General features: G+C 40.8%; 1 protein-coding gene and 1 pseudogene across 1 annotated transcript; both read right to left on the bottom strand.

The window, feature by feature from the left end:
• Window positions 1–31,002: 31,002 nt before the first annotated feature.
• Window positions 31,003–35,867, bottom strand: LOC127677286 (disks large homolog 5-like; annotated as a pseudogene).
• Window positions 35,868–54,931: 19,064 nt separating this feature from the next.
• LOC127677287 (disks large homolog 5-like) lies at window positions 54,932–60,748 on the bottom strand. Its single transcript, XM_052172391.1, has 6 exons — window positions 60,730–60,748; window positions 59,673–59,807; window positions 58,634–58,793; window positions 56,610–56,753; window positions 55,791–55,974; window positions 54,932–55,075 (listed from the first exon to the last, which is right to left on the bottom strand). Exons 1-6 carry the CDS (start codon window positions 60,746–60,748, stop codon window positions 54,932–54,934), a joined length of 786 nt encoding a protein of 261 aa, XP_052028351.1.
• Window positions 60,749–60,948: the final 200 nt, after the last annotated feature.

The following is a 60,948-nucleotide window of genomic DNA, read 5'->3' on the forward strand; positions in this document are numbered from 1 at the left end:
GTGACAGCATTTCATGTATTAAGATGATGTTTTCCAGTTCCAATCATTTGCCTAAGAATTTCATGATTTTTTTATTTTTTAATTGCTGAGTAGTATTCCATTGTGTAAATATATCACATTTTTTGTATCCATTCCTCCATTGAGGGATATCTGGGTTCTTTCCTGCTTCTGGCTATTATAAATAAGGATGCTATCGTGAAGGGGGTCATTTCCCTAACTTCTTTCTCAGCCTGCTTATCCTTTGAGTATAGGAAGGCTACTGATTTGCTTGAGTTGATTTTATAACCTGCCACTTTGCTGAAGTTTTTTTATCAGCTGTAGGAGTTCTCTAGTGGAGTTTTTTGGGTCACTTAGGTAGACTATCATATCATCTGCAAATAATGATAGTTTGACTTCTTCCTTTCCAATTTGTATCCCTTTGACCTCCTTATGTTGTCTAATTGCCCGAGCTAGTACCTCAAGTACAATATTGAAAAGATAAGGAGAAAGTGGGCAGCCCTGTCTAGTCCCTGATTTTAGTGGTATTGCTTCAAGTTTCTCTCCATTTAGTTTGATGCTGGCTACTGGTTTGCTGTATATTGCTTTTACTATGTTTAGGTATGGGCCTTGAATTCCTGTTCTTTCGAAGACTTTAAGCATGAAAGGATGCTGAATTTTGTCAAATGCTATTTCAGCATCCAATGAAATGAACATGTGTTTTTTTTCTTTGAGTTTGTTTATGTAGTGGATTGCATTGATGGATTTCCATATAGTGAAAAAACCCTGCATCCTGGGATAAAAATAAATAAATAAATAAATAAATAAGGATGCTATATACATAGTGGAGCATGTGTCCTTATTGCATGCCAGGGAATACTCTGGGTATATAGCCAGGAGTGGTATAACAGTGTCCTCTGGAAGTATCATGCCCAGTTTTCTGAGGAACAGCCAGATTGATTTCCAAAGTGGTTGTACCAGCTTGCAATCCCACCAGCAGTGGAGGAGTGTTCTGCTTTCTCCACATCCTCGCCAACTCCTAACTCCTGAGTTTTTAACCTTAGCCATTCTGAGTGGTGTGAGGTGAAATCTCAGGGATGTTTTGATTTGCATTTCCCTAATGACTAATTATGTTGAACATTTCTTAAGGTGCTTCTCAGCCATTCAAAATTCTTCAGGTAAAAATTCTTTGTTTAGCTCTGTACCCCATTTTTAATAGGATTATTTGGCTCTCTGGAGTCTAACTTCTTGAGTTCTTTGTATATATTGAATATTACAGTTATCAGATATAAGGTTGGTGAAGATCTTTTCCCAATTTGTTGGTTGTCATTTTGTCTGATTGATAGTGTCATTTGCCCTACAGAAACTTTGTAATATTATGAGGTCCCATTTGTCAATTCTTCATCTTAGAGCGTAATCTATTGGTGTTCTGATTAGGATATTTTCCCCTGCACCCATGTGCTCATTGCTCTCCCCCAGTTTCTTTTCTATTAATTTTAGTGTGTCTGGTTTTATTGGAGGTCCTTGATCCATGATTCACGTGGAGTTGAGCTTAATACAAAGAGATAATAATGGATCATTTTGCATTCCCCTGCATGCTGACCTCCAGTTGAACCAGCACCATTTGTTGAAAAGGCTAGCCTTTTGGTTTTAGCATCAAGTGACTGTATGTGTGTGGGTTCATTTCTGGGAGTTCAGTTCTATTCCATTGATCTACCTGCCTGTCACTGTACCAATGCCATGCAGCTTTTAACACTATTTCTCTGTAGTACTGCTTGAGGTCTGGAATACTGTTTTCCACAGAAGGTCTTTAACTGTGGAGAATAGTTACATTCTCTCTCTACAAGTGTTTCTTGCTGGAAAGTAGGAGAAGTGGAAATGATCTTCCACATTCGTGAAAAATGGAGCATAAATGAGGATTGGGACACCAGCAGTGTCTCCTGGCCTTTGTATGCTTAGACCGGGTTCACAGGGAAGGTGGAGTGACAATTTTGTGTCCCTGTAATCCTGAAATCCTGAATGTGTCAGAGCTCCTGGGAGTCAAGTTGCCTCTGGGATCTTGTGATCCTTGTGTGACCAAGCCCCTGGGATCCTGGAACCCAGGAATACTGTGATTCTGGTCATGTTAGAGCATGTAGGATTATAGTTTCCTCTTGGTGTTGCTGGACTGCCTTCAGAGTTAGCAGTCAAGTTAAACCAGCCAAGACTGAAATGTACCCATACTACTGGTCGGGCATGTAACCTGTGTTTCTGGATCCCACTAGTCCCAGTGATGTCCAGTGGTGTTAGGACAGATGTTTTGTCCTCCTTATGTCTCATCCTATGATCCTGGGTATTTTAGAACTCCTGGAAGTGGGACTTCTGGGTGTTACAAGTCTGTCAACAGAGTTCATGACCAAGGTAAACCAGCCAGTCTAGTGCCCTAATCATTTAAAAGAGAGATATTAATAAGTAAAACCTCAATAAATGGGAAATCACCCCCTCTAATAAATCTGTCAAAATAAAAAAAACTTGAAACTTGGTTTTTTTTTTTTTTTTTTTTTTTTTTTTTTTTGGAATCAGTTTTGGACAACAATTACATTCTAGAAAATAGTGTTTTAGTTCTGACAGTGTGTTACTTCATATATTCCTTGGCAAAACTGACACAGTTATACAATTACCTCAAATATGAATGAGTGACTTAAATTAAGCAAAGTTTTCTATGTTTTTTAAAGTTCTAATTGCCATAGTGGATAGGGAAAAGAAAAGGAAGTGTAACTAACTCATAAAGAACTACAGGAAACATATTTTTCTTTTAATTTTTTATTAGATATATATTTTTTCTTTTAAATTTTTAATTAGATACATTCTTTACATTTCAAAAGTTGTCCCTTTTTGTGGTTCCCCCTGAAATTCCCATAACCCTTTTCTCCTACCCCTGTTCCCCAGTCAACCCACACCAACTTCCCTGTCCTGGTGTCCTGATATTCCCATAAACTGCAGCATTGAGACTTCCTGGACTCAAGGGCCTCTCCCTGCTTTGATGTCCAAAAACTCAGGAGACAGCAGTTGTTGGTGAGTATGTGGAGAAAGAGGACTATTCCTACACTAGTAGTGGAATTGCAAGGTGGTACAACCACTTTGGAATTCAGTTTGGTTGTTCCTCAGAAAATTAGGCATAATACTAATGGAGGATTCTGCTATACCACTCCTGAGAATATACCCAGAGGATTATCAAGCATTTAATAAGGACACATACTCCACTATGTTTATAGTAGCCTTATTTATAATAGCCAGAAGCTAGAAAAAACCCAGATGTCCCTCAAAAGAGGAATGGATACAGACAATGAGGTACGTTTACACAATGGAACTATTCAGCTATTAAAAACGATAAAATCATAAAATTCTTAAGCAAATAAATGAAACTAGAAAATATCATCCACTCACTAATAAGTGGATATTAACCTAGAACTGGAATAATCAAAACATAATCCACACATCAAATGAGGTACAAGAAGAACGGAGGAGTGGCCCCTTGTTCTGAAAAGACTCAGTGAAGCAGTATAGAGCAAAATCAGAACAGGGAAGGGTTGGGTGGGAAAACAGGGGGAGGGAAGGGGACTGATGGGACATTCGGGGAGTAGGGGTCCAGAAAAGGGGAAATCATTTGAAATGTAAATAAATATATCAATAAATTAAAAAAAAAGAAAAGAAAATATCATCCAGATTGTGGTAACGCAATCACAAAAGAACACACATGGTACGTGCTCACTGATAAGTGGATATTAGCCTAGAAGCTTGGGATAATCAAGATACAATTCACAGACCAAATGAAGCTCAAGAAGTAAGAATTAAGTATGGATACTCTCATCTTTCTTAGAAGGGGGAGCAAAATACCCACAGGAGGAGGAACAGAGACAAAGTGTGGAGAAGATCCTGGGGGAAAGATTATACTGAGACTGCCCCTCCTAGGGATCCATCCCATAGACAGTTACAAAACCCAGTCACAGTGCTTGCTTAGAGGAGCCTGATATAGCTGTCACCTGGGAGGCTCTGCTAGTGCATGAAAAATACAGAAGGGGACACTCTCAGCCAACCATTGAACTGAGCACAGGGTCCCCAATGGAGTAGCTAGAGAATGGACTACAGGGGCTGAAGAGGTTTGTAATTCCATAGAAGGAACAACCATTTGAACCACCAAGTATCCCCAGAGCTCCCTAAACCACCAACCATGGAAGAACCCATTGCTCCAGATGTTTATTCAGCAGAGGATGGTCTTGCTGACCATCAAAGGGAGAGGAGGCCCATGGTCCTGAGAAGACTCGATGCCCCAGTATAGAGGAATGTCTGGACAGGCAATCAGAGTGGGTGGATTGGTGAGCAGGGGGAGGGGTATGGGTTAGGGGATTTTCGGTGGGGCTGGGGAGACCCAAAGGTGGAAAACATTTTAAATGTAAATAAAGAATATATTTAATAAAAAAGAATCAATGAGTCATTTTGACTAATTAAAATAGTGTAGGTGAGGATTATTTACAGTTATGTGAAGACTTAAAGGTAGGTGACTCTACAAAGTGTCCCATGAACCCCTCTGGAAATTGCACTGTAGAGCTCTCTTTATGATTCCCAACAGTGTTACATGCAGACATTCCCAGAAATACAGCAAGTCCAGGTGTCTCTCTTCCCAGCTTGTGTTTCTAGCTTTCTTAACCTGGCCTTGTGTAACCTTTTTAATTTTGAGATTATTTGAGAATTGTGAGTCTCTCATTTCCATAATTGAAGGAGCCTTCTCCTTTATAAGTAAAATCAATTTTCACTAGAAACTCCTGAGCATTAAGGAGCCTTTCCTTAGTATGGTCCCTTTAAATTCTGAGAGAATTGTTACACAGTAAAGAAATCACCGTACTTATGGTGGTGCTATGTTGAATGATTCCTGACCTTTATTACAATGTCTAGGTAAATAAAAATTGAAGGGATCTTTGAATAAACAATTGTCTTATGAAGGCATTTCAAATATATTATTAAAAATATACAAATAAATAAAAAGAAAAGTTCTTCCCAATGTACATAGTTGCTTGTTTTTCAGTTTATTCCAGGTTTATTCAAGTTGACACTAAAAATAGAGATCACACTATGTAGAAACAAATAAACTAAGCAACAATGTGTGCATATATATGTTTAAAAATATGTGTGTGTGTGTGTGTGTGTGTGTGTGTGTGTGTGTGTGAGAGAGAGAGAGAGTAAGTGCTTCATTGAGATGTATTGGATCCCATGAAATGCTTGTTCAAGTGTATAAAGTAATCCCGTTGTGTGATTTCTTTTTATTTTCAAGCTCATCCTTCAGAAAATAAACACTTTTTTCAAAAGTGAAAGCAAAAAAGTAATCTCCTTTCAGCAAAGCCAATAGAAGATAGCAACACAAACCTCAATTGTTCCTTAATACCTCTTAATATTAATGGACTCAATTTCTCCATAAAAGACAGAGACTAACAGACTGGATACATAACAAGTACCCAGTATTTTGCTGCATATAGGAAACACACATCGGTGACAAAAAGAGACACTACCTCAAAATAAAAGGCAGGGAAACAATTTTCCAAGAAAATGGTCCAAAGAAACACGCTGCAGTGGCCATTCTAATATTGATTAAAATCAAGATTCAACCAAAATTTTTTAAAAAGGAGAAGGAAAGAAACTTCATACTACTCTAAGGAAACATTTACCATTATGAACTCTCAATTCTGAACATCTATGCTCCAAATGCAAAAAAACCAACATTCATAAAAGAAACTTTATTAAAACTCAAAGAACACACTGCACCTCAAACAATACTAGAGGGAGATTTCAACACCCGACTCTCATTAGTGGGCAGACCATGGAAACAGAAACTAAACAGACACATTGAAACTAATAGAAGTTAATTGGGATCTTTCAGAAGTGACATACCCAGTTTTCAGAGGAACCCCCAGACTGATTTCCAGAGTGGTTGTACTAATTTGCAACCCCACTAGCAGTGGAGGAGTGTTCCTCTTTCTCAACATCCTCGCCAACACCTGATGTCTACTGAGATTTTAATCTTAGCCATTCTGACTGGTGTAAGGTGAAATCTCAGGGCTGTTTTGATTTGCATTTCCCTGATGACTAGTGAAGTTGAACATTTTTTAAGATGTTTCTCCGCCATCCAAAGTTCTTCAGGTGAGAATTCTTTGTTTAACTCTGTACCCCATTTTAATAGGGTTATTTGGCTTTCTGGAGTGTAACTTCTTGAGTTCTTTGTATATATTGGATATTAGCCCTCTATCTGATGTAGGGTTGGTGAAGATCTTTTCCCAATTTTATGGTTGCCGGTTTCTCCTTTTGATGGTGTCCTTTGCTTTACAGAAACTTTGTAATTTTATGAGGTCCCATTTGCCAATTCTTGATTTTAGAGCATAAGCTCTTCATGTTCTCTTCAGGAACTTTCCCCCTGTACCGATGTCCTCAAGGGTCTTCCCCAGTTTCTTTTCTATTAGATTCAGAGTGTCTGGCTTTATGTGGAGGTCCTTGATCCATTTGGAGTTGAGCTTAGTACAAGGAGACAAGGATGAATCAATTCGCATTTCTGCATGCTGACCTCCAGTTGAACCAGCACCATTTGTTGAAAAAGCTATCTTCTTTTCATTGGATGTTTTCAGCCCCTTTGTCAAGGATCAAGTGGCCATAGGTGTGTGGGTTCATTTCTGGATCTTCAGTCCTGTTCCATAGTTCTGCCTGCCTGTCACTGTACCAATACCATGCAGTTTTTAACACTATTGCTTGGTAATATTGCTTGAGGTCTACCACTCCTGGGCATATACCCAGAGGATTCCCCAGCATGTAATAAGGATATATGCTCCACTATGTTCATAGCAGCCCTATTTATAATAACCAGAAGCTGGAAAGAACCCAGGTATCCCTCAACAGAAGAATGGATGCAAAAAATGTGGTATATATACACAATGGAGCCATTAGATATATACACTATTTCAGCCATATATACACTAATTCAGCCATTAGAAACAATGAATTCATGAAATTCTTAGGCAAATCGATGGAGCTGGAGAACATCATACTAAGTGAGGTAACCCAGTCTCAAAAGATCAATCATGATATGCACTCACTAATAATTGAATATTAGCCTGGAAAACTGGAATACCCAAAACATAATCCACACATCAAATGAGGTACAAGAAGAACAGAGGAGTGGCCCCTGGTTCTGGAAAGACTCAATGTAGCAGTATAAGACAAAACCAGAACAGGGAAGTGGGAAGGGATGGGTGGGACAACAGAGGGAGGGAACGGGGCTTATGTGACTTTTCTGGAGTGGGGGACCAGAAAAGGGGAAATCATTTGAAATGTAAATAAAAAATATATCGAATAAAATTTAAAAAATTAAATAAAAGAAGTTAATTGAGGCTGTCCTACAAGTTCAGAGGTTCAGTCCATTATAGTCATGGCAGGGAGCATGACAGCATCCAGGCAGGCATGGTGCTGGAGGAGCCAAGAATTCTACATCTTGTTCTGAAGGCAAACAGGAGAGGTCTGATGTCCTTAGAAGCTAGGAAGAAGCTCTCAAAGCCCACCCCCACAATGACTTACTTTTTCAACAAGGCCATACCTACTCCAACAAGACCACACCTCCATTAGTGCCAATCACTGGGCCAAACATATACAAAAAAACACAATTATAAAAGTTAGACACCACTAATAAAACTTCCAGGTTTATATCATCTTGGTTTATAAATTTCTCATGACTCAATTTTATAATATCTTTAGCAACAGGGTTGACTATCAAACTCTGGATATTGACCAAGAGCAATAGCAAGTCTGTAATGTGTATGGATGGGAAGGTATCTATGGAAAACCACTGAACAACAATTGCAAAAGAAGTAACATCAATCTGTTGATAGAATTTGTATTTCCTAGACCAGGTGTCTTTAAATTTATTGTTCTCATGCTGCAGGTTAACTCCATTTAAATTGCAAGGGTTCTCAGCCTTCATAATGATTCAACCCTTTAATACAATTGTTTGCCTTGTGGTGACCAACCTCCAACTACAAAATTATTTTGTTGCTTTAATTTTGCTATTGTTATGAATTGTAATGTTGATATCTGATATATAATATATCTGATATATGAGCTCCCCCCAAAGGAGTTGCAACACACAGGTTGAAAACAGCTACTCCTGTGCGTGTGTGTGTGTGTGTGTGTGTGTGTGTGTGTGATTTTTTTGTTTGTTTTGCCTCTTTGTCAAAACCCAGATGGATGTAAGAGCATAGCCTAATATCAGGGTTCTCACTATTACTCCATTAGTCAATGTGTCTGTTCTTATGATATTAACATATTGTTTTTAATACTATGACTTGTAATCAACTAGAAATTATGAATGGTAATGGGTCCACCTCTGTTTTACTGTTTTATTATTTAAGATTATCTGGACTACCCTGCTCATTTGTGATTCTGTATTAGTTTTTAGATTCTTTTTCCCCTATTCTATGAAGCTCTTTATTGGAATTATGATGGGATGCATTTAAGCCTTTAGATTGATTCTGGTAGGATTCCATATAACAATATTAATCCTATTATATTTGAACATGGAAAGGCATTTCATTTTCTGGTTTCTTATTCAATTTTTTCTGAGTCTTTATGTTTTCATTGTATCAGATTCAATGCATTCCCATCAAAATTTAACACAATTAATTACAGTTCTTGATAGAACCCTTCTTACATTCATATGGAAAAGCAAAATAGTGTGTTATTCACATTTTCTATTACTGTGAAAAGACACAATGACCAAAGCATATTTGTTATAAGAGACAACATTTAATTGGGGCTGACTGACTTGTTCTGAGGTTCAGTTCCTTATCATCATTGAGAGTAGAGCAGAGTCCAAGATGGAGGAGCTGTGAGAATGAGCTGCGTCTTCTGCATGCAAACAGGTGAAGTCTATCTAGCATATAGCCACAAGGAGGTCCTCAAAGGCAATCCCACTGTCACACATCTACTCCAAGGAGGTCACACCTTTTAACAGTGCTATTGCCTTAGTCAAGCATATTGAAACCACACATTCCACTCCCTGACTAAAATAAGCTTGTTCAAATGGATTAGTCTATTGTTGCCATACCTATTGATACTATAACAGAAAATATACTTAATCAAACTCAGATGTCCCATAGACCCTAGGAGGTTCAAGAATATTAAAAGTCCAAATTCATTGTCTCTTCTTGCATACACACAATCTGTAAAGTATAATCCCCTATAAAATCAAAAGAAGATGTAGATCACATATGTGTAAAATGACAGGATATATACTGCCATTTAAAAATGTCATACTGAGAAAGTTCCAGACTAAAGGAAGACAAAACCACAGCTTCTCAAATTGCAACTCTTAAGTTTTTATGTCTGAACATCTATGTTCCAAACGCAAGGGCACCCACATTCATAAAATAAACTTTACTAAAGCTAAAAGCATGCATAATAGTGGGAGACTTCAACACCACATTCTAATCATGGGACAGTCCATGGAAACCCAAAGTTAACAGAGACAGAATGAAACTAACAGCTGTTACTGACAATGGAATAACAGATATCGAAAGAATATTTCATCCTAAAACAGAAGAATATTCCTTCTTCTCTGTACCTCATGGTACCTGCTACAAAGTTCACCATCCTCTTGATCACAAAAAAAAAGCTTGAACTGATACAAGAAAATTGAAATAATCTGATGCATCCTATTAGATCTCCATGGACTAAGGCTGGTCTTCAATAGCAACAAAAACAACAGAAAGCCCACATACACATGGAAGCAGAACAATACCCTACTCAATGCAAGGTAGTCAAGGAAGAAATAAGAAGACATTTTAGAATTTAATGAAGATGAAGGTACAACATATTCAAATTTATGGGACACAATGAAAGCAGTGCTAAGTATAAAATTCATAGTTCTGAGTGCCTCCAAAAAGAAACCGGAGAGAGCATACACTTGCAGCTTAATAGCACACCTGAGAGCTTTAGAACAGAAAGAAGCTAATACACCCTGTGGATTGCATGAGGAGTAGAATGCAGGAAATCATCAAAATCAGGGCTGAAATCAACCAAGTTGAAACATAAAGACCTATACAAAAAAAAAAAAAAAAAAAAAAAAAAAAAAAAAAAACCTAGGGGCTGGTTCTTTGAGAAAATCAACATGATAGATTATCTTTAGCCAGACTAATCAGAGGGTACAGAGACAGTATCCAAATTAACAAAATCAGAAATGAAAGGGGAAAAATAAGAACAGAAACTGAAGAAATTCAAAAAATTATATTTCTGTGTATCTTAAGATGTTGCAATCCCAATTTATTTTTCAGCCAATACCATTTCAATAAAGATGTCTACTGACTTTTGTAATTCATTTTGTATCTAGATACTTTGCTGTAGTTGTTTATCAGCTGTAGTTCTCTGGTACAGCTTTGGAATCACTTACATCATTTTCAAATTCAGTACTTTAACGTTTTCCTTTACCTTTTCTATCCTCTTGATGTCGTTTTGGTTTATGATTGCTCTCACTAGAAATTAAAGGACTCTAATGAATATATTGTGAGAGAGTGAATATCCATTCCTTGGCCTTGATTTTAGTGAAAGAGTTTTAAGTTTCTCTCCATTGAATTTGTTGATCTCTATAGAGTTGGTATTTATTAATTTTATTATGTTTAGTTATTTGCCCCTTATCCCTTCACTACAGGACTTTCAACATGAAGATGAGTTTGATCTTGTCAATGATATTTTATCCATCTAATGATCATGTGGTTATATTTCTTTCATTGTGGTTAATTGGTAGATTGCATTGCAGTGTTTTCCTATATTGTACCATACTTGCATTCTTGAAAAGAAGCCTACATGATCAAGGTAGAGAATGTCTTTTGTATGTCCTTGGATTCAGTTTGCAAATATTTTATGGAATATTTTTACCTCAATGTTCATAATGGACATTGTTCTGAATACCTTTTTCATGATGAATATTTGTCAGCTTTATGTATCAGTTTGACTGTGGCCTCAGAGATTGAGTTTGGCAATACTTCATCTATTTTTATTCACTGAAAGTCTTTGAAGATTGTTGGTATTAGCACTTTTTTAAAACTCTGGAAGAGTTCCGCACTAAAATTATTTGAACTTTTGCTATTTGTTTTGGGGAGTATTTTGATGACAGTTTCTATTTCCTTAGGGGTTATAAGATTATCACTTTTCAGATCTGGATTGAAGTTGGATAATTGATGTCTGTCTAGAAAGTCATTTAGATTATCGATTTTTTTGGAGTATAGGCTTCTGAAATTAGAACTACTGATTGTTTTCATGCCCACAGTATCTATCGTTACATCCCCTTTTTCATTACTGATTTTGATAATTTGGGTGTTTTCGTTCTGCCTTTTGATTAGTTTAGAGAAAGTATTGTCTACTTTGTTGATTTTATCAAAGTACCAGCTCTTCATTTCCTTGACTATTTATATTATTCTCTTTTTTCAGCCCAGATTTTATTTCCTGCCATCAAATCCTATCTCTCAGTGGTTTCAGGTTTTGCCTGACATTGGGAACTGGGTCATGCAATAAATGAAGCTCTTGCTGTTTTGTGTGGGGTTGATGTATACCACACCTTTACTGAACACATTATACAGCCAGCATTTAGAATGTATTTAGCTATTCCATCATGTCAGTGTTATCTGCAAGTTGCCATGAGACATTAACAGAGCCCTATACAAACATCTGTTTGTCAGAGGTCAGTCAGAATGGATGACAGAATGCTTTTAAGCCTGGGAATGGTTCAGATAGCTGGGAGAGAAAATACAGCAGGGTATTTCACATTGTACATTGAGGACAATTTAGTCTGGTTAGAACTGACATGAAATATCATCTCATGTCACATGCGTCAGTTGAAAAATCCATGTTAATGTATGCATTTGCTAGTGTCTATCAATCAAACCAAAAACTGTGATAACCCATATGTGTGTAGGCTTATAAAGACACAGACAACTTACATGTTCTAAGATGCTCAAGGAAACCCCACAAATACAATAGTAACCTGGTAGTTTGTTCTAAATCATGTCTCACCTTGTTCCCATTGTGCTACTGATGACTCTTTCTCCATAAGAATCAGCTTGTAAAAGCCAGAGGACCTAAGGTAGAGAGTAACCAAACCCTGATGCTCTGGAGGCTGAGCTAAATGCCCTGGTTTTCCAGTAGCTGTTTGTGGACCCACTGGCTTACTTCCTTGACATTTTTAACACTGACTATCCTAAGATGTCAGTTAGTCAGTTCTATTCAAAGAGTAAGAGTCACTAGGAAGGAACTATCCATATCCTCTCAGAACTTCTTTGGCAAAAGAGCAGCTCTACCTGTCCCTCCTAGGTTCCACACTTGCACAGTCATGCTTTCCAGTGGACACATGTGCTCACAGCTGCAGGCTTCCTTCTCTGTGGCTGCTCTTGAGCTTCCTATCAAAGCTCCTTAGATCAGCAGTCATTTTTTTTTTTTAGCAAGAGTGATTCATTATCCCAGCACAGCCTATAGGAGGCTAGTCTCCATTCTGAATTTCACATATATGCCTAGTTTACAGTGTCATCCCATATGAGAGGGGAAAAATCTGCACTAAAATTGAAAATAAGATTACTGGGGCAAAACCTAAATGCCCACAGAGCAGTGGTAATATCAGAGACCTGTACTGATGCCTGGCAGCATAAAACCGTGAGCATGTGCAGCTCAAGTAGTGGTACCTAAAAGTCTCCTGAGATGTCTGCACTCAATTTTATGTGGTACAGTCCACATAACATATAACATGATCTGGAAGGACAAGGGCCAAGTGTAGGAGATGTGATTAAGACTAACAGGTTAGAAAATCTAATGCTGACAGAAGACCAACATGGTACCTAACAATCATCTACTGCAACTGCCTGCAGTTATATCGAATACATTACCTGGAAGGGAAGCTGGGGATGAATGGGAAGGCAGTGAGAGAGGAAGGAGACCATGACCAAAGATTGCTAATCAAGGTCCAATTTTAATTGGTGACTAAGAATTTAAAGTTGGGGGCAAGATACTTTCCCCCAAGGTATGAGAGTCTTCTCAGCCTGTGTTGGCTCCACCTCTCCACTGCTAGGTGGGTAGACTGCTTAAATTAGGGAATTGCAGATCTGGAAGAACACTGGACTTCACCTTGGTCTGAGCACTCCACTCTATGTGTAGGAGATTGTGGCAAGCACTGAGGTCTGGAATTCCTGCTAAAATGGCCGCTGGGGGTAGGGGTAGGGCAAAATCTACAACAGAAGAAATTATTTCTTCTTCCTGCTTCTGAGGCAACTGCACACAGGCAGGTCACATACATACAGTAGGAAAACACACAATTGTCATTAATAATAAATATGAATCTAAACAGCCACCAAACCAAACCAAACCAAACCAAACAAAAAACAGAAAATGCATGATCAATGACAATAACACCTGTACATGAGAATACATGACAGCATGGATCTATTATGGCAGTAATTAAATCATAAACTGTGTATCATTGGGGGAAACCACAATATTCATACAGAAAGACATTGCCTTATATAACCTAGTTGAGGTTGAATTCACTCTGCATCCCACGCTGCCTAGAGCTTACAGAGATCCATCTCTGACTGTGAGATCTATGTCTACAGAAGAGGACAGAACACATGAATGAGAAACATTGTCTTAAGAGTCCCGAGTCACAAATAAATTTTTATTCCTCAGAAATACAATTTAAGGAAAATAGGCTTCAAATGACAATTTCTATATGAAGCAAAGATCTCTCACTGTGCTTTTAGCAACACAGATGTACAGCCTGCTTCTCCTCTTGTACATATTGTGGCAGGGCAGTCACCTCAGATATCTCTCAAGGGGTGTTTTCAGAACAGGAAAGGGAATAACTTATGAATTGGGTGGCTCACTGGCTAGGTATTTAGGGCCTATTCACCATGAGGAATTGAATTATGTAGAAGAAGATTCCTCCAAGGAGTTTTTTGGCTGTTGAGAATGGAGCTCAGCAGGGGGCTCCTGAGGTGGCAACTCATTCTGCAGTAGGCCCTCTTCCTGGGCTGTGGAAATTTCAGCTTTTGCTACAGTTTTGGAGACCTAGAAGAGGAAGAGTCTTATTAAGACAGAAGCTTGGTCAGGAACTAAATGTCAGCTGTCAGGCTGCTGCTTCCCACCAACTCAACAGGAATGTTTTCATTGACCATTTAACTGACACCATTGGTGTTGTAAGTTGAGGCAGGGCAACATATCCAGTAACATTTACTAAATACATGGGCTGACAAGCTGCTACTCAGACTTCTATCAGTGCATAACATGAAATGGGCCATTGGAAGAGACCTCATTGTGTTGCAGGAAGTAAGGAAAATGCCACAGGGCACCCAGATCAATGACAATGAGCAGCAAATATTTTGTATTTCCATTTGCATTTTAACCCTGTAAGATGTTTCCATTTTGGAAGTCACATGATCCTTTCATGACCTCTGTAGCAGGACCTAGAACTAACTTGTTCTAAGCTCTGCAAAGCATCCCACCTATCATTACCACATGGCGGAAACTGGCATGTTATTGATCTTTCATCCTTACTAGTCTTCACATTAAAGAGGAGTAGCAAGGTATACTTGCCAATACTTCAGTTTCTCACAAGGGACTAACATCTCAGAATACTTGTGCATAGACTGAGCAATGAACAACTACATTCCATGAGGTAGGTGGCTACTTGTGGGTGTGGATTAGAAAATGCTGGGTGAAAGCAAAAATGGATGCAGTGGGCAAATTTTCTCAGTCAGTAATAGCCAAGCTGAGCTGCTTAAACTTACTGGATGTTGTTGGTCCTGGAGAATTCTGGCCTTCTCCTGTTCGAATTTATCACTCAGATTCAAGTCAATCAGGTATTGCTGAATGATGGTCCAATCAGCATGTACTTCCTTGTTCTCCTGCTTCAGTTCGGCCAACCTCTTATTCATAATGTCTTTCTGTATCAGGAGGCAGCTCTCCAGGTTCCTGGAAACACAATGTGCATGGTAAGATCCTGCAGGCTCTTTCTCCCATTCCCACATCAAGGTCCCATTAAACCCACTAGAATACAGGTTCCCATGGAGACCTAATATATCCATGAGAGCTGCACAAAGTGCAAATAGCAAATTGAGGAAAGAAAAAAATTATTGCTGCAGACCAAACACCAAAGGGTTGCATATCTCAGCAAAAGAAAGAGGGATCTCCAACTATCCATGACACTGCAATGCATTTCAGCAATATCACTTTGTAGTTTGCAAATCCCCTCAACATCGGTCAGTAGAACCAAGAGGAGGACATTCTATTCTTGTGTTGCATCACATTCGGCTCTGTAAAACCATACCTGAAGCCCCACAGACCTAGTAATGTATAATACATTTCTCATCATATGTATCACTCTTCTATTGAGAGGGTCCTGTGGATGCCTAGACAATGCCTGTAGGAGTAATGGAGTAAGGAGTCTCTTAGAGATTTTGAAAACTGATTCCAAAAGTCCCAATGCACACTGATTACTAAAAAGCAGAACAGACAGAACCAGTCCTGCAGACTCTCCAGTCCAGAATCAAGGAAGGCAGAAACATACATTCCATACCTGGTGGATTCCCTGAACAATACTTACCGATAGAAGTTGATCTCCTTCTTGTGTTCCTCGAATTTCTGTCGGGCCTCAATGTTCTCCATCTCTAAGTTTTGTAGAAATGACATGATCTCCTTCTCTTTTAACTTCAATTTTTCATAGAATGGATTTGGTGTATAGTAGGGCCTGTCCCCAGGAAGACAGAGCTCCATGAACCTTTTCTTTTAGGAACACATGAACTCAGACTGGGTCTTGTATTACCCCAGCCCAGGAAGGTCAATTCCTGGGTTCTACATGCTGGGATCTTCTTAATCTTTGGAAACTTTTATTCTGTCCTAAGGACAGCAGAAATTAGGCATCCAGCTGGATGGTGCCCGGGCTCTGTGTGTTCACTCAGTAGTGCTGGAAGGGCAGTCTAGTGCCGTGTGCTCTCAGTAGCCTAGGCCACAGGACTTTTCCTACTACATACCTGTGATTATATAGTTCTGTTTTGACAAAAGGACTCTAAATCCTAGATAATTACTTCTTTAGAGGCAAACATTATACATAATTCTAGAGATTAGACCATCCATCTCAAATGTTTTATAATGGACCAGCATAATCACATATATGTACAGGTGCACACACACACAGAATGCCACACAGAAAGAAGAAGGGTAAAGGGACACAGGCAGAAAATGAGAAACAGAGACAGAGACAGAAACAGAGATATCAAATTAAGAACCAGTAGAACCAGTACTGTCTCAGAATATACAGTATTTCACAGATCCCTGAATTTCAGAGTGGAGAGAAATATAAACAAGAAAAATTCATGCACAGGAGAAAACACAATCATGTGCACACACACACACAAGTGGACACAAACATGGACACAGAAACACACACACACACAATCTTGGGTATACACTTGAGAATTAGAAAAGGAGACAGAGTCAAAGAATGAGAGAGAACATGATTCAGAGACAGAAGCATTGAGAACAAAAGCATCTTAAACTCTCAGAGTATAAGGCACACAGAAAAATAAGAACAGGCATGAACCTCGGGTGTCCAATCAAGCACTGAGATGAACAATGTGGGACAAGGGCCCTCCAGGTGCATCCAGGAGCTTCCTTCACTCACTTAACTGCCAGGCATGTACAAAAACTCACCACAAACTCTCAAGTCCTAGTGCCTCACAAAGCCACCTCCTGTCAAGGTCTTTCCATGCACACTCTGGAAACTCACTTTCTATAGCCTCTATCCCTGAAATCTCTTTTCAATTGGAGGGATCAGAAGGGTCTCTTTCCCATCTCAGTCTTGACCCAGTTTCCGGTTCTCTCTCTCTCTTCTAAGATGTATTTATGCACATGAGATTGGGTACAGGGACATCATGAAGATATATCTTTATAGGATGAACCACCTTAAAAAGATTAGCATGACACTGGTGATCCCAGACAAATAACAGAGAATTTGGAGAGATGCATACCTCTTATTCATGGCTCCCTCTGTGACATACATCAGGCGTTCTCTTAGAAGATTTCTCTCTTGGGTAACGAGCTGCAGCTCTCTGGTCAGCATCTTCTCTTCCTTCTTGGCCTGCTTCTTGCTTAGGATTGTTGCATGGCATGATGTGTTCATGCCAGCCTCTGTAGAGAGAATAACACAAGTGAACTTACATGGTGGCAATGCACAAAGTGTATACAGATGACCCTGGGGCTCATAAGAAGGACAACATGCCTAGAACCCAGTGACAACACAGAGTATGGTCCAGGCTTGAGATGCCTCCTCAGTGGATCTCAGCTCTCCCATCACTGTACAGAGATCAGGAGATGTAAGCAGACAGGTGTGTACTCTGTCTCCCTACACATGCTTATGATGACCAGAGAGATGACTTCTCTTGGCTTATTGGCAACTGCTAGGGGTATATCTTGGCTTGAGAGCCCTCAATCCTGTGGTTTCACATGTCAGATGATAAATTCATTATCCCCATTTACTTCAGTGCTTGGAGATGCTCAGATCTCCTGCACTGTTACTTTAGTCCCAGGACATGGCCTTCAAAGATCATGCAGGGCGAGAACATGGCCAACACACTGATTAATTTCCTCTACTGAAACAACAAACACCCCAGAGATGGCCAGAGGATCTAGTCTCTGACTGAGTATATCAACACTTACAGATCTTTGGTTACAGTACAGAAATGCCTGCCACACACAACTAGTGATAAAAATAGCTATGGTGGAAACTCTGTTAGGGAGTGGAGGTCAGAGGAGTTCTGAGATCAAAACGTTATTCCCAGGAGCACAACTCTTTCCCTGGGACTACTGTCAGAGAAAAGCTGAAGCTAAAAGAACTCATGGGAGGGGAAGCAGTGATGCTCTGCCCTAAATTGGCATAGGTAAGTCCCTCTGTGACTCCTGATGGTCTCGTTCTGTCCCCATGTAATAACCAGAATACCCAGAGAAAGTAAAGACTTGGAGTTCTCATCATTAAAGCTTTGACCTGGCCTCTCCTACTTTAAGGGATGTAGAAAATAATGTTCTGACATCCTTGATGTTCAAGAGTTGTGACAATCATGGAAATTATTTTGTTTCCAAGAAGCTCCAATTCCTTTGCCCCTTTGCTAGAAAGGCCAGGTCAGCAACTCTGCCAGGAAGCTCAACTTCCTTTCCCAGTACTTAATCCACATTCCCCCAAAACACATTCTTAGACCTTCATTACTCTCAGATGAAAGGCCAACTTCCTTCCTCCTCTCTCTAGTCTCTCTTCCATCCACATTGGCTCTCCCAAAATGTTTGCAGAGTTTGGCAAACATGTTCATCGAAGTATCCTCTACAAACTGAGTAACTCCAGTTCTTCTCCTGTTGCTACAACACTGGTGAGATCACAGCTAATGCCAAGAACTCTCCAGGAGACAATAGAATGTTCAAGAATGGAATGCTGATGTCATTGGTTATGGCATTGGCTTCTTGCTAATTTTTTCCCTATACTGACAGGAAACTAAGGTGTGCTTTCTTGGAGACTTTCCTAGGTCATAGCCATTGAGCACATCTACTTTCTAAGGACAGGGTTTGCTCTAGGCCTGATTGGCAACACATAAATCATCCCTGTGTATCTGAGTGTTTCTTCTTCAAACACTTCAGAGGAATGTCTCATACTACCTCAGATTTCCCTCAGTCAGCAATATGAGACATTAAAACCTACTAAGATTTCATACCAGTTTGACTATGAAGCCACAAATTTCTCCTGTCTTATCAGGTACAGTAGCATGAAATCACATCCAGGCAGAGGGTGCAGAACAGGTTGCTATATGAGTGTGCTTTAGAGGTTATATTCATGAAGTATTGTGCTTAACATTTGAAACTTGTCCCAAGATGCCTTAGGAGAGATAGAGTTGTAATCTTTGTTGTGGGGGCAAAAGTCTTGAGATCAGTTGGCAGAGGATAGTAAAATATTGGAGCTGCCAATGAAAAGACCCTCAGACTGAGTATGAGGCTCTCATCTGTGGACCAGAGTCACCAAAGGATGATTGCTTACAGACCTCTGTAAGCTATAAAATGAGATTTTTGTCAGAAAAAATAATATAGTCATCAGAGTTAAGAGTGAATGGAGATGCAATAGATAAAGGTAAGCGAACAGAGAACAGAGCAAGGGCCTAACATCTTGTTTTTGGTTTCATTATTGGGCCCCAAAACCAGATATATATATATGTGTGTGTGTGTGTGTGTGTGTGTGTGTGTGTGTGCAAAATGGATGATTTAATGAATGCAGATCCTTATACTGAGTGAATAGAACCATAGCTAAGATTTTGGGAGGTGAGCCATGGCCCCAGAAATCTTTCTCAATTTATAAAGCAAAAAATAAAAACATTACAAACAAACAAAGATAAAGTACAAGTAGCTCATGTGAATTTACAGAAAGTGTCCAATACTGAGTTCTGATCAGGCCATTTAAATATAACAGTGTACATTAGCCATTAATTTGATGGGTCCTATGTAAAGCTTTGTGGAACATTGTTAGATTAACAAATGTCATAAAGAACATAAGAATATGTGATCAACATGACCTTGCTCTGAGACAAGTTATTTTTCTGTGCCAGTGATTGGCAAGCACATTACAGCAGCAAGGTGAACTAGGGAGCAGACATAGAACAAATTAGCTGTAACTACACTGGTGGATATACACCTCAGCTTTAGAAAATCCAGGTCTCTATCACTGACTAGTGCTTTCCTAACATTCCTATGAACCCCATTTGTAAGACTAGGAATAGGAAAGTGGAAACAGGATTATCTGAGGTGAATGTTTACCTGGGCAGCCAGGTAGAAGACAACATGGAATATTTGAGACCCTGTTTCAGAAAACAACACTGAAACTCACCCTACATCCAAGGCCTTACTTACCAATTTTTGTCTATAATAAAGAACTTACCAGTCTCTCTCTACAAGTATTTCTTGCTGGGAAGACAGAGAAGTGCAAATGATATTTCTGTTCTACAGAACTTGTTCTCTCTTTACCTGGGTTCATATTAAGAACAAATGAGAATGGGCATCACCTTCTGAATAACTGAGTAATACCCTCTGCTGCTAGCATGATACTGTGCCAATGACTATCTCTAGCTTCCCCGAGTGCTGTTGTCCCATCATGAAGTATCCAGTGCTGAGGCTACAGCATAGTGAACCTTTCAAGGGGCTAGACAGAAGCCATCAGAGATACTACACTTCCTTGTCCCGATATTAAATCAAGCAGACACAATGTGAACTGAGTGTGCTATTTAACAATACATCATTCTCCCACCTCACATTTGTGAGTTTTATTCAGGGTAGAGTTCATATACCACTATCCCAGATTTGTCTTGATATACTTCCTCAGGGCCCAGATCTTGCTAGCCTTAATCTTGATTCAAATCACGGTTATGCTGACCATTGTCCCATGTTATGTTCTTTATGTTGTCAGGATTTTAAACTTATGAAATTCCACATCTATAAGCTTCACCAAGGATCCATCTAATCCAAGGTCAATATGCACTATTATGTCTAAGATGGGTTGAGTCAAGGCGCTCTTAGGGATAAAAGTATGGAGAGGGATAAAGAATGCTTTCCTTCTGGGAGATCAGAGGAATAGGAAGGTCAGCTGAGGGCTTTCCCTGCCTCTATGACCTTCCAGGTTGTCACACCAGCATCTGGCTCCTGAGTCTTCATTGTTAAAATTAAATGCCTGGCACATGTGCATTGTTTTAAATTTATTCTTTAATCATTCCATCAATTACATCTCAAATGATATTCTGCTTCCTGGATAACATTTCAACCTCCCCTCAACTCGCATCTGCCCCTTTCTTTCCCCTTTGCCTGTATGAGGCCACTTCCCCACCAACCCAACATCTTCTGCCCTACTGCTTCTGCATCCCACTACACTGGGACATCAGACCTCCACAGGATGAATGGCCTTATTACCCTTGCTGTCAGGCAAGGCTATCCTCTTCTACAATGTATCTGGAACTATAGCTCTCTCCCTTTACACTCCTGGGTTAGTAGTCTAGTAACTGGGAGCACTAGGTGATCCTGGCAGCATATGTTGTTCTTCCAATAGAGTTGGAATCCCCATCTGCTCCTCTAGGTTTTCCCCAAATTCCCCCACCAGGTTCCCTGATCTCAGTCTAATGTTTGGCTCCAAAGGTCAGTTTTTGTAAGGATTTCCCTAAGAACCTTCTCAAGTGGTTCCTAGGCAGAAGCACCTCTTGACTACACCAACAGTGTCTTGTTTGGTGTCTGAAGACTTGATGGATTCCAACATAGGGCAGTCCCTGGATGGCCCTTTCTTCAGTCTCTGCTCCATTTGCTTTCTCTGCTCTTATTTTGCTTAGGAAAATTTCTGGTTTACAAACTTTATAAAAGATGGATGGCACCATCCCTCTACTGAGGGGTTTCAGGAGGGTTTTGTTGGTGGTGGGTGGAAATGCACCTATTCATTGAAGCTGGTCTCTACAGTTTCTCTTTCCCCCTTCTCTGCACAATTCGGCTAAAGTCATAACGCTTTGTGTCCTTACATTTCCCTGGTGCCGAGTTCCCTCACGTGGTTATCCCCAGTTCCTCTTCTCCCTGCTACATATTTTTGTTCCTTTTCCAGACCCTCTGTACCTCTCTCCCATCCTCTCCAGTACCTGATACTGCCACTTATATCCTTCTTCTCCTCTCTCCCTCCAAGATCTCCTCTACGTCCACCTCCCAAGATCATCCTGTCTGCCCATCAATGCAGGACTGAAGCATTGAACATAACCAGGTCTCCCTTCCTTAGGAGCTCCATAGCGTCTGCAGGTTGTATCATGTGCATTGTGAACTTTAGGGCAAATATCCCCTTCTCAGTAAACACATACCCTGTATGTTCCTTCTGTCTGTGTTACCTCACTCATGATATTATTTTCTGGTTCCATCAATTTGCCTACAAATTTTAAAAAGTCATTGTTTTTAATTGCTTAGTAGTATTCCATTCTGTAACCATATTTTCTTTATCCATTCTTCTGTAGAAAGACATCTGGGTTCTTCCCAGCTTCTGACTATTATCAATGAGGGTGCTATAAACTTAGTGGAATATATGTACTTTTTATATGTAGGAACATTTTTGGATATATGCCCAGTAGTGATATATTTGTGTCTTCAGGTAAAAACATTTCCAATTTTCTTACAATCCACCAGGTTGATTTATTTTTTTTAATTTTTTATTAGATATATTCTTTATTTATATTTCAAATGTTTCCCCCTTTTCTGATTTCCCCCTGAAAATCCCCCAACCCATCTCCCTTCCCCTGCTCACCAATCCACCCACTCCAGTTTCCCTCTCCAGGAATTCCCATATACTGGGGCATGGAATATTCTCAGGACCAAGGGCCTCTCCTCCCTTTGATGTCCAACAAGGCAGTCCTCTGTATTTGTCGTGCAGTAGCAGAGTCTCCTGTGTGAAAGGTATATCAGGCTCCTGTCGGCAAGCACTTTTTGGAATCTACAATAGTGTCTGGGTTTATAACGGTATATGGAATGGATGCCTAGGTGGGCCAGTCTCTGGATTGTCTTTCCCTCAGTCTCTGTTCCACACTTTGTCTCTGTATCTCTTCCTCTGGGTATTTCGTTCCCCTTTCTAAGAAGGAGAAGAAGGAGGATCCATACATGAATGCAAGCACGAATGGTAGGTCTTTTTTTTTTTTAATGTGACAATGTAAAATATCCTAGGATAATCACCCAGAGCCCCCTTTTATTTGAGGCTGACTATGTTAACATGTTCAATCTTCTCCAGTGCTTCTTATGAAGTCCCAGTAACTGTTATTTCAACCATACAGGCTTAAGCACTCACAAGAAAGTATTTGTCTGATGTAGCAGATGATTGCCTACATTGTCATCTTAATCTACAAACATGCCAGGCTATATCCCATTGGAGGTGCTTAGTCTGAAGCAGGGAAGTTCAATTACACACTCATTAACTTGAACATTGATGGCAACCTGTCTAGGATTAAAGTTCTTGACTTTTATGAAATTGCCTAATTAGTACTACCATATTCAGATGCAGAAACTGTTGTAGACTTTGTAAGGATCCTTGTGATTTAGAGAAGCATACATATGCTACTCAGAAGGAACCAGTGGAAAAGATTACTAGGATGACCAATACTAGAAACATGCTTTAGTTGGACTTATAACACACCCTATGATTATTCCTTCTCCTTACCTAGGTTCATAATCATAGTGGATCTGGTTACATTTAAAATGGCATTACCTTCCTTTAACCACTGTTCCTCTGGAGAAGGTACCCTCTTTCCCCAATACAACAACAACAGCAACAACAACAATACTTACAAGTTGTTAGGTAATTTTAGGTTGGCACCACTTTTGAGAGGCCAATTGTTTTCAAACCACTTTGGGAGGAACCCAGGACTCAGGTTAATTTGTCTCCTGAGTGCAGACCCCTGTGTGATTCTATTATCTCAAGAGTCTGTTCAATCTTTGCATTCAGTCTCATGACATTCTATCCAACTTTAATGATCTAAAGCTTGTAAAAGTTGATTTAAAACTTCGTAGCAAAAAAAAAAAAAAGGTTTGTATATGTTAGGTTCTGCAACCAAACAGCCATTGATTCTTAGGAATATGTTTATACCCCAAGTTGATAATAGCCATTCCTTTCATTTATTGTTAAATATGCATGACTTAAAAACTACCCCATGCATCCTGGAATTGGACATAAGATATGACATCCCTGACCAGTAAATCCCTTGAATGAGTGCATTTTCTCCTCTGTGAGTGTTTCCTTCTTGGCCATTGTCTGTCTTCTTGTCATGCCTGTCAGGCGGTGGCCACGACTGTGCACTTAGAAAGGACAGTGGCCCAGCAGAGTGGTCAGGCCCTGCAGTAGGCATGCTGATGAAGCACCACAATGCACACTGAATATGGTAAGTCTCTACCTCACTGCCAGGGCAGGCTACATTTTTTTCCTGGCATGGCATTCCCCCAGATCTCTAAGGTATGGACCATTCCATCCAGGATTCTCCAGCCTACAGAATAAACACCTCCAACTCCCCGTGCCACCGAAATTGTCATTTGGCATTGCTTTCCTTCATTAGTTCAGTGCTCACCAAAATGAAAGCAAACCTGTTTTCTCTTATTTCCATAAATGATATGGGAGGTTTTTAGGGATTATTTACCATGTAGACGGTAAATCACACCGTCCTGGCTCATTTAGTTTGTAAAGTGTTTGCTGGGCTAGCAGGACAACTTTAGTTCTCAGAACCCATATAAAGAAGTGAGGAATGGTACCATGAGCCAGTAAGCCCAGAGTAGGGAGGCAGAGACAGGAACATCTCTGTGGTTTACTTGCCAGGCAGCCTAGCCTCATTAGCTAGCAAAGGACAGGAAAAAATGTCCTCTGAAGTAACAAAACAAACAAAGTAATGTGTCTGGTACTGGAGGAACAACACTTGAAGCAGACCTCTTACTTTGTTATATCCATGTACACATAGGCAAGTACTTCAGAAAAAAGTAAAATGTGTATGAGCCTTTGTTTCTACCACATGTGATATAACCATATGTGATATAACCATATAAAGGCTAATCAGATGATTGTAGATATGACTGTAGATTGTCCTTGAGATTCAGGACAGCCAGGCTTGGAATCCATTTAAGAGAAGACTCATAGCATGTGAGAAGTGGGCAAAGTCCTCACTGTAGTGAGGGGAGAGACATCCTGCAGAAGGTTTGCTGATAAAGATTTCCAGAGCACACTGAATATGTCAGTGCCCAGGGAAGGCTACATTGTTTCCTGTGTGACATGGAGCCCACTCAGAACTCTAAGGCATGGACCATTCCAACCAGAAATCTCTAAGCCTCAGCCCACAGAAAAACACCTTGAACTTCCCAAGTCACTGAATTCTTTTACCTGACATTCTTCCCTTGATTAGTGTAGTCATCAAAATGAGATTGTGATTGTGCTGGCCTTGCATGCTGGCCATGTGTCACATGGCTTTCTGTTAACTGGATTCCATGCAAGGTTGTCCTGAGTTCCCAGTGGGACAGTTTAAACAGCTCTGAGGGGAAAATATTCAACCAATCATATAGACCCTCCCCAAATATCTCTCGCAAATGTTTGCTTGCTTTTTGATTTTGAGGTAGGATCTCTCTGTGTAGTCAAGGCTAACCCCCAAACTCTTGGCAATCCTGTTCCTGGGATTACACACATGGGAGCATGTCTGTGTTCATGAAGTACAGAGCAGCTAGGTGAAAACACATTCAGTCCCTGGGATGCTGGTCTCACATAGTGCAAAGGTTAAAACATTGCACTCCATGCTTTAGTGTGAGAGACAGATTGCAGTGCAGAGCATGCAGAACTGCCCCAGGCATGTGGACACTACTCTCTTCTCTTTCCTTCTCTGCTCCTGTCCTTCCATTATCTCTGAGGATGCATGGGAATGCCCCAAGAGAGACACAGGAAACAACCATTTTGGGGCCCATGGTTACTGCCTAGCCAGAGCCAGCACCAAGTTTTTAACTTTTTCATTTTGTTAGACAAGTATTGCTTGATCTTTTTTTTTTCTCTCGAGGATGGCGTGGTTGTGATATTAAAAAAATAAAAATAAAAAATGAAAAATAAAAGCAAAGGTAAAGAGAATGAAAAAAAAGATGGAAGGAAGCAGGAAAAAGAAAGGAGGGAAGTTCTGGGAATGTTGCTTAGGGATAGGGAGGGAGAGGAGATGTGGTGGGGAGAAGAGAGAGAAGAGGGAGGGGACAGCAGGAAAGGCCTGCACAATCACAGTCCTAATCTTGAAAGTGCACCATAGGCCTGGGTGCAAGGAACTGTCTGGTCCAGGCCTTGACTTCTGCATCCTGCCTCCCTTAATGTTTGTTAGTATTTATTTAGAAAGACAGAGTAGTAGATTCCAGACCATCTGCTGTTACCTCTTTCAGTACCTTTATCTCTTTACCTTAAGGTTCTATCTTTGAATGTCAAGGTTTGATCTCTTTGTATGTATGTATGTATGTATGTATGTATGTATGTATGTATGCATGTGCATATGTATGTATGCATGTATGTATGTATACATGTATGTATGTCTATGTACTTGCATGTGCACACCAGCATGTACAGGCATGAGCGCTTACCTCTGTGAATCAGGCTTTTATCTGAGATCTTTCTCTGTCAGCACTGGAACTATTCTATTGGTTTACCTGAGATGGCTTGCACCTCTCTGACTGGGAGCCTCTGTTGCACACCCCAGGATGCCAGGGTCTTACAGTCCACATCTGCAGATGGCCTTAATCCTTGCTGGAAGCCTGTCCTAAAGGAGTGGGATTTCACTTCACCAGGGAGATTTGGAACAGGAGCAACTTCCTGACTGATGGTTTCCTCCCATAGAATCTTTAAAAATAGAGTTGCTTCCTATTTGTCAGTTTTGGTTTCTGTTTTTTTTTTTTTAGTTGAATGAAAATACACAAGATAGATTTTTTAAGACTCATTTCATGAATTTATATGCTTGTGTTGTTAAGCAGAGACAGTTTATTGCTTATTCAAGTTAGAAACAACTTAGAATGCTTCAATTTTTTCCCTAACAATTTAGCATACAGCAAAGGTATCCAAAAGTGCTTTAGCAAAATAAGAAATAAACACGAAATATTATGTTTATGGGACAATAAGTGACTGAACATAAGTAATATTATTTTTTCATTATTAGCTATTTGAGACAAACCCTGAATGGCCCAGAATTGAATTTGAAAATTCAGTCTTTATGTTGCTTATGGATTGATGGACGCTATGTTGCTGGCATATTAAGAGGTGATTGGGGAATGGATGGAGAGAAGAAGGTTTATGGGACATATGGGGAGGGGGGATCCGGGAAAGGGGAAATTATTTGGAATGTAAACAGAGAATATAGAATATATATATATATATATATATATATATATATATATATATATATATACACATATATATACATATATATATACATATATATATACATATATATACATACACACACACACACACACACACACACACACACATATATATATATATATATATATATATATATATATATATATATGATAAATATGAAGTGTCATTGTCATCTAGTGGCCACTTTGAGTCACTGCCACCATTTTAGTCAGAGCTGAGCCTCAACTCTGATCCTAGGCTCAGAGCAGATAAGCAGCTGGAATGGGCAGAGTCCATTTTTCCTGCTTTAGGAGCCAATCAGAGGTTCCCAATGAGAGCCAATGGGAGACTGTCAGACAGATGCTAGTGCTTAGAAAGTATCCTTTCACTTTTTGTTTACTAATTGAATTTCATCTTGGTGACAGAATGGGATCCCAGTGATAAATAACTTTGGAATTTATTAAAACTTCTTTTTGAAGTGTGTTTTTGTCACAGTTCTGTGGGCACTCGATGAACTTACTATTTTTCTTTTTATATTTGTGTGAGTGTGAAAATTTCCAGCTAACACAGCAAGTTTAAATATTGGGTTGCTCCACCTTCTCATAAGCTTCCTTTATTCCTGACATCATTTTGCTGACACAGGCAACATAGACTTGGCCTCTCTAACTTTGATTCATTGCTTCTTTCTGTGCTGACATTTTTGCCCCTGTATTTACAGTGACTGCCACTGCCCTCGAGTCTCATTTATCTACTACCAATTCCCTTTTATTAATTGTTTCAGGAAAGAATTTGTTTGGTCTCTGTCTGTTTCTGTCTTATATGCATGTGTGCACACACAGGTGAATGTAGAGTCCATGTTGGGTTCTCTCTATTACCCACACTTTCCCTTTTGATACAGGGTCTCCCTTTGGAGCTGTAGCCTGCCAATATTGCTATACTGTCTAGCCAGCGAGCCGTTGGTATCCACAGTGTCTCTTCTTCTTTGGAGATGTCATCGTCATGGGTGCCATGTTAAATCCATGCCTGTTTTAAAAATTATTCTGCCTTCTCTTGTCAAAAACTACATCTCAATAGTTTTGCTGCTTCCTATTTGTTCTTTAGCAAACAGGATACTTAGTGTTGTTACTGTTGGGTTTGATAATCATGTTGCTTCATGCATCTCTGGTGGATCACTTTAGCTCAGTGTGTGTGTGTGTGTGTGTGTGTGTGTGTGTGTTTGTGTGTTTCCCTATGTGCACTTGCCACATGTGTGCAGATTGTACATGGAGTTCAGAGGAGGGTGTCAGACTCCTCAGAGCTGGATATCGTTGTGAGCCAGCCATGTGAGTGCTGAGAACTGAACTCAGGTCCTCTGGAAGATCAGCAAACATTCTCAACTGCTAAGCCATTACTTCAGACAGGCAAAAGCTTTATGATTTTTGAGTATGTGAACTCTACTCACTCTCCTGTCAATAGATACTTAGTTCTTATTTCAAGTGAGGCTAGGCTCCACTCTTTTACTTGTTTATTTATACACTGTCAGTCTAGATTGCACAGGTTTTGGAGCTATTCTGACTTACATCCCAGTCCTATGTCCCTTGTTACTTGCTGTTTCTCCTGGCCAAGTGCTCATGGTCCATCTCCTCTCATGGCGACTCCCTCCTCCTTTGGTCTCCCCTCTTCTCTCTCTCCTGTTTATACTTGTAGCCCCAAGTCAGATAACTAAAAACCCAGCTACCTCTATCTATTGCTCAATGCCAGGCTTTAGCCTTTTATTGACCAATTAACTTGTGGAGCAAGGTTACACAGCATCCCTTGGTATAAGTGAGAATCTCCTCATGGGGCAACCAGATCTTGAGGTATAAACTTTAGCATTTGGGAACAAGCAGCACCAGACCAACCCCCTACTGCTATGAAATTGATCAAAGTCATGTGATTATTTTCATGAACACTTCTTAGATATTAAAAATTTGGAAACATGTCAGGATGAAGTATTTCTGAGCTGACATTTGGCCATCCATGTGGTTAGTGCTACGAAGAAGGGACCATGGATCCATTCCACTCCTGCTGCTGAATGCAGCTGAAGCTCCTAAGAACTCCTGTTGGCATGACTGGGGATGGAATACATATGTCTGCTATGTTTTGTCAGTGATTTAAGCTCATGATAAGTAATACTGTTCAGATGTAATGTGCCATGTGCCTTGAGGTGCTGTGAAGAAAGCACCCATTGTCTCTGGGAACAATCATCATGTGTTTGCTGCAGCTTGTAATAGAGATTGACCAAGGAAAATAGCTGGACAAGGAATATTTTATGTCATAAAATTTCCATCATCAATAAATATAATTAAGATTACTTTTGTTTTACTATCAGTAAATATTTAGAAGCAATATTGCCTGCAAAAGCACTTCATGGTATGGACAGCACAGTGATTTTCTGTTTTGGTTTCCAGGAATACTCAAGATATAATTCACATATCAAATGATGCTCAAGAAGAAGGAAGAACAAAGTATGGATATTCTGTTCCTTCTTAGAAGGGGGAACAAAATATCCACAGAAGGATATGCAGAGACAAAGTGTGGAGCAGAGACTGAGGGAAAGACTATACACAAATACTTGATGACTGGAGGTGGATATAGGATATAACTGTCAGCTGGGAGGCTCTGCTAGTACATGACAAATACAAAAAAAAGGAGGACACTCTCAGCAAGCCACTGAACTGAGAACAGGATCTCCAATGGGGGGAGCTAGAGAAAGGATCCAAGGATCTGAAGGGTTTTACAGCACCATAGGAGGAACAACAATATGAGACACCCAGTACTTCCAGAGCTCACAGGGACAAACCCATCAACCAGCCAGTGCACATGGAGTTTCCTATGGCTCCAGACACATAGGCAGCAGATGATGGCCTTATTGGACATCAAAGGGAGGAGAGGCCCTTGGTCCTCGATGCTGCAGTGTGGGTGAATACTGGGACAGGGAAGCAGGAGAGGGTTGATTGGGGAACAGGAGAAGGGGAGATGGAGTATGAGAGTTTGGGGGACCAGGAAAGGGGACAACAATTGAAATGTAAGTGAAGACTATATCTAATAAAAAAAGAAAAAAATAGAATTAAAGGCATGAAAGTGGAGAGGAGGCCAAGGAAAAGAAGGTTCAGTGACAGGCCCAAAGTGGGATCCAGCTCAAGGGGAGGCCCCAAAGCCTGACAATATTACTGAGTCTATGGAGCACTCACAAAAAAAGGACCTAGCATGGCAGCACTCTGAAAGACCCAACAAACAGCTGAAACAGTAGATGCAGGGCAACCCAGGAGGAGGACCAGCAGTCTCAATTAATCTGGACCTCCAGGATCTCTGAAATAGTGTCCCACCAAACAGGCAGCATACACCAGCTGATATGAGGCCCCTAGCACACCTACAGTGGAGGTCTGCCAGGTCTGTGTTCATTTAGAGATGATTTACCCAACCCTCAAGAGATAAGAGGTTCCAGGGAATTTAGAGGTCAGGTGGTGTGGTTGGTGGGGACATCCAAGTGGAGATGGGGGAGAGGAGGAGGTATGGGATATGGATCAGTTGGAGGGTGTACAGGGGGTGGTAGGGTGGGGAATAAAATATGGAGTGTATAAAAATAACTCATTAATTAAAAAATGCACAAAGTGGCTTCGAAGAAAAGGAGTCAAGAGTTACAAATCAATTTATATTCATAAATAAATAAAAAAGAAGATTTAAAATGACAATTAATAAAAACAGTAAAAAGCATTAGCAAAAATGAAAAGTAATAACAACATGTAACATCCCAATAACCTAACAAATAGCAAAACAATAAAAAACAGAACTTCAACCAAAAGTCTAACAGTAAATTATATGAAGCACAGTTCTCTCACTGCACTCTTAGGAACACAGAGGAAGGAACAGCCTGTTTCTCCTCTTGGACACTTGGTGGCAGGGCAGTCCTCAGTTCTCTCTCAAGGGGTGTTGTCAGAGCAGGAAAGGGAATGACATCCTGAATCAGCTGGCTCATTGGCTGGGTAGTTAGGGCCTATTCGCCCTGAGGAATTGAATTATGTAGAGGAAGATTCATCCAGGAAATTATGTGGTTGTTGAGGATGGTGCTCTGCAGGGGGTTCCTGAGGTGGACAATCATTCTGCAGGAGGCCCTCATCCTGGTCTGTGGAAATTTCAGCTCTTGCTACAGTTTCTGGAACCTGGAAGAGGAAGGCAGCTATTAAGACAGAGGCTTGGTGGAGACATAAATGTCAGCTGTCTGGTTTCTGCCTCCCACTACCTCAGCAGGAAAGTTATCACTGATCCTTGAACTGACACCATTGCTGTTATAACTGCAGGCTGGGAAAAATATTCAGCAGCACTCACAAATACATAGACTGACAAGCTGCCACTCAGACTTCTATCAGAGCAAACCAATAAATGGGCAATGGGAAGAGACTTCATTGGGTTCCCCCAAAAAAGCAGAAGGCCACATGCCACCCTGATCAATTAAAATGAGAAGCACGCAATGATATTTCCATTTGGTTGTTATTCCTGCAAGTTGTTTCCCACCTGGGAAGTCATACATCCCTTGCAAGACCTCTGTTACACGACCTTTAATTTTTTTCCTTTTTTAAAATTATATATTTTTATTTTCTATATTTTTTGTTTACATTCCAAATGATTTCCCCTTTCCCCCCTCCCCATATGTCCCATAAACCTTCTTCTCTCCACTCATTCTCCAATCACCTCTCTCCTTTTTCTCTGTCCTGATACTCCCCTCCAATGCTAGATCAAGCCTTTCCAGGATCAGGACCCTTTCCTTACTTCTTCATGGGAGTCATTTGTTATGCTAATTGTGCCTTGGGTATTCAAAGCTTCTGGGCTAATTAATATCCACTTATCAGAGACTGTATTCTATATGTATTCTTTTGTGATTGGGTTTCCTCACTTAGGATGATATTTTCCAGATGCAACCATTTGCCTAAAAATTTCATGAATTCATTGTTTTTAATTGCTGAGTAGTATTCCATGGTGTACATATACCACATTTTCTGTATCCATTCCTTCACTGAGGGACATCTGTGTTCTTTCCAGCTTCTGTCTATTATAAATAAGGCTGCTATGAACATAATGGAGCATTACACGACCTATAATTTGCTCAAAGCTCTGCATGGCATCTCACCTATAATGAGCACATGCAGGAATGTGACAGGTTATTCATCTGTCACCCTTATTGTACTGTAGTTTCAAGCAGAGCAGCAAAATACACTTGACAATAATTCAGTATCTCACAAGAGCCTAACATCCCAGAATACTTGTACATAGACAAAGCAATGTACAACTACATTCCAGGAGGTCAGTGACTGCTTGAGCATGTGGATTAGAAAGGTGCTAGGTGAAAGCAAAGATGGATCCAATGGAAAAATGGTATAAAACAGTATTAGCCTGATTGAGCTGGTTGTCCCTACCTGATGTTGGGTTTGGAGGTTGCTGGTCTTCTCCTGTTCGTTTTTACCATTCATATTCAAGCCAACCAAGTATTTCTCTATGAGAGACCAGTCAAGAAGTACTTCCTTGCTCTCCCGCATCAGCATGACCCTTCTCTCCTTCACAAGCATTGTCTCCATGAGGAGCCGGCTATGCAGGTTGCTGGAAGCACACTCTGTATAGTAAGATCCTCCTGCATTCATTCTTACAGGTCCCATTAAGCCCACAAGGACCCAGGTTTCCCTGAAGACCTAATACAATACATCTTAATACATCCATCACAGCTGCACAAATAGCAAACAGCAACTTGAGGGAATAAGGATTGCTGCAGCCCAAATACCAGTAAGTGTCCACGTCTCTCCAAAAGAAAGGGGGATCTCCAACTATCCATGACAGCCCAAAGCAACAGGGCAACATCTATTAGTAGGGAGCAAATCCCATCAAAGAAGGTCAGTAGAACCAAGAGGAAGGCATTCTATCCTTGTATTATATCACAGTCAGGTCTATAAAACCCTGCCTGAGTATCAGAGACCTTGTACTGCATAATAACCCTCTCATGAACTAAATCACCTTTCTATCTAGAGACTCCTGAGTATGCCTTGATAATACTGGGAGGGGTAACAGTCTCTTACAGACTTATAAAAAGTGAGTCCAAAATCCCAAGGCACACTGTTGGCTAAACATCAGAAAGGACAGAACCAGACCTGCAGACTCTCCAGTCCAGAAAGAAAGGAAGGCAGAAATGGCCTTTCCACAACTGGTGGCCTCCCTCACTTGTACTTACCTATAAAAGTTAATCTCCTTCTTGAGCTCCTGGGTGTTCTCTCAGGCCTCAATCTTCTCCATCTCTAAGTTGTGAAGAAATGACTTGATCTCCTTCTCCTTTAACTTCAATTGTTCATACATTGGATTCAGCCTCTGGGAGGTCCTGTTCCCAGGAGCACAGAACTCAATGAATGTGGATGGTTAAGAATACATCATCTCAGGCTGGGTTCTGTCCTACCCCAGGTCCAGAAAACCACATTCTAGATTCTATATACTGGGATATTCTTCTGCTTTGGAAACTTGTTTTCCTGTCTCCAGGGTAGCAGAAGCTAGGCATCCAGGTGGAGGGTGCCAGGTCTCCCTGTGTTCGCTCAGTAGGGCTGGAGATGCAGTCTAAGCAGCTATAATCTCATGAGTCTAGGCCACAGATCTTTGCCCATCAGAAACCTGGGATTATATATTTCCTGTTTTCACAACAGGGATTCTAAATCCTGAGTAACTTATACCTTAGAGACGGACATTACACATAATTGTGGAGATGAGACCAGACATCATCACATCTTTATAATCTTCCCAGGAGATACAAATGTAAGAACAATTGTGACCCCAGAGCCAAAGAACAGTGTTGACGGGGGCTCCCAGAGTTCAGCACTAACATATACTTGAAACTGTCTTATAGGTAAATCATCAAGACAAAACACAGACTCCTAGATTCCAAAGTGTGAAAGGCAATATAAACATACAAAGTGCATGCAGAGGTAGGTGCATGTGCACACACACAGACACACAGAATTGGACACACATACAAGTAGAAATGGAAACAGAGTCAGAGAATGAGAGAGACAGAGATAGAAACGGAAAGAGCACAATGAGATGCAGAAGAAATGCATGCAACATTACTGTCTCAGAGTATAAGGCCTTTGAAGAGGAACAGGCAGAGCATCAGGCATGTAGTCAAGCACTGAGATGAACAATGTAGACCAGGCCTCTCCATCTGCTTCCAGGAGCTTCCAGCACTCAGTCGTCTGCCAGGCAATTACAAACACTCAACACAAACTCACAGCTCCTACAAACTCACAAACCCACCTCATACCAAGGGCTTTCCAAATGTATTCTGGGACTCATTTTCTACTATTTCTATCCCTGAGTTCCTCATTCCCACAACAAGTCCCTCCTTTTCACTGGAGGGATCAGAAGAGTCCATTTACCACATCGCTCCTGAGCAAGCTTCAGGTTCTGCCTTTCCTCTAAGAAGTATTTTGGGACATGAGGTTGGGCACAGGGACATTCTGGTGGTACAGTTTCCTAGAAAACCCCTCCTTAAAATGGTAAGATGAGGGTGACATTGCTGACCCCAGACTGACATCACTGTGTTTGGAGCAATGCATACCTCTTGTTCATGGCTCCCTCTGTGATGGAGATCAGGAGATCATTCACCTAATTTCTCTCCTGGGTAATGAGCTGCAGCTCTGTGGTCAGCTTCTCCTCTTCCTTCTTGGCCTGCTTCTTGCTTAGGATTGTTGCAGGGGATGATGTCTGCCTGCCAGCCCCTGTAGGTAGAATAACACAAGTGAACTTGCATGGTGGGGACACAGAGTATAGACAGATGACCCTGAGACCTGTACAGAAGGACAACAGGCCTAGAACCCAGTGACACCACACAGGGTTTGGTTCAGGCTTGAGATGCCTCCTCAGTGCATCTCAGATCTCCCATCACTGTATAGAGACCTGGAGATGTAAGCAGACAGGTGTGTCCTCTGTCTCCCTACACATGCTTAAGATGACCACAGAGATGGCTTTCATGGCTTATTAACATCTGCACAGGGTGCATCTTGGCTTCAGAGTCCTCAGTCCTGTGGTTATACAAGTCAGATGATAAATTCATGGTCCACAAGTATATGAGTACTTGGAGCTGTTCAAATCTCCTACCCTGTTACTTGATGCCCAGGACCTGGGATTATAACATCATGCAGTGTGAGAACATGCTCAACACACTGATCAGATTCCCCTACTAAAACCCCAAACACCCCAGAAGTATCAATTGAATCACATCTCTGTCTGGGTATATCCCCTGCTACAGATTTTTGCGTGTAGTACAGAAATGCTTCCTACCCACAGCTGGTGATAAAGAAAAGTAGGGTGGGAACTGTCAGGGAGAGAACATAAGGTCATGGCCTGGAGCACAATTCTCTCCCTGCTACTACTGTCAGATAGCCACTGAAGCTAAATGAAGCCATGAGAGTGAAGTGCAGTGATGCCCTGCCCTAAATTTGCATAGGTTAGACCCTCTGTGACTCCTGATGCTCTCATTCTGTCCCCTGTAACACCCACTATACCCATTGAAAGTAAAGACTTGGAGTTCACAGAATAACAGCTTTGACCTTGCCATCTCCTGCCTTAAGGACTAGAGAAAATAATGTTCTGAAATCCTTGATTTTCAAGAATTGCGATAATCATGAAAGTTCTTTTCCTACACAGACACTGCAGTTCCTGTGCCCCATTGTTAGAAAGGCCAGCTCAGGCCACCCTGCACATCCACTTCCCCGAACTTACTCTGCATTCCCCAAGACCATCTCCTTCGTCCTTCATTACTCTCAGAAGAAAGGGCAGTTTCCTTCCTCCTCTCTCTAGTCTCTCTCCCATCTACCCTCGCTCTCCCAAAAAGTTTTCTCAGTCGGGCAAACATGTCTATGGAAGTATCCTCTATACACTGACTGAGAAACCTCAGTGTACATGTTGTTGCTACAACAGTGGTTACATCACAGATGATAAATTCATGCTCCACAAGTATATGAGTACTTGGAGATGTTCTCTAGGAAACAATGGAATGTCCAAGAAGGGACTTCTGATGTCATGAGGTACAGCCATTGGCTGCTAATGTTCTCCCTATACTGATAGAAAGCTGAGCTGCCCTTTCCTGGAGTCTCCCCTGGGGCTTTGCCATTGAGCCCATCCTCATTCCAAAGCCAGGGTTTGCTCTAGGTTTGATTGGCAACACCCAAGTCACCCCTATGTATCTTTCTGAGTGTTTACTTTTCAAAACCTTCTCAGAAATGTCTCATTCTACCTCAGAATTTTTGCAATCAGCTATATGAACTGTTAAAATCTGCTGAGAACTCACTCCAGTTTTAATATGCAGTCAAAAGTTCTTCTTTCTCATCATGTACAGGTTCATGAAATCACATCCAGGCAGTTCCTGCAGGGCAGGTTGCAATGTCGGTGTGTGTTAGGGGGGACAGTCATGAAGCCCTGTGTTTAGCATTTCAAAATTGCCCCAAGATGCCTTAGGAGAGAAGAGAGAGTAACAGTATCTTTGTGTTGGCAATAATTTGAGATCTGTTGTTAGGGGAAACTAGAATATTTGAGCTACGAATGGAAAGGCCCTCAGGCTGAGTTGAGGCTCTCATCTCTGCACCAGAGTCACCAAAAGAGGATTGCTTACAGCCCTCTGCAAGCTACAAAATGAGATTCTGTCAGAACAAAATAAAATAGTCAACAGCAATAAAGTGTGTAGGATAAAATAATAGATATAGGTTAGTGCACAGAGCATCTCTGTTTGGGTTCATGATTGGCCCCATAAACCACACAAATACTTATCTAAGGAAGATAGGGCAGTTTTATTGAATTCAGACCTTAATACTGATTGATCAGAATGATAGCTAATGTTTTGGTTGTTAAGCAATGACCCCAAACATTTGTCTTTGTCAACTTATAAATTCAAAACAAGACAAAACAAAACTAAACAAAACAAAACAACCAGAAGTAGCTCATATGAAGTGGTCAGTTCTGATCAGGCCATTTCAGATATAAGAGTGCATAGTGGATCTTAATTTGATGGGTCTCATGTAAATGTTTTAGAACCCTGTAAGTTTAACAAACATCATACTAAACACAACAGGATTTGATCACCATGACCTTGCTCTGAGACATGTTTGTTTTTCTGTGTCAATGATTGGCAGGCATATTATAACAACAATCTGAAATTGTTGGGGTAGACATAGAAAAAAAAATGGCTGTAGTTATGCTGGTGTATACATGCCTCAGGATTAGAAAATCCAGTTCTCTTCCAGTGACTAGTACTGACCTAAGAGTCCTAGGAGCCCCACTTGTAAGCCTAACTACGAGAAAGTGGAAGCAGGAATGTTTGAGCTGAAGGTTAACCTGGAAAGCCAGGTAGAGGACAACATGGAATATTTGAGACACTGTTTCAGGAAACAACACTGAAAAATATTATACACCCACGGCCTCAGCTACAAATCCTTGTTTATTATAAAGAACTTATCATTTTCTCCTTACCAGTCTTTCATTCTGGGAAGATGAAGAAGTAGAGATTATTTTTCTTTTCTAAAGATTTTGTTCTATTGTTCCCTGGGTCCAGATTAATAACAAATGAAAGTGGTTATGACTTTTTGAACTACTGAGTATTATCCACTGCTGCTGGCATGATACTGTGCCAATGACAATCTCTAGCTTCCCTGAGTGCTGCTGCCCCATTATGAAATATCAAGTGCTGAGGCTAAAGCCCAGTGAACCTTTCAAGAGGATAGACAGAAGTCATCAGAGATACTCCACTTCCATGTCCTGGGATTAAATCAAGCAGACACAATGGGGACCTAGTAGTCTAATTAGCCATACATCCTTCTCCCACTCCCATGTTTCTTAGTTCAGTACAGGACAGAGTTCATGCACCTTTATCCCAGATTTATCTTGATTTATTTCCCCAGAGCCCAGACCTTTTAGAAAACTGGGTGTAGTCAAGCAATTGCTGCCCTCAATAAGATTTGAAGATCATTGCCCTGCGGTCTGAGGTCACCACCATCTTGGCTCCTGTGACCAAGCAGCCAGCTCAGCCAGAAATGCAGGGAAGACGAGAGTGAAAGATCGCTTGGGGCACAGCCCTCCTGGGTTCCTTATGCACGTAGGAACTGGGCAGCTCTACAGGTGTCTGGCCACATATCCTGCAAGAGAGCATCTGACTTGCATGGAGTCCTGCACTTAGAGGGAGAGAGCCCTGCTTTCAGAGACCTGTGCCACATCTGACAAGGGGAAGATCTCACTTCCTGACACTCTCTAGAGAACTGGCAGGAGCAGGTTAATCACCACTGCCCTGTTCCATTAGATGTGGTAGACGTGTGCCACATCTGACAAGGAGAAGATCTTACCTCCTGATACTCTCTCGTGAACTGGCAGGAGCAGGTCATTTGGTAAGAATCATCCAGCACCCATAGAGGCCCAGAGCCGCTCCCTCACTACCTGGGCACTGAGAAGGCTGAGCAACACTGCTCAGGCCCCTCCTTTCAGGTAAAAAACACAGTCTCTGTTCTCCTTCTTAGGAGCTCCTGTTGAGGCCTCGAACTTGTCTAAACATGGTAAGGTCATGCTGTTATTTTCCCTAATGATACAATTCTTCTTGATAAGGTTTGCCTCCTTCCATATCTGTAGCAAACTTGTCATATCACAGCCATCTATATCATGTAATATGCCTCTCAGTCATGGATATAAAACAAAAGAAAAATCTTGATTCAGAGCAGAGTCATGCTGACCATGTACCATGGAATGTTCTGTACATTGTGAGGTTTGTTAATCTTATTAATTTCTACATCTATATACTTCTCATAGCCCCATGAAATTCAAGGTCAGTATTACTATTATGTCTAAAATAGCTTGAGTCAGGGTCCACATAGGGCAGCATTTACAGCCCTTGTGCATGAGCTCTTGTGGTTTTTACACAGAGCTGGCCCTGAGAAATAGGTAGTGCATATTATTGATCTGTTGCCCTGATTGGTCAGTCTTGAGGTATGCATTCAATAAACCATCCCTGTTTAGCTGGATTCAGGGCTTTTTTTATTTTTAGTTATTGGTTTTTTGAGTGAACCCTGGACAAGAACCCTTCCATTTCGCAGCACTTAGGAGTGTGAGCCAAGGTCAGGAATGGTTCTATCTTGCAATACATTATGTGACAGTAGGATGGGTGATTTATCCCTTGTGGTAAGGATCAGGGGTGTCCTTGGTGCTTTTTAGGTCTCTATCGGCCTTGTGCAACACCTTCAAGAGCCCGGTTCTGATTTTCCTTGGGACCATTTTGTTCTCATGATGATGCACTCAGACATGCCTGGGAACAACCAGAACAATTAATTGACAGAGAGCTGGATTTCTATAATGAAGGTAACATTGCCAACTTATGTTGCAGAAGATTTGTTTTGATTGCAAACTATAAGATTGTGTTATTTACTGAAAAAAAAAACAAACAAAACATTTTACAGTTTAGCCCAGCCCTAGCACAGATCTTTAACCTAAGAGCTTTGATTCATTTTACTTTCTTGTCCTGTGACTCAACACTAGCACACACCTGTATTGTAAAGCAAAAGAAAGTCAACTCCAGGTCAAGACGCAGAGCAAGTAACACTTGAAAGGGAATGAATATAAGTAAGCCAAAGGAAGGTCTTTAAGTTGAAAGATATTGAGGACAGAGTGGAGTAGGAGAGTCAGGTGAGGGCTTGACCTCTCTGACCTGGCAGGTTTTCACCCCAGCATCTGGCTCCTGAGTCTTCATTGTTAAAATTAAATGACTGGCATATGTGTATTTTTTAAATGTATTTATTAATTATTCAATTTGATTACATCTTAAATAATATACCACTTCCTGCTTACTCCTCCAACAACCCCTCAAACAACATCTGCCCTTTCCCACTGCCCTGTGCCTGTATGAGGGTGCTCCCGCACTCACCCACCCTCTCCTGACCTACTGCTTCCGCATCATACCCTAGGGCATCAAACTTCCACAGTACTAAGTGCCTCTCCTCCATTGCTCTCTGGCAAGGCCACCCTCTGCTACAATGTATCTAGAGTTATAGATCCCTCCCTGAACACTTCTCAGTTTGTAGTCTAGTCATTGGGATCACGAGGTAGTCCTGGCTGCAGATGTTGTTCTTCCAACAGTGTTTCCATTCCCCTCTGCTGCTCCAGCTTTTCTCTCAGCTCCCCACCAGATTCCCTGAGCTCAGTCTAATGGTTGGCTCTAGTGGTCAGCTGCTAGCCAACCTTCTGTAAGAACCTTCACAAGAGGATCCTGTCAGCAAGCACCTCTTTACCACAGCAACAGTGTCTGGTTTGGTGTCTGCAGACATGATGGATCCCCAGGTAGGGCAGTCCCTGGATGGCCCTTCCTTCCGTCTCTGGACTATTAGCAGTCCCTGCTCTTTTGCTCAGGAACATTTCTGGGTTACAAATTTTGAAATGAGTTGGTGCGACCATCCCTTGAAGGAGGGTGGTCCCTGGGGTTTGTGGGAGTGTGGGGAGTTGTTACTATCCACTGTAGGTGGTCTCTACAAGTTCTATTTCTCCCTTCTCTGTGCATTTCAGCTAAAGTCATCCCCTTTGGGTTCTGGGAGCCTCATGTTTACCTGTTGTCTGTGTCCCACAGGTGTCTATCCCCAGTTCCTCACCCTCCCTGCTATACATTTTTGTTCTATTTCCAGACCCTCTGTACCTCCCTCTTATCCTCACCAGTACCTGAGACTGCCCCCTTATATCCTCCCCCTACTCTCTCCCTCCCAGGTCTCCTCATCCCCCACCTCCCACCATCATCCTGTTATGTCCACAATGTAGGACTGAAACAGCCATGCCCTGGTCTCCCTTCCTTCTAAGCTCCATAGTGTCTGTGGGTTGTATCATGGGCATTGTGAAGTTTAGAGCAAATATCCACTTATCAGTAAACACATAACATGTGTGTTACTTTGTGTCTGGGTTCCCTCAGGATGATTTTTTCTAGTTCTATTCATTTGCTTGCATATTGTATAAAGGCATTGTTTTTTTTTACTTGCTTAGTAGTACTCCATTCTGTAACCATATTTTCTGAATCTACTCTTCTGTAGAAGGACATCTGAGTTCTTTTTAGCTTCTGGCTATGATAAATAAGGCTGCTATGAACATAGTAGAAAATGTGTCCTTGTTTTGTGTTGGAATATTTTTTGGAATATGCCCAGTAGTGCGGTATAGCTAGGTCTTCAGATAAAACTATTTCTACTATTGTTAGGTACTGCCAGATTGATTTCTAACGTTGTTTTACTCGCTTGTAGTCCAACCAAAAATGGAGGATTGTACCTTATTACCCACAGCCTGGCTATCATCTGCTGTCACCTGTGGGGTGGATTCTCAAAGTTGTTTTGTATTTCCCTGTTAACCAAGGATGTTGAACATTTCTTTAAGTACTTCTCAGGCATTCTCTGAGATTTCTCTGTTTAACTCAGTACTCTTCTTTTTTCATAGGGTTATTTGGTTCTCTGGAGTCTAACTTGTTGAGTTCTCTGTATATTTTAGATATGTGCCCTCTATCAGATATAGGATTGGTAAACAAAATTACTCAATCTGTAGGTTGCTGTTTTGTCTTATTGACAGTGTCCTTTGACTTACAGAGTTTTGCAATTTTGTGAGGTGCCATTTGTTTGTATTTGATCTTAAAGCATAAGGCACTGGTATTCTGTCCAGGATGGTTTTCCTTTTGCCTATGTCTTCAAGGTTCTTCCGCACTTTCTCTTCTATTAGATGCAGTGTATGTGGTTTAATGTTGAGATGCTTGGATCACTAGGACTTGAGCTTTGTACAGTGACAGGCAGGTAGATGAATGGAATAGAATTGAAGACCTGGAAATGAAGTCACACTCCTATGGTCACTTGATGTTTGACAAAGGCGCTAAAACCATCTAGTGGAAAAAAGATAGCCTTTTTATTGAACCAAATGTTTCTGGTTCAACTGCTGGCTAACATGCAGAAGAATGCAAACTGATCCATTTTTATCTCCTTGTACAAAAAAAAATCAAGTCCAAGTGGATCAAGGACCTCCACATGAAACCAGACACACTGGAACTAATAAAAAAGAAACTAAGGAAGAGCCCTGAGCACATGGGCACAGGGGAAACATTTCCTGAACAGAACATCAATAGTTTATGCTCTACGATCAAGAATTGACAAATGTGTCCTAATAAAATTACAAAGTTTCTGTAAGGTAAAAGACACTGTTAATAGGACAAAACATCAACCAACAAATTGGGAAAAGATCTTTGCCAAGCCTACATTTAACACAGGGCTAATATCCAATATATACAAAGCACTCAAGAAGTTAGACTCCAGAAAACCAAATAAACCTATTAACAAATGGGGTACAGAGCTAAACAAAGAATTTTTACCTGAGGAATATCGAATGCCTGAGAAGCAACTAAAGAAATGTTCAACTTTGTTAGTCATCAGGGAAATGCAAATCCAAACAACCCTGAGATTTCACCTCACACCTGTCAAAATGGCTAAGTTCTAAAACTAGATAGACATTAGGTGCTGACTAGGATGTGGACAAAGAGGAACATTCCTCCACTGCTGTTGATATTGCAAGCTGGTACAACCACTCAGGAAATCAGTTTGGCGGTTCCTCAGAAAAAGGGGTATATTACTAGAAGAGGACACTGTTATACATCTCCTGGGCATATACCCAGAGGATTCTCCAGTATGTAATAAGGGCACATGCTCCACTAAGTTCATAGCAGCCCTATTTGTAATAGCCAGAAGCTGAAAAGAACCCTGATGTCCCTCAGTGGAGGAATGGATACAGAAATTGTGGTATATTTACACAATGGAATATTACTCAGCTATTTAAATCAATGAATTCATGAAATTTTTGGGCAAATGGGTGGAATTGAAAAATATCATCCTGAGTGAGCTAACCCTATCACAAAAGATCACAACGCTATGCACTCACTGATAAGTGGATATTTGCTCAGAAGTTTAAAACCCTCAAGACACAATTCACATTATCAAATTATGCCCAAGAAGAAGAAAGAACAAAGTATGGATACTCTTGACCTTCTCAGAAGGGGGCACAAAATTCCCACAGAAGGAGATATAAAGACAAAGTGTGGAGCAGAGTCTGAGGGAAAGACCAGCGACTACACCACCTAGTGATCCATCCCATATACAGATACAAAACCCAGACACTATTGTGGATGCCAACAAGCGCTTGGTGACTGGAGCTGGATATGGTTGTCACCTGGGAGGCTCTGCTGGTGCATGACAAATACAGACAGGGAGAATTTCAGCCTGCCATTGAACTGAGCACAGGGTCCACAATGAGGGAACTAGAGACAGGATCCAAGCTGCTGAAGGGTTTTGCAGCACCATAGGAGGAGCAATGATATGAGCCACCCAGTACTCCCAGAGCTCCCAGGGACAAAACCATCAACCAGAGAGTGCACATGGAGTTTCCCCTGGCTCCAGACACATAGGCAGCAGAGGATGACATTGTTGGACATCAAAGGGAGGAGAGGCCCTTGTGCCTGGAAAGACTAGATGCTGCAGTGTTGGGGAATGCTGGAACAGGCAAGCAGTAGAGGGTTGATTGGGAAGAGGGGAAGGGATGATGGGTTATGAGACTTGCAGGGGGCCGGGAATGAGAAAATAGGACAATATTTGAAATGTTAAGTGAAGAATATATCTAATAAAGAAAGTTAAAAAAGGGAAATATGTGAAGATTAAAAGTACACTAGGTCTTGGGTTGCTGTAAGAACTGTTAAGATGGGCTGGTGGAATCTTCTTTATATATATATATAAATAATATATTATTTTCAATATTCTTTGTTTACATTCAAAATGATTTTCCCTTTCCCAATACCCCCCTCTCCATAAGTTCCCTAAGCCATCTTCCCTCCACCCATTCTCCTATCAACCCCGTCCTACTTCTCCTACAATGCTGGAACAAGCATTTTCAGGACAAGGGACCTCTATTTCCTCCTTCTTGGGAGTCATTTGATGTGTGAATTTTGGCTTTGGTATTCAGAGTTTCTGAGCTAATATCCATTTATAAGTGATTGTATTCCATGTGTGTTCTTTTGTGATTGGGTTACCTCACTTAGGATGATATTTTCCAGATCCACACATTTGCCGAAGAATTTCATGAATTCATTGTTTTTAATTGCTGAGTAGTATTTCATTGTGTAAATATACCACATTTTCTGTATCCATTCCTCCCTTGAAGGACATCTGGGTTCTTTCCAGCTTCAGGATATTATAAATAGGGCTGCTATGAACATAGTGGAGCATGTGTGCTTATTGCATGCTGGAGAATCATCTGGGTATATACCCAGAAGTGGTATTGCAGGGTCCTCCAGAAGTGTTATGTTCAGTTTTCTGAGGAACCACCAGAATGATTTCCAGAATGGTTGCACCAAGTTGCATTCCCACCAGCAGTGGAGGAGTGTTCCTCTTTCTCCACATCCTCACCAACACCTACTGTCTCCTGCATTTTTAATCTTAGCCATTCTGACAGGTGTAAGGTGAAATCTCAGGGTTGCTTTGATTTGCATTTCCCTAATGATTGATGATGTTGAACATTTTTTCAGGTGCTTCTCAGCCATTCGAAATTCTTTAGGTGAAAATTCTTTGTTTAGCTCTGTACCCCATTTTTAATAGGGTTATTTGGCTCTCTGGAGTTATAAAATCAACTCAAGCAAATCATTAGCCCTCCTATGCGCAAAAAATAAGCAGCCTGAGAAAGAAATTAGGGAAATGACACCCTTCACAATAACCACAAACAATATAAAATTTCTTGGTGTGACTAACCAAACAAGTGAAAGATCTGTATGAGAAGAACTTCAGGTCTCTGAAGAAGGAAATTGAAGAAGACCTCAGAAAATGGAAAAATCTTCCATGCTCGTGCATTGGCAGGATTAATATAGTAAAAATGGCATCATACCAAAAGCAATCTACAGATTCAGTGCAATGCCCATGAAAATCCCAACTCAGTTCTTCATAGAGTTAGAAAGAGCAATTCTCAAGTTTATCTGGAATAACAAAAAACCCAGGATAGCTAAAACTATTCTCAACAGTAAAAGAACTTCTGGGGGAATCAGTATCCCAGACCTCAAGCAGTACTACAGAGCAATAGTGTGAAAAACTGCATGGTACTGGTACAGTGACAGGCAGGTAGATCAATGGAATAGGATTGAAGACCCAGAAATGAACCTACACACCTATGGTCACGTGATCTTTGACAAAGGAGCTGAAACCATCCAGTGGAAAAAAGATAGCCTTTTCAACAAATGGTGCTGCCTCAACTGGAGGTCAGCTTGCAGAAGAATACGAATTGATCCATTCTTATCTCCTTGTCCTCAGTTCAACTCCAAGTGGATCAAGGACCTTCACATAAAACCAGACACACTGAAAGTAATAGAAAAGAAACTGTGGAAGACCCTTGAGGATATGGGCACAGGGGAAATGTTCTTTTTTTTTTTCTTCTTTTTTTGGATTTGGTTTATTTGAGACAGGGTTTCTCTGTATAGCCATGGCTGTCCTGGAGCTCACTCTGTAGACCAGGCTGGCCTTGAATTCAGAAATCTGCCTGCCTATGCCTCCCAGAGTGCTGGGATTACAGGCATGTGCCACCACTGCCCGGCCTGGGGAAATGTTATTGAATAGAACACCAATAGCGTATGCTCTAAGATCAAGAATCGACAAATGGGATCTCATAAAATTACAAAGATTTGTAAGGCAAAGGACACTGTCAAGTGGACAAAACGGCAACCAACAAATTGGGAAAGGATCTTCACCTACCCTACATCAGACAGATGGTGGAATCTTGAATGCAACAGCATTCCAAATAGGCTAGAAGAAATTCAAAAGTGGGTGTGGTCATCCCCCAAAATGCCTGCCTGTGAACAGCTGTGGACTGGACGACCCTCTAAATATTAGTAGCTCCCAAGCTTCCAGATATACATACCTGTTTAATGCTTTGAAATACACATTAAACAAATATTATCAGGTTAAAACTAGTAAAGGGGTCGGTCTGTCATGATTTCTCATGTTGCTAATTTTCTTCAAATCTGTGGCTCATGTCTTCCTCCTGTCTTCTCCCTCTGTGCATTGGCCTGAAAGGCTTTACTAGCCCCCATAGCTTCAATCACCTAATCGGGCCAGGCTTTTCTCCTGTTTGAGACATGGTATTGTCTATTAGATGTAGAATTACCTCAAACATCTCAGGTCCAGCACTTCACTCTATCATTATTCTTAGTTCCTGTTCAGGTGTTGATCATTTGCAGATTAAATTCAGATACTCACAGAAATTAGAGGCCATTACAGGAAAGTAACACCTAAAACATACTTGAAGGAAATGTGTAGATTTGCAGAAAGGCCTCAATGGGTTGACCATTCTAAAACAGCAGGACTTGGTGCAAATGCTTAAAGATGGGTGGGAAGAAGGAGAAATGAATACAAGCATGATGACTTGAACCTCAGATCCCAGAATCCACAAAGGCTTGAATGTGCTTGTGGTCTTCTACAGTCCCAGCGCTCCTACAGATAGGAAGCTGGCAGAGACAGGAGAGTCCCTGAAAACTTATGGATCAGCCAGCCTGGCACACAGAGCAGCAGGTGACAAGAGAGCCTGTCTCAAAGAAGGTAGAAGATGAGACAGAGGTTGTGTCCCATCATTGTGTCTTCTTTCTACCACATATGTGTAATGGCACATATGTGCCTACACTCACATTCACAAGAAAAGAAAAAAACAAGAAAACAAAAAACAAAGCCATAGGCAGATAATACCAGCTGTGGCCATATGACCATTTACAGAAATGAGGAGTATAAATGTCATGAGTGATTTTGTCCCATTTTGTTAAGGATACATTTGTACATGTATACATAGGATAGATGTCTATGTGTGTCTATGTGTATCTTCTTGTATATAACATCCATGTTTTCCTTCCTTTCCTTTTATTATATAACATAGCATTGAGTTCATATGAGTACTTAAGTTTTTAATCTATATTAGCATATTTAAACTGTAAACATTCCAAGAGGGACTTCACTATTTTTTCTTGGAGAATAAGTAATGTGTTTAGGTTGTATGGGGATATTTATATCATGTTAGGTAAAATTACAATACCGTTGTCTTGTTGTTTGTTTTAGGACAGGTTCTGATAGATACACAGTTTGTTTTTATATAAGAAAGGATCAGTAAATATGTAGCTCAGGATAGCTTTGAACTTCTGAACTGCTTAGTGAACATCCCAACTTTAAGCACTACATCTGTGTACCATCATGTCCAACTTATGTGGGGCTGGGACTCAAACCAGGGCTTCATACCTGCCAGGCAAGCACCTCCCAATTATGCTACATTCCAAGCACTTTTATTGTTTTTATTTGGAAATTCAGTGTAACATAGGAAGTGGTTGGGTGTCAAAGGGGAAAGTATGTGATGGGTGGTCTCCATTACCAACTTAATGGGATCTAGAATGACCTGAAAAATATATTTCTGATTGTGTTTGTGAGAATGTTTCCAGAGATTTGCTGAATGTCCATCCTCAGATTGGGTGGCCTCATCTAATAGGCAGCCCATATGTAGAGCAGGTCAAGGAAAGCCCAATGTGTGCCTGCCAACCTTCAGTTCTTCCTGAGTGCATCTGTCATTACTTTTGCCATGCTCCCCAAATATTATACTCAAGGTTCGGCAGCCTTCCAACATGATCTCAATATAAAGGATCAGAGACTCTTGTGGGGAGTCGGGTGAGAGAGGGAGGAGAGCCTTGTGTCCTGTGTCTTCAATGCTGAGACTTCCAACTCTGTGGACTGAGTAGCCACTGAGTTCTTTTGTCTCTAAAGTAGTGGTTCTCATAGGGTCCCCAATGGAAAGGACCCAAGGAGCTGAAGGGGTTTGCAGCTCCATAGGAGGAACATCAGTATGAATCAACCAGTGCCCCCAGAGTTCTCAGGGACTAAACCAACAACCCAAGAGTACACATGGCTTCAGCAGTGTATGTAGCAGAGGATGGCCTTGTTGGACAGCAGTAGGACAGAATCTTGGATTCCAATGAGTAAAGGTGCTACTCATTGGAATAGTAGTATTTCCATTTTTACTCATGGAAACCTACTTAAGGAAAGCCAGCTATGCTCCCATGCTAAGTAGCATGAATTCAACCAGGAAAAGTGGCAAGCAAACAGCCAACCAGGACATTCTGCATGCAGAAGTGATTGGTCGGTTCCTGAGCTGTGATTGGGTGAGTCCTGGAGCTCTGTGGAAGCTGCCTGGGCTTGACTTATGCCCAGCCTCCTGTGTCCCTGCCAAGATCACAGCTTCTGACAGGGAGAGCCGCTGGATCCCAGGACTTCATAGCATGGTAATCTCCATGGAGTAGGAGGCAACAGCAGGCCTCTTTGGAGGAAGACACAGGTCTGGTCCTCTTTACCCTCCTCTGTCCCCAGTCCCATTGCCCTAGGGACCTGCCTAGTGCCAGAAGGTCAGGAAGGCACCATCATCCACTGCTCCCAGACCCTAGTGTAGCTCCCTGCTGCTTCCAGGCTCCTCCCTATCCCTTCAAGTCTCTGTACATCGAGGAGGCAGAGGATTCTTGGTGCAATCTTTTGATGTTGTTGACTGCTAATGTCACCCTGGAGAACAAAATCTCATAAAGTAAGTTAAGATTTTTCAGTTTTGTGTTTGCCCTGTATTCATAGCTGCTCTCAGCAGCATGTTTGACTAGTCTGAGCAGTTAATGATTCAAACTCTTGACCAAGTAATTTATGTCTAATAAAATATTTCGATGAGGGGGGTGGGGCTCAGGGGAGGGGGTGAGGGGAAAAATGGAGCAATTGGCATTCTGCTACATTCTTAACTCCACTTGAACTTCCACTATTTCATGGAAATGCTGTCTTTATTCTACTGGATGGTTTTAGCTTCTTTGTCAAAGATCAAGTGACCATGGGTGTGTGGGTTCAATTCTGGATCATCAATTTTATTCCATTGAACTACTGGCCTGTGCCTGTTCCAATGCCATGCAGTTTTTGTCAATATTGCTCTATAGCATAGTTTGAGGCCAGGGATAGTGATTCCACCAGAAGTTCTTTTATTGTTGAGAATAGTTTTCATTATCTTGTGTGTGTGTGTGAGTGTGTGTGTGTGTGTATGTGTGTGTGTGTATTTGTGTGTGTGTGTGTGTGTATGTGTGTGTGTGTATTTGTGTGTGTGTGTGTGTGTGTGTGTGTGTGTTTGTTATTCCAAATGAATCTGAGAAATTCTCTTTCTAACTCTGAAGAATTGACTTGGAATTTTGATGGGGTTTGCATTAAACCTGTAGATTGCAAGATTGTGAGATGTCATTTTACTCTGTCAATCATGCTGATCCTCAAGCTTGGGACAGTTTTCCATCTTTTAGTTCTTTGATTTCTTTCTTCAGGGATTTGAAATTCTTGCCAAACAGATTTTTCACTTGCTTCATTAGAGGTTTAGAGTCATAACAAGGTATTTTATATTAATTGTGACTATTGTGAAAGGTATAATTTCCATAATATCTTACTCAGCCAATTTATACTTTGAGTAGAGGAATGGCTGATGATTTTGTAGAATTAATTTTACATCCAGCCTCTTTGCAGAAGTTGCAGGATCTCTCTGGTAGAAATTTTGGGGTCTCTTTAGTATACTATCATATTAACTGCAAAGAGTGATATTTTGACTTCTTCTTTTCCAATTTGTATCCCTTGTCCTCCTTCTGTTGTCTTATTGCTCTAGCTAGAACTTCAAGTACTATTTTGAATAGGTTGGGCCTTGCCTTGTCCCTGATTTTAATTGGATTGCTTTGAGCTTTTCCCCATTTAGTTTGATGTTGGCTATTGGTTTGCTTTATATTTCTTTTCTTTTTTTTTGTCTTTTTTTTATTCGATATATTTTTTATTTACATTTCAAATGATTTCCCCTTTTCTAGCCCCCACTCCCCGAAAGTCCCATAAGCCCCCTTTTCTCCCCCTGTCCTCCCACACACCCCTTCCCACTTCCCCGTTCTGGTTTTGCCCTATACTTCTTCACTGAGTCTTTCTAGAACAAGGGGCCACTCTTCCTTTCTTCTTGTACCTCATTTGATGTATGGATTATGTTTGGGGTATTCCAGTTTTCTAGGTTAATATCCACTTATTAGTGTATTGCTTTTCTTATATTTAGGTATGAAGCTTGAATTCCTGATCTCTCCAATACTTGTAACATGAATGGGTGTTGTCTTTTGTCCAGTGCTTTTTCAGTATTTAATGTGATAATCATGTGGTTATTATCTTTGAGTTTGTTTATAGAGTGGATTACATTGATGGATTCCCATACATTGAACCATCCCTGCATTCCTGGATGAAGCCTACTTAATCAAGGTGAGTGATTGTTTTGATGTGGCCCTAGATTCAGTTTGTGAGAATTTTATTGAGTATTTTTGCATTGATATTCATAACTGAAATTGGTCTGAAGTTTTCTTTCTTTTTTGGCTCTCTTTATGGTTTTGGAATCAGTATAAATGTGTCTTCATAGACTGAATTTGGTGATGTTCTTTTGTTTCCTTTTGTTTCTGTTTTTTGAAAGCATTTGATAAGTATTGGTTATAGAGCTTCTTTGAAGTTCTGATAGAATTCTGCACTAAAATCATCTGTCCCTGGATATTTTTGCTTGCAGGACTTCTAATGACTGCTTCTATTCCTTTGGGGGCAGGTATGGTGCTATATAGATGGTTTATCCTGATTTAATTTTCGTAAGTGATATCTGTTGAGAAAAATGATCTATTTCATCCAGATTTTCCACTTTTGTTGAATGCATTCCTTTTTAGTAGAATCTGAATCTGAGTAGAACATTTTTTTGTATTTCCTCAGTTTCTGTTGTTATTTCTTACATTTCTTTTCTTATTTTGTTAATTTGGATAGTGTTTCTATGCCCTCTAGTTAGTCTGGATAAGTATTTATCTATCTTGTTGATTTTCTCAAAGAACCAGCTCCTGGTTTTGTTGATTCTTGGTATAATTCTGTTTCTTTCTACTTGGTTGATTTGCATCCTGAATTTCATTATTTCTTGCCATCTACTCCTCTTGAGTGTGTTTGCTTCTTTTTGTTCTAGAGCTTTCAGATGATCAGTTAAGCTGCTAGAGTAAGATCTCTCTAATGTATGGAGGAACTCAGGGCTATGAATTTTCCTCTTTGTATTTCTTAAAGTCCTTAAAGTTCCTATTCATCCTACTACTAAGTTATAAAAATTCATGTTGGAGTGGGCTTCAGGAACAGCTTAGCTGCTAAGACCACAGGTTGGTCTAGTAGAGGACATGAGTTTCATTCCCAGAACCAGTTTCAGGGAATCTGGTGCCTCTTCTGATCTTTGTGTGCACTAGGCCATATATGCAGTGTACATACATACATACATACATACATACATACATACATATATACATACATACATACATACAGGTAAACACTCACGCACATCAAAAGTAAACATAGAAATACAACTTGGTGCTGGCCATGGTGGCACATGCCTATGATTTCAGCATTTGTGAGGCAGAGGCAATGGATCTCAGTGTTTCAGGCCAGCCAGGGCTACAGTGTATTGAGACCCTGCCTCCAAAACTAAACAAGTTGGGGATAAAAGGCAATGGGGTGGGGGACAAAAGATGTTCACTGATAATGAGTCTTTTGCTAATTCAAGTGTGATTTTGCCATTTACTCCTCTTAGATGTATTTGCTTCTTTTTGTTCTAGAGCTTTCAGGTGTACTGTCAAGCTTCTAGTGAATGCTCTCTTCAGTTTCTTTATGGATGCACTCAGAGCTTTGAGTGTTCATCTTAGCACTGCATTCATTGTGTCCCATAAGTCTGGGGATGTTGTGTCTTCATCTTCATTAAATTCTAAAATGTTTTCTTATTTCTTTCTTGACCAAGTTATCATTGAGTAGGGTATAGTTCAGCTTCCATGTGTATGTGGGATTTCTGTTGTTTTTGTTGCCATTGAAGACCAGCCTTAGACTGTGGTGATCTAATGGGATACATGGAATTATTTCAATTTTCTTGTATCAGGTGTAGCTTGTTTTGTGATCGAGAGGATGGTCAACTTTGGAGCAGGTACCATGAGGTGCTGAGAAGATATATTCTTCTGGTTTATGACAAAATATTCTTTTGATATCTGTTATAACATGGTCAATAACTGCTGTTAGTTTCATTCTGTATCTGTTTAGTTTGGGTTTCCATGATCTGTCCAATGATGAGGATGTGGTGTTGAAGTCTCCTACTATTTTTGTGTGAGATGCAATGCATGATTTGAGCATTAGTAAAGTTTATTTTATGAATGTGGGTGCCTATTCATTTGTAACATAGATGTTCACCCAGGAAAACTTAGAGTTGCAGTTTGAGAAGCTGTGTTTTTGTCTTGCTTTAATCTGGTACTTTCTCAGTATGACATTTTTTAAATGGTGGTATATATATCTTGTGATATTAGATGCCTGTGATTTACATCTTTTGATTTTATAGGGGATTACACTTTAGAGATTGTGTGTATGTAAGAAGAGACTTTGAATTTTGGACTTTTAACATGTTTGAAACTTTTATGATCTATGGGACCTCTGAGTTGGATTAAGAATATTTTCTGTTATGCTCTGGATTGGTATGGCCACAATAGACTCATCCATTTGATCAAGCTTATGTTAGCCAGGGAGTGGAATGTGTGGTTTAAATAAGCTTGACCAAGGAAATAACACTGTTAAAAGTTGTGGCCTCCTTGGAGTAGGTGTGTGACAGTGAGAATGGTCTTTGAGACCCTCCATGTAGCTATAAACTATACAGTCTTCTGTTTGCATGCAGAAGAAGACACAGCTCCTTCTCACAGCTCCTCCAGTGCCATACCATCTTGGACTCTGCTCTACTCTCAATGATGATAATGGACTAATGGACTGAACCTCGGAACCTGTCACCCAGCCCCAATTAAATGTTGCCTCTTATAACAAAGCTGCTTTGTTCGTGTGTCTTTTCACAGTAAAGGGAAACCTAACTAAGACACTGGGCTTTTTGTTTATCCATATGAACAGAAGAAGGGCTCTATCAAGACCTGTAATTAATTGTGTTGGGATTTTGATTGGAATGTATTGTATCTGTAAGTTGTTTTCCCTCAGATGTCCATTTTCTCTATGGTAATCCTTGTTAACTCTGACCATGGGAGCTCTTTCCTTCTCATGATAAATTTTTCCGTTTTTTTTTTCTTTGTATGGTTCTCTTTGTTTCTACTTGATTGATTTCAGCCCTTAGTTTGATGATTTCCTGTCTTCTACTGCTCCTGGGTGAATTAACTTTTTTGTTCCAGGCCATTCAGGTGTGTCCTTAAGGTACTAATGTATGCTCTCTTCAGTTTATTTTGGAGGCACTCAGGGCTATGAGTTTTCCTCTTAGCACTGCTTTCATTGTGTCCCATAATTTGGGTATGTTGTGGCTCTATTTTCTTTAAATTCTAAGCAGTCTTTGATTTATTTCTTCCTTGACCTAGGTGTCACTGAGTATTGTTCAGCTTCCCTGTGTATGTGGGCTTTCTGTTGTTTTTGTTGCTATTGAGGACAACTCTTACTCCATAGTGATCTGATAGGAGGTATAGGATTATTTTGATCCTCTTATATCTGTTGAGGTATGTCTTGTGACCAATTATATGGTCGATTTTGGAGAAAGTACCATGAGGTGCTGAGAAAAATATATATTCTTTTGCTTTAGGATAAAATGTTCTCTCTCTATAAATCTGTTAAATCCAATTGGTCTAAAACTTCATTTTTTTCACTGTGTCCCTGTTTAGTTTCTGCTTTCCTGATCAGTTCATTGAGGAGAGTGGGGTGTTGAAGTCACCCACAACTATTGTGTCAGGTGCAATGTGTGATTTGAGCTTTAGTAAAGATTCTTTGACGAATGAGGGTGCACTTGCATTTGGAGCATAGATCTGAAAATCTTGTCTTATAGGACTTTCATTGCTTGCATAAACTTATACCAAGATACAGTTTTTTAATTCTGGGTACTGTATGTTGTGGCTTTCCTAATTTTTTTCAGCTTCTTTATCCTTTCAATAAAAACAGCTACTGACGTTTTTAAGTTCATTATGAATCAAGAGACTTTCCCTGTAGGTGCTTATCAGGTATAGTTCTTTTGTACATCTTTAGGAATCACTTAAGTATACTATCATAACATGTGTAACTAGCAATACTTTGACATTGTTCCTTACCTTTTGTATGCCCTTGATGTCATTTTGTTGTCTGATTGTTCTAGGTAGAAATTCATGGGCTATATTAAATAGATAGGAGCTGCAGTCTCCATTCTAATAGAGTTCTACATTTTAGGAATAGGAGAATACATGACAGCATGGAGAGAGTATGTCAGTGATTACATCCTAAAGTGTGTATCCATGGGAGAAGCCACATTATTCATACAAAAGACCATTGTCTTGTATACCCTAGTGGGCTTTGAAATCACTCTGTAGCCAGGCATCCCGGGGCTTACTGAGATCCATCTGTGGTTGTGAGGTCTATGTGTACAGGATAGGACAGAAAACCTGAATAAGTAATATGGTCTCAAAAGTGAGGAATTACAAATAAATTTTTATTCATCAGAAATACATTTCAAAAACAGGCTTTTAAAGATAATTACTATAAACAGTGAAAAGCATAAGAAAAAAAGCAATAACAATAATATATAATATCCAATAACATAACAAGTAACAAAACAGCAGAAAACCAAACAGCAACCAAAACTCTAACAGTAAATTATATGAACCAGATTTCTCTCACTACACTTTCAGCAACAGGGACTTACAGTCTGTTTCTTCTCTTGGACATGTGGTGGCAGGGCAGTCACCGCAGTTCTCCTCCAAGGGGTAATGTTTGTACAGGAAAGGGAATAAATTCCTGAATTGATTGGCTCACTGGCTAGGTAGTTAGTGCCTATTCAACCTGAGGAGTTCAATTATGTGGTAGAAGACTCATCCAAGGAATTTTGTGGCTGTTGAGGATGGAGATCATCAGGAGCTTCCTGAAGTGGCAACTCATTCTGCAGGAGGCCCTCTTCCTGGGCTGTGGAAATATCAGCTCTTGCTACACTCTCTGCATCCTAGAAGAGGAAGGCAGTTATTAAGACAGAGGCTTGTTGGGAATCTAAATGTCAGCTGTCAGGCTGCTGCCTCCCACCCTCTCAACAGGAATGTTATCATTGATCTTTTAACTGACACCATTGCTGTTACAACTGCAGGCACAGCAAAATATCCAGCAACATTAACCTACATTAACAGTAGGGCTGACAAGCTGCTACTCATTTTTATCAGGGCACACCAAGAAATGGGCAATTGGAAGAGACTTCACTGGGTTACAGGAGGAAAGGAAAATGCCACATGCCACACAGATCAAAGAAAAGGAGAATAACATATTTCTTATTAGTGTTTGAATTTTAACCCTGCAAATTGCTAACTACTTTGGAAGTCATATGACCCTTGCATGCCCTCTGTCACAGGACCCAGAACTTACTCAAAGCTCTGCAAAGCAGCCCACCTATCATGAGCAGGTGTAGGAATGCTGCATGATATTGATCTATCACCCTTACTGGTCTTCAGAATAAAGAGGAGTCGAAAGGTATACTTGCCATATTTCAGCTTATCTCAAGAGGTTCACAACGCAGAATGTGCATAGCCCTAGCAGTGACCAACTACATTCCATGAGGTGGGTGGCTGCTTGGGACTGTGCATTAGAATGGTGCTGTGTGAAAGCAAAGATGGATGCAGTAGCAAAATGTTATCAGTCAGTATAAGCCAGGCTGAGCTGCTTGTACCTACCTGATGTTGTTGGCCCTGGAGGATGCTGGTCTTGTCCTGTTCATCTTTAACATTCAGGTTCAAGTCAATCAGGTATTGCTGAATGATGGTCCAATCAGCATGTACTTCCTTGTTCTCCTGCTTCAGTGTAACCAATCTCTTATTCATAATGTTCTTCTGCATCAGGAGCCGGCTGTGCAGGTTGCTAGAGACACAATCTTCATGGTAAGATCCTGCAGGCTCCTACTCCCATTCCTACATCAAGGTCCCATTAACCCCACCAGGACCTAGGTTCCCAGGAATACCTAATGCAATACATCTCAATACATTCTTGAGAGGTCCACAAACAGCAAATAGCAACTTGAGGGAAGAAATAAATGATTGCTGCAGCCCAAACACCAATAAGGTTGCATGTCTCTCCAAAGAACAAGGTATCTGAAACTATCCATGACAGCCCAAAGCATTTCAGCAACATCAATTAGTAGGTTGCAGATACCCTCAATGCAGTCAGTAGAATCAAGAGGAAGGCATTGTATCCTTTTGTTAGATCACATTTAGCTCTGTAAAACCATGCCTGAGTCCCACAGACCTAGAACTGTACCATAACCCTCTCATGATCTGAATCACTCTTCTAATGAGAGGCTCCTGATGATGCCTGTACACTCTTAGGATGAGTAACAGTCTCTTACAGACTTTGAAACTGACAGGAGAAGTCCCAAGGCACAGTGATGGCTAAAAGGCAGAAGGGATAGAATCAGACCTGCAGACTCTGCAGTCCAGGAACAAAGGAAGGCAGAAAGGGCCATTCCACACCTGGTGACCTCCATGAACAGTACTTACCGATAGAAGTTAATCTCCTTCTTGAGATCCTGGAAGGTCTGTTTGGCCTCAATGTTCTCCTTCTCTAAGGTGTGTAGAAATGTCATAATCTCCTTCTCCTTTAACTTCAATTTTTCATATAACGGATTTGGTGTGTAGTATGGCCTGTCCCCAGGAAGATAGAACTCTATGAACATGTGCCTTTTTTAAAACACATTTTTAGAACACATACACATCTAAGTATTATATATATATATATATATTTGTATTTTTGAGACAAGGTTTCTCTGTGTAGCCCTGGCTGTCCTGCAACTCACTCTGTAGACAAGGCTGGCCTCAAACTCAGAAATCCATCTGCCACTGCCTCCCAAATGCTGGGAATACAGGTGTGTGCTGCCATGGCCTGGCTGAAAATGTGTTTCTTTTTTTTTATTCGATATATTTTTTTATTTACATTTCAAATGTTTTCCCCTTGTCTGGCTTACCACTCTCCAAAAATCCCATGAGCCCTCTTCCCTAACCCTACTCCCTCATCCACCCCTTCCCACTTCCCTGTTCTGGTATTGCCCCATTCTGCTACTGCTTTCCATAACCAGGGGCCACTCCTCCTTTCTAGGAACACATGAACATAGACTGGGTCTTGTACTCCCAGCACAGGAAGGTCAATTCCTGGATTCTACATGCTGGGATCTTTTTCATCTTTGGAAACTTTTTATCTTTTCCCAAGGACAGCATAAGCTATATATCCAGATGGAGGGTGCCCTGGCTCCCTGTGTTTACTCATTAGTTCTGGAGGGGCAATCTGGACCCTTGTGCCCTCAAGAGTATAGGCCACAGGTCGTTGCCAACTAGACACCTGTGATTATATTTTCCCTGTTTTGACAACAGGGATTATAATTCCTGGATTCAGAGGCAGAAATTACACATAATTCTTGAGATGAGACCAGACATAACCAATGCTTTATAATCTGTCCAAGAGGTGCAACTGTTTACATAAATGTCCCCATGAAGGGAAGGAACAGTGCTATTTAATGTGGGGACTCCCAGACATCAGGACTCACATCAACTTGAAACTGCATGTAAATCCTCAGTCCAATACACAGACCACAAGATTCCAAAGTGTGGAGGTAAATATAAACATATGAAACAAAAGCACTTGTATGCACACGTGGAAGCAAATAGACTCATAGACAGGCACTCACAAATTAGGAGAAAAGGACACAGAGCAAGAGAATAAGAAATAAAGACAGAGACAGAACCAGAGAGAACAGAATGAGAATCAGCAGGCGTATATGCAACATTACTGTCTCAAAGTATCCTGGATGTCACAGATCCCTGAATTTAAAAGAGTAGAGAGAAATATAAACATGCAAAAAATTAATTCACAAGAGACACCACAATCATGTGCACACACACATGCATACACACAGAAACAGATATACACACTTGTGTACACACATGTAAGGGAAAAAAGAGACAGAGTAACAGAAAGAGAGAGAGAGTGAATCAGAGACAGAAGCAGAGAGAACATGAGATGCAGAAGAAATGCATGCAACATTACAGTCTCAGAGTATAAGTCACTCAGAGAAAGAGGAACAGGCAGAGCCTCAGGTGTCTAATCAAGCGCTGAGATGAACAATGTGGGACCAGGCCCCTCCATCTGCATTTAGCAGTTTCCAGCACTCAGTCACCTGCCAGTCCAGTACAAACACTCACCACAAACTCTCAGCTCCTAGAACCTCACAAAAGCACCTCCTTTCAAGGGCTTTCCAAAAGCACTCTGGGAACTCATTGTCCATTTCCTCTATCCCTGAATTCTTCAGTCAGACCACAAGTCCCACTTTTGACCTGGAGGAAGCAGAAGAGTCCATTTCCCTTCTTACTCCTGACCAAGCTTCAGGTTCTGTCTCTCCTCTAAGAAGTATTTAGCGACATGAGATTTGACCCAGGGATATCATGAAGACACACCTTCCTATAATCAACCACCTTAAAAAGATGTGGCATTGACTCCAGATGAACACCACAGCATTTGGAGCAATGCATACCTCTTGTTCATGGCTCCCTCTGTGACATAGATCAAGCGATCTCTCAGCTCATTTCTCTCTTGTGTAACGAGCTTCAGCTCTCTGGTCAGCCTCTCCTCTTCCTCCTTGGCCTGCTTCTTGCTTAGGACAGTTGCAGGGGATGATGTCTGCCTGCCAGCCCCTGTAGGTAAAAGAACACAAGTGAACTTACATTTTTGGAATGCATAGAGTATAGACAGTCTACTCTGAGGCCTATAAAGTAGACCACAGGCCTAGAACCCAGTGACACCACACAGAGTTTCATCCAGCCTTTAGATGCATCCTCAGTGGACCTCAGTTATCCCCTCACTCTATAGCGACTAGGAGATGTAAGCAGCCATGTGTGTCCTCTGTCTCCCTATGTATTCTTATGATGACCACAGAGATGGCTTCTCCTGGCTTATTAACAAATATACAGAGTACAACTTGGCTTCAGAGTCCTCAGTCCTGTGGTTTCACAAGTCATACTATAAATTCACTATTCACAAGTACTTGAGTGTTATATGATGTTCAGATCTCCTATTCTGTTACTCTAAGCCCAGGAAATGGCCTTAAAACATCCTGCAGGGGGAGAACACACTGATTTATTTCCTCTATTGAAACAACCATCACTCCAGAAGCGGCCACAGGATGGAATCTCTGCTGGGTTTATCAATTCTGATAGGTCTTTGGTTACAGTACAATTATTCCTGCCACCCACAACCAGTGGGAAAGCTAAGGTGGGAACTTTGAGGGAGAGGAAGTCAGAGGAGTTCTGAGAACAAGAGTTTATCAGCAGGGGCACAAATCTCTCCCTGGTACTATTGTCAGAGAGACGCTGAAGCTAGAAGCATGGTAGTGAAGGCAGTGATGCCCTTCCCTAAATTGGTGTAGGTTAGATCCTCTGTGACTCCTGATGCTCTCATTCTGTCCCCAAGTAACAACCACAATACTCAGTGAAAAGTGAAGAATTGGAATTTGCTAGAAAGGCCAGCTCGGGCCACCCTGCCAGGAAGCTCAATATCCACTTCCCAGTACTTACACCACATTCTCCATGACCACCTCCTTTGTCCTTCATTACTCTCAGATGAAAGGCCAGGCCCCTTCCTCCTTTCTCTAGTCTCTCTCCCATCCATATTGGTTCTCTGAAAGAGTTTTCTGAGTCGGGCAAACATGTCTATCAGTGTATCCTCTAGACACTGACTGAGAAACCTCAATGCTCTGCTGTTGCTACAACACTGGTGACATCACAGCTCATGCCAAGAACTCTCTGGAAGACTATAGAATGTTCAAGAAGGGACTGCTGATGTCATGGGTTACATACAGCCTTTCGCTCCCTGCTAATTTCCGCCCCCTGTACTGAACATGAAGCTTAAGTGCTCTTTCCTGAAGACTCTCCGGGGGCATAGCCACTGAGCCCATCTTCCTTCCAAGATCATGGTTTACTTAGGCTTAATTGCCATCACCTCAGTAATCCCTGTGTTTCTAACTGAGGGTTTCCTTTTCAAACCCTTCTCAGAAATGTCTCATCCTATCTCAAATTTTCCTCAATCAGCAATATGGACCTTTAAAATGTACTGAGAAATAACTCCAGTTTTAATATGAAGTCAAAAGTTCTCCTGTCTTTGGTACAGGTGCATGAAATTACATCCAGGCTGAGCCTGAAGGGCAGGTTAATATGTGGATGTGTGTTAGGGGCTACACTCATGATATCTTGTGCTTAGCTTTTTTAAAGCTGCCCCAAGATGTCTTAACAGAGAGACAGGAGAGAGAGAGAGAGAGAGAGAGAGAGAGAGAGAGAGAGAGAGAGAGAGAGAGAGAGAGAGAGAGAGAGAGAGAGAGAGAGAGTTGCAGTCCTCATGGTTCTGGCAAGAGTCTGGAGATCAGTTGACAGAGGGAACTAAAATATTGAAGCCACCAATGGAAAGGCCCTCAGGCAGGTTCTCGTTTCTGCACCAGTGTCACCAAAGGAGGATTGCTTATAGCCCTGTATAATCTATAAAATGAGATTATGTCAGAACAAAATAAAATAGTCAAAATTGGTAAGGGTGTATGAAAATATAATAGATGTATGTTAGTGCACAGAGCAAGGGCCTCACATCTTGTGCTTGGGTTCATGATCGGTCCCACAAACCAGAAAAACACCTTTCTCAAATAAATAGGGATGGATTAATGAATGTAGACCATAATACTGATTGAATACAACCACATATCAGATTTTGGGAGCTGAGCCATGGCTAAAAACATCTATATTCATCAACTTCTAAAGCAAAAAACAAAAACAAACAAACAGAAAACCCAAAATACATGTAGCTTTT

Source organism: Apodemus sylvaticus, chromosome 2 (assembly GCF_947179515.1).
Source record: "Apodemus sylvaticus chromosome 2, mApoSyl1.1, whole genome shotgun sequence".
Taxonomy (NCBI): Eukaryota; Metazoa; Chordata; class Mammalia; order Rodentia; family Muridae; genus Apodemus; species Apodemus sylvaticus.

Excerpts from the sequence above, each read along its gene's own strand:
- LOC127677287 (XM_052172391.1), bottom strand. Across the intron at positions 58,794-59,672 it reads GTGGTCATGGAGAATGTGGT|GGGCTGGCAGGCAGACATCA; the intron begins GTAAGTACTGGG and ends TTTTACCTACAG. Across the intron at positions 55,975-56,609 it reads AAGGAGATTAACTTCTATCG|CAACCTGCACAGCCGGCTCC; the intron begins GTAAGTACTGTT and ends TTGTGTCTCTAG.